Source organism: Sinohyriopsis cumingii, chromosome 10, assembly GCF_028554795.1.
Source record: "Sinohyriopsis cumingii isolate HCF-2022 chromosome 10, ASM2855479v2, whole genome shotgun sequence".
NCBI classification, from domain to species: domain Eukaryota; kingdom Metazoa; phylum Mollusca; class Bivalvia; order Unionida; family Unionidae; genus Sinohyriopsis; species Sinohyriopsis cumingii.
Window position 1 is genome coordinate 71,693,034 of NC_142970.1, and position 67,349 is coordinate 71,760,382.

Here is a 67,349-nt window from a genome sequence, read left to right on the forward strand (position 1 = left end):
TGTAGGGCCTCAATAACGTGTCTCACCAACAAAAAACAGAGTTATATAAATAAGCACCATATCACATAGCAGCGGTCAGCCCGAGAAAGAGTCAATGAAAATGCTGCAGATAGATGGCATGATGGCCAACTTTTAATGTGTTGGTGGCAGGAATGTTGAACACAATAGTGTTTAAATATACCAAGGAAAGTGACCTGTTGTTTGACATCATTGCCATTGTGCCCACCCACCCCTCCAAACCAATTAAACATTACATATCAAGTTGCTTATAGAGGAATTTGTTATGTCCAAGACTTACAGCATGATTTTCACCAGAGAAGGATCAGTAAAGCTGACATTTTCTGCAAAAGATCGAACACTGGCGTGCTCTGTACAAAAAAGTACAAGTTACCAGGTCAATAAATTCTGTGGCTGGTGTTGACAACATCTACAGTGAATCCAAGCTCAGCACAATCACAGACCACATATTTATGCAACAATGCCATCTCCAAGGATGAGTTCAGACTTATCCAAGATAAAGTGCATGAATACACAGCCATAAAAAGTTAAATATGGGCTACATTGCAGTGATTTTAATATTTCTTGCTTCCATTTGGAGCATTTCTGGCATATAATAAAAAAGAAAAATTTCTTTTCCTATGAAAATACCAACTATATTTCATCTTATGGTATCAAAGATGATATATACAACTCCTGGCTTCACCATTCATTAAAATTTCACATTTTTTTTTTTCCACACAATAAATTATCTCTAGTATATTCAAGAATAAACTTAACGACCTAATAATGTTTCCTACCTGAAATATTCTCAGCATGTTTTTTTATTTGTTAATGTTTTTCTAATTTCATGGTGTTCGTTTTTGTAATAATATTATTATATGTTTTTTTATCTTATAGGTGTTATCTAAATGTTGTAAAGCACTTAGAGCTTCTAAAGATTAGGCGCTATACCAAGTCCTCATTATTATTATTATTATTATTATTATTATTATTATTATTATTATTATTATTATTATTATATATGTAAGGAAACAAAGTATACCATATGTTTGTGTCCATCATGGATCTTGGCTTTTATCGGCAACTTTTTCATAGCTTCAAGGATTTGATCCAAATTTGGTGTAAAGCTTGAAATTAAAAGACCAACTTGAAGACCAAATTCAGCTTTCACCAAAATTTAATGGACTTAGACTCTTGAGTTTGCTCATCAGTTACTTTATAGTGGAAGGACACTTTGCTTTTTAAAAAAATCTAAAATTTTTACATGACATTTCTCTGACAGACACCAATACAAGGTCATATTGTGTTGACCTTTGATTTAGCAATAAAATGATAGCTTTACAGTTATGAAAGTGAAAAAACATTTTTGGAATATTGTTTGTAATGATAACTATCTCAGACATGAAATGTGGTGCTTATTCTCTTAGATTAGTGAAGACAAATGGATCAAGAATTCCAGAACATGGACCATTTAGTCTGTCATACCTATTAGATGGATCTGGAATTCCAGAACATGGACCTTTTAAGTCTGTCATACCTATTAGATGGATCTAGAATTCCATAACATGGGCCATTTAGTCTGTCATACTTATTAGATGGATCTAGAATTCCAGAACATGGACGTTTTAGTCTGTCATACCTATTAGATGGATCTAGAATTCCAGAACATGGACTTTTAAGTCTGTCATACCTATTAGATGGATCTAGAATTCCAGAACATGGATCTCTAAGTCTGTCATACCTATTAGATGGATCTAGAATTCCAGAACATGGGCCTCTAAGTCTGTCATACCTATTAGATGGATCTAGAATTCCAGAACATGGACCATTAACAGTGTCTGTCACATTTACTAGATGGATCTGGAGTTCCAGAACATTGACCTTTTACAGTGTCTGTCACATCTATTAGATGGATCTATAATTCCATAACATGGACCTTTTAGTCTGTCATACCTATTAGATGGATCTATAATTCCATAACATGGACCATTTAGTCTGTCATACCTATTAGATGGATCTATAATTCCATAACATGGGCCATTTAGTCTGTCATACTTATTAGATGGATCTAGAATTCCAGAACATGAACCTTTTAGTCTGTCATACCTATTAGATGGATCTAGAATTCCAGAACATGGACTTTTAAGTCTGTCATACCTATTAGATGGATCTAGAATTCCAGAACATGGATCTCTAAGTCTGTCATACCTATTAGATGGATCTAGAATTCCAGAACCTGGGCCTCTAAGTCTGTCATACCTATTAGATGGATCTAGAATTCCAGAACATGGACCTTTAAGTCTGTCATACCTATTAGATGGATCTAGAATTCCAGAACATGGATGTTTTAGTCTGTCATACCTATTAGATGGATCTAGAATTCCAGAACATGGATGTTTTAGTCTGTCATACCTATTAGATGGATCTAGAATTCCAGAACATGGACCTTTTAGTCTGTCATACCTATTAGATGGATCTAGAATTCCAGAACATGGACCTTTAAGTGTTTGTCAGATCTACTAATTATAAGTAGGCCATGATATGTTAATCAAATTGATTGGAAGGGCATAAATGTCATATGCCTTTATTTAACACAGATTTATTTACTTTATAATCTTTCAGGACTTAAAAAAATTTAGGATAATATTACTACTTATGCTTTTTTTAAAAAGTAAATGAGATTTTTTTGTTAATTTGAATGAAATAATGCACACACACACACACACACACACACACAGAGTGTATTGTGTTAAATATGAATTCAATGTGTCATTATATGTGTAAATGAAGAAAAATGTCTTTTATGCTAAATAAATTATACAATATTTATGAGAGATCCTCATTTTGCCTTAAGTTTTTGAAATATAAATTGTAAAGTCAAACGTGTCCCAAATCATCAGTATTAAGAATTTGTTTACCAGTACCAAACTTATGAATACATTTTATTGTTTGAAAATGGGTCAACAGTTTGCATTTTTCTTTTATTCAATTGCAGGCAAAAAACTTTCATATGGGATGAAGTATTCAGTGTTTGTGAGGGCCTGGTATGCTGATGGGGTCTATGCCATATTTAAAAGTCCTGGAGTAATCATTGACACAGCACCTCCAAAAACAACATCAGTACAAGGGGCAGCAGTAAGTCATTGCAATACTGTATTATGGGAATTTTTGTAGCAGTGGAACATTTGTTAAAATTTAAATGTGAGATCATGAAATATGAAATCCCATAAAAATGTCACCTTGCTTATTATAACCTCCTATATCTGCAGTTGGTAAAATATAAATAGCCACAATGTTAAAATCCACATTTGGACAAGATTTGCTTTTTGTTTGTTATCTATATGGATCGAGGTTTGATGCAATGCTTTTAGTGTGTCAAAGTAGACAAGATACAAAGCAACAGGTTATTAAATGATCAGTAAAGTATTTAAATTTGGAATGTCTTCATTATGTTCATATAATCAGTGACTGAATATGCTGACAGGACAAAATAATAAGCATGGAATTGGCAGAGGGATGGGTAGGGCAGATTTCAAAGCATATCATCTTGTATTAATTTATAAAAGACAAGTGGGTGTTGTCATTATTCTTTTTTAATTGGACATAAATGAGTACATATGCCTGCGTCTTGGATAAATTCTCAAATTTAAGATTAAAAAGGCAAACAGCTTAATACTATTCATGACTTCAGAAGATAAATGTAACTTGTATGGTAAGTATCATTTTGTCTTTATTTTCATCTCTTTTATTGATATGGAAAAAGTATTGATGCATTGACTTATTGATTAATCTTTCACCCCTACAAAAATGATTAAGCAAACTATGCTTCAGGGCATTACATTTACACACTTACAGGTGAGAGATTCTATAAAAATTGGCAAACTGTGCCTGATCCTTATATTCACACATTTACAGGTGAGAGACAAATCAACATAGAATCATACTGTATAACTATACAAATGCCTGATTGACACAAATTTACAGGTGAGAGACAAATTAACACAGAATCATTCTATATCTATTAGCTAAACAAATCTCATATTAAATGATTCACACTTTTACAGGTGAGAGACAAATTAACACTGAATCAGACAAAGGACATTGATTTCATCAGGAAGAAGATGACACTGTATGCAGAATGGGAGAACAAGTTTTTGTACACAACAGATAAAGTCAGTTACTTCAAGATCTATGTCAGCACCTCCCCTGGAGGTAAGTCTCCTTGAACTCAAAGACTGTTCAGTACTTACAACCATTAATGGTATGTTACAAAAGATGAGATGCAGTTGACTTATTATTTGTCATATGCACACAGGCTAAGGTAGGAAACAGCTGGTACAGTATTTATCTGATAATAAACTTGTGCTTCATGAAGTCCACCATCCATGGTTACCAAATTTTGGCAAATATCTAATTAAAATCTCTTTCATAATAACAACCCCACCCCAGCTGTATTGATAACTATATTAGTCTTACACCCCAGTTTTGTCATGGGTGAAATGCTGTTTGAAATGCAATAATTGTTATTGTTTTTGGGGGTTTAACACCGTATTTCAGCGTACATTAGGCTACATTGTGGCCAGGGTAACTGGTAGAAGAAGAACGTGGGAAAATCCAAGGAAGAAGCAACAACCCGTGGGAAGCTACCGGCAAACTTTCTCACATACTGTATTATCATTTATTTTCATTGGGCTCAATTTCTGTGGTTTTGTACAAAAAAATAGCATTTTCATGGGTACTTAAATTCATGGTTTTGCATATTAGTAGATATTTAATTTCATGGTTTAACCTCTACAATTACCCAAAATAAAGAATATGAAAGAATAAAATTATGCTGATGCAAATGGCAGTCACTTTAATGTTTCAAACAATATTACCACCTGTATGAGCACAAATCAATGTCCTGGCAAGTTCAATACTTATATGTGTTTTCGACCAAGTGAATAACATCAATCAAAGCCGACACAGCCAACAACACTAAATCAATACTTCCATCTCTTTGAGCACAAACAAAACACCTGTCAAGATTAATCACTTTCACCATGTTTTCATTTGAGTGTTAACACATTAAAGGAAGCTGACGCAGTCAACAACACTAGGTCAATCGGTTATTAAAGTACATATGAATGATCTCTTACTTAAACCACTGTCCATCAAGTTGCACACCATCAGTACTTTCTGATGATCATGGTGTTTAAACACAGTGGCTTAATAGTGGCAAAATTTAACTTAGACACCCCCCTCAGTTCCTGGACTTCCTAACCCATCAGAAGCTGTGAACATGGCGCAGGTGCTTGCTTACCAGGCAGCTAATGTTCAACCACTAGACTTGACAGTAAATAAAGAGTACAAAGAAGAATTAAAGTCACACTTCCACGAGTGGTATGTTAAACAGGTCATTGATGCCATTATGGAAAAAGATGTTACTGGTGATGATCATTGCACAGTATTAGTAAACCTTGCAACCTCATTAATCAAGCCAATTCATGCTGAATGGATAATTTCAGCCCACGCGACAATGAGCGAAAGATCGGACCTAATTATCAGTGGTATTGAGAAAGCTGGACTTGTTTAATTCAGCAATTTTGGGATTATTTACCTGAGAAGGATTTGTGAGTACCATGAGACTTGATTGACACAATGTTGATACAGTGGCTTTGTCCAAAAATCTGTGAAGTGTGAGCTTTAATACTCTGCTGTAATTAGTGTATATACATAGTGTTTAATTAATAATAGTGTTTCAAGAAATAGTTATAGTATTTTACAGGATTGTTGTTCTTTTGGATTAAAAATGCATGGATAAAATGAAATGTGCATTTAGAAGGTTTTAAATATTTCAACAACAGTTGTACTTGAATGAAAGATCGATTTGAATAAGTATTAAATTTAATTTTCATATACTGTTATTTTGTATTATTTTTTTCTTTCATTTTCAGTATTACTATTGTTTGAATACCTTATGCTTTTTCTCTATTTTGTCTTTATCCTTACTTACCTCACATAGTGATTTAAGGCACTGAGTGTAAAATTACACCTATCTGATACCTTACTGAACTGTTACATTGAAACAATATAAAATGATTTATAACTTTTGTTTCAAAAGGTTCAAATAAAAATAAAACAAACACATGTAAAAGCTAATATTTAATTACCAGATTACAGTATTTAACTTGATTTATCAAATACTAGTAGCTGTGTGAATCTCTAGGAATGAAACACTGTATAAAAAAAAGGGGTGGTGTCATCATCGTACGTGGCTCATTTTTCATTAGGGATTTAAATTCATGGTTTGGAACACCAACAAAAACCACAAAAATTGGTCCCCCATGAAAATCAATGATACTACAGTACCCAGTCGCCAAGACCGAGATCCAAACCAATACAGACAAAAGGTGAGATGGCAGTGATTGGTAAAGGCATGCATGTTAGACCACTCGGCTGCCCAAGACCCCAGAATGGTATAGTTGCTGTAGGTGCCAGTGTTATGTTTTAGCATTTTGCTGAATTTCTCAGAAACTGTTGCATGTTCAGTTCTGAAGTTTATTTGTGTCATTCATCTTTTGGAATACTTCTCACAGCCAGTAGGAACACATTTATGACACAGTGACCTACTTTCTGGTTATGGGTACAGGTAGGGTTTAGGATCGTGCAAAAAACAACTTATATTTGACTCAATTACTGTTTTGTTGGTCAGTACTAGTGTTTAATGACACATCAGCACAACAATGGCTGTATGATTCCAGTTAATCAATTTATGGTGTTTATTTTACCTTGGTTGTAGGGTACCCCAAGTGGCCAAGTGGTCTAAAGCGCTCACTGTTACAGATCACTGCCATCTCACCTGTCTGCGTGGGTTTGATCTCGGGTTCAGTCTATGTGGGTATGTGAGAAAGCTTGCCAGTAGCTTCTCGTGGGTTGGTGATTCTTTCCAGGGTTTCCCAGGTTCTTCCTCCACCAATAATACTGGCTGCCATGTATAGTCTATCTTGTGCTAAAAAATGGCGTTAAACCCAACAACAACAGCAACAACCTTGGTTGTACAGCAAGTTTTAAAAGCTTGATGCTCAGATATTGGCTTAAGGTGATTGGTTGTGGATCACCTACCTTAAATATGTACCATCTGCATGCCTTCAATTTTTTTGTGTGTGGATCACCTACCTTAAATATGTACCATCTGCATGCCTTCAGTTTTTGTTGTGTGGATCACATACCTTAAATATGTACCATCTGCATGCCTTCAGTTTTTGTTGTGTGGATCACCTACCTTAAATATGTACCATCTGCATGCCTTCAGTTTTTTGTTGTGTGGATCACCTACCTTAAATATGTACCATCTGCATGCCTTCAATTTTTTTTTGTGTGTGGATCACCTACCTTAAATATGTACCATCTGCATGCCTTCAGTTTTTGTTATGTGGATCATCTACCTTAAATATGTACCATCTGCATGCCTTCAGTTTTTTGTTGTGTGGATCACCTACCTTAAATATGTACCATCTGCATGCCTTCAGTTTTTTGTGTGTGGATCACCTACCTTAAATATGTACCATCTGCATGCCTTCAGTTTTTGTTGTGTGGATCATCTACCTTAAATATGTACCATCTGCATGCCTTCAGTTTTTTGTTGTGTGGATCACCTACCTTAAATATGTACCATCTGCATGCCTTCAGTTTTTTGTGTGTGGATCACCTACCTTAAATATGTACCATCTGCATGCCTTCAGTTTTTTGTGTGTGGATCACCTACCTTAAATATGTACCATCTGCATGCCTTCAGTTTTTGTTGTGTGGATCACCTACCTTAAATATGTACCATCTGCATGCCTTCAGTTTTTTGTTGTGTGGATCACCTACCTTAAATATGTACCATCTGCATGCCTTCAGTTTTTGTTGTGTGGATCACCTACCTTAAATATGTACCATCTGCATGCCTTCAGTTTTTGTTGTGTGGATCACCTACCTTAAATATGTACCATCTGCATGCCTTCAATTTTTTTTTGTGTGTGGATCACCTACCTTAAATATGTACCATCTGCATGCCTTCAGTTTTTTGTGTGTGGATCACCTACCTTAAATATGTACCATCTGCATGCCTTCACTTTTTTTGTGTATTTCATGTTCCCAAAGATAGTAGCCTCATTCAGGTATCAGACCACTAATTAATTTACAGCCTGAAAATCAGTCCACTGGTGTGGAAAGAAAAAAAATGGAATATTTGGTAATTTAGATACACCCATTGGCTAGTAAACAAATTTAAATTTCTTTTATTATACATTTATATATCGTCACTGAATTTCACCCATATTTGTTTATCATCTTGCAACAGATTTACTTTTATTTCATCTCAGATCTTTCTTAAATGGCTTAATTTCTTATCTAATTTACAACTCTGTTCTTGTGGCCTAGTGATTAGAGTGTCCGCCTCAGATGCAGAAGGTTGCGGGTTGTTGGTAGTTGTATGTTGTATGTCAGCTGTGTGTTGGATGTCAACTGTATGTTGGATGTCAGCTGTATGTTGGATGGTCACTGTATTTTGTATGTCAGCTGTATGTTGGATGTCAACTGTATGTTGGATGTCAACTGTATGTTGGATGTCAGCTGTATGTTGGATGGTCACTGTATTTTGTATGTCAGCTGTATGTTGGATGTCAACTGTATGTTGGATGTCAACTGTATGTTGGGTCTCAGCTGTATGTTGGATATCAGTTGTTTGCTGGATGTTAGCTGTATGTTGGATGAATTTTTCTTATTATTCTTAGTTTTTGGTTTCTATTGTTTTTTTTAGGGGGGGTCATTTTTATATTTTTTAAGTCTGCACTTACATTACTTCATTCATGAATGCTAGCACTTTTTTGTAAGAATGAATAATGAGAAATTTCTAATTTCGTCCTTTTATTCCAAGTTGCCTACATGCAGAATAACTTATAAATCTTTTGGTGTTTAGTCAGCCTTAAGAACTTATAATGCAACAATACTTCAGCAGTGTCTGAACTTGTTTTTTTTATTGGTTTTTTTTTAACAAGATTGTACTTTAGCTGAAAAAGTTATTTATATTGTGTTTTTGTGACATGTTGCTGTACCTTTGTCTGACTCAGTGCACCTTTGTTATGGGAAATAATAGCTGGTTTGAAATGAAGGTTTCCTTTTAAAATTGCTTTTCCTAATTGTTTTGCCATTTTTGACATTGTAATATGTCTGTAGTTTATGATATGAGTTTCAAAGTGTGAGTGATATGTACTGTCAGAATTAGTTTGCATTGTTTATACTATTTATTTGCATTACTATCAGCTGACAGTCTGGCCACTATGGTTGTAGATCGCAACATTCATAAATGTTTCATGTGACCAGTGATGCAAAGCAAACTGAACCTCTTAGCGGCCATAAAAACTTGTTTTATATGATTCAAGAAACAAAAATTACTAAGAACACTTTAGCATCCAAACTAACATGTTTGAACCAAAAATTGATGAAAACAAGGTTGTGTTATTTCATATCTTGTATTATATAATGCCTACAGATGCATATTTCATACATGTGTATGAATATGGCAGACACACAGGAAATGAAGGAAAACAATAATATTACTGCATGTACACATAATGTGTGAATGTGGTAAACATTTCTTGCAATGCAACATTCATTCTTATCATCTGTCAACATCACATAAGCGTCAGTTATTATCATTGCATGCGCTTCCAATACCATCCACATTAGTGTAGTGCATACTTGTTTTCTAAGGTTGTCAATAAACAGAAATGTACAAATTTATGTCTGGCATATTTATTAGAACACTAATTATTTTACAGCCAGAGAACCAGTAGGGAAATAAAAAGTGGGCTATTAAATATTTTGTAATGCATCCTTTGGCTAGCAAATTAATGTAATTTTCTTCCATTACACATTTTTGTAAACTTCAGTTTAACTACTAAGTTGACAATAAAATATTGACTTTTATGTTGGTATCGTGTATTCAATTTTCTACTGACAAAATAGCACATAGGTGTGAGGCTACATTAGGTATAGATTATAAAGTCTCCTCTTTAGTAGTACGTCACTCAAGAAAATGCTGCAAGATGACTGTTTTCTTCCAAGGCAAAAGAAAGTCTCCAGCTCTAGTTAAGGGAAGTATATGTAGTTTCTATGACAATCTAATGAAGAAAATATAAAAAAAATTAATATATTAACATTACATTCTGTGAGAACTGAATCATTGGTCTGATCTCTTTAACCAGACTTTTGCGTGTATCTGTGCAATCTCAAAGAAACAAATGTCAGATAAAGGACTGAATTTTTCATGTAGCACCAGAATGAAGTTGAATTAAAATATAAAATAAATAAAGAAATTAAAGAAATTAACATAATTAACAGATGAAATGATATGGTGTACTTGTTATACATTGTAATGAGGCGATGTCACATTTCACTAATATAAACGGACTATTTCAGTGACTAAATGACACATAACTTCCTCATCAGGATGTGTTTACAGAGTGATATTTCATGATATTCTATTGAGGTTACAGTAGAGTTTTTGATTCCTACACAAAGTAGGTCCAGTTAAATTTTGAGATAGGGAAATATGACCATGTGTTTTGCTGACACAAAGTTTGACCTTTTTGTAACAGTGATCAAAGAGGCAGTTTATGATATTTCCACAGATCTATATCAGAGTCTCATTACACATGAATATGAACTGCTTTTAATAATTGTTAGCAAACTTTGGTTTATAATGGAACATGAATAAATTGTTAAGTAATTCTTAATAGAAAGTTAATGTCATAAATTTAAAGAAAAAATATAAGTTTTGCAAGTACATGTAGTAAGAATTAATATTAAGTTTTCTTTTTGGTTCATAAGTTGGTATAGAAATATATTTGACTTGGACCAAAGAAGATATTTCTGATAAATCCACCAATTTTAAATGGGCCACAGTTTACACACACATGAATCCAAAATGAGACTTAAACCTGGGAGTCCATAGTTACAAAGCAAGAACATCACCATTTTGCTGCTTATGTGTCAATTGTTTCATCTACTGCAGTGAATTGTTTGCTTTACACACTTTCACTGAGTTTTATTTGTCTGGAAATGTATTAACATCATTGCATTAACATATTTTGCTCATAGACTTAGAAGCTGACATGAAAATTCCTAAGTGACTGGTTTTCTTTTCTAATCAGTGACTGGTTTTCTTTCCTCCATTTAGGTCATGATGTTCATTATGTTGATGAAAATCTTCCTCCATCTACAACCAACTTCCTCATTAGTTACACGAACTGGAAGCCATACACAAAATATTATACCAACGTCATTGCATACAGCTATGCTGGACGGCACAGGTCAGAATCCTCAGATGGATTTCTGCTGGATACAGAGCCACCCATCCCGGGAGTGGTGTATGATGGGATTGGTGAGTTAATATTCACTGGCTGAAAAAATCACTTGCTTAGTAGAAAAATCCTTTGTTTAACAGTCCAGGATGAGTTGAAATGTCTGCTGAGCAAAACAATTTACTATCACCTGCCAGAATTATGTTTAGAATTTAAAATAATATGGTAGATTTTATGGCAGTTTCATGAACGTTTTAAATCTGGGTATGTTAAAAATGTTAAGATTTTTTCCAGCCCATATTATTGTTTGAAATATGAATTCATTCCATTTTCTTTTAAGACACAGAAAAGGATTATAATTTGAAATAGCATAGGGATGAATTTGACAGTCCCATGGTTTTGAGTGACAAAGGTCACAAACTTGTTGACTGATTATAGTCAAAATAGGCATTTCACCATTCGCCCAGTCTAAGTATCCCAGCGTCATATTGTTCTGTTGTGCAAGTTAAATCATGATTCTAAATGCGTACTGAGGCCTGAAATTTCCCAGGCAATTGAACATAATTTGGTAAATGTGATACTGACCTTTTTATCTTAAGACCAAATTGTCAGCAGTCTAGATATGCTTCATGCAAACCAGACCCTTGAATTTCACTTTTGATGCTTTTTCCGCATCTTGGAGTCTTAGAATTCTGCAGAAGTTGGAGGAAAGGGGAGCTGGTGATGGAAGCATGAATCTTTATTACTCAGTAATGGTTCTCCAAACTACTGTTTTTTGTGTCATTTGGTTATTCATACTGCTCCGAATACCAACAATTCTGTTTCATCCACAAGACCCCACAATAATACATCCATTGAAAAAGCTCAGATTGGAAGTGTTTTGGTTACAAGGAAAACTATGGAAAATAGAACTTTAGAGCAGTCAGTTTATGACATTTTATGCTTTACTTGGAAACAGTCAACATTAGGTCCAACATCAGACATATCTCCAGCAATTGCTGTGCTTTTATGACAAAACTATATCTATTTTGCTCATCTGTATGTTTTGTTTTAGAATCCTTAACTATGCTTTTTCATAATGGATTAGGCTGTAATGCTATAAGTACAACCAAATCTGCTATTAGCACAGTTCTTGTTTTGTCACATGGTTCCAGTTATTCTCAACACCCATTGGTCAAATGTTTTAGCAGATGAGTGTTTGTACAGGAGACCTAATATACCCAAGAATGTAGTCATATGGGATGTAATCATATAGAATGTTGATATGCCATGATACTTACAGTTGCTTACACAAGTTTATAATCTTCCAATGAAATTTCCATCATACACATTGGTTTTGCTTCAGGCATTGCTTTTTGGCAAAAGAGTGGCCAACACTTCAGTTCTTAGATCTTAGAAATTGAGATGTATTTAAGAACAGAGTTAACTTTGTAATAAGGAATATTATGTACCCATGTGCAGGAAACATTTTGGATGAAATTTGCAGTTTATGTGCCAGACAGACATCTGTATACAGTCATTGTTGTAGATATTTAGGTAGAACAAACAAAAATATTTATTTTCCAGGCCCGTTTTGGGGCAATGAACCATGACACTGTTTCAGGATGAGTAAAATGCACCTTGCAAGCTGCTGCCATCGACATCAATATTTCACATTATAATACAATAATAGAATTCACTGGTGCTACTTTTTAAGACACTTAGGTACCTATGGCTACAACATTAAAAACAGCTGGATGGAGTAAAGACTCTTATGTTCCTGAAATATTATCAGAAACCTATCACATTTGACTTGACATTCAGCGAAAAACTCTGCTCTAACCTACTTGTATTAAATTTATTACATGCATGTACCATATTCATTTAAATTTGCACTATAAATTCTCTTGATTTATAATGCACAGTGATTTGTAGTTTTACCCTGCTATGCCACAGTATGCATTCTAAACATCATGTGGGGTTAGATTCATAAAATTGGAAAATTCGTCGATGCTTACCAAGTTGAAGTTTGATGTTAATTTCATTTAACCGTTGATATTTAACACCTTTGTATAAACATTTCATTCTTATTTAAACTATGGTCTCAAAATGCCAAAAACAGAGTCACATGCTAAGTAAATATGATCTAGGACTCTGGCCAGGTTACTTCCTTGAATGCTGGGTTGAGATCAGCAGGATTGCTTTTCTCTTGTGCTCTTCATAACTTCACCACCATTTTATGTAATGCACTCTGTTTCTTGTTTACATTTTGAAACAAATAAATGTAACACTTTTTTGTTTTTACCAGGTCTACATGATCTAGAATTTCAGAATAACAGTCGGATTATATCAGCTACTTGGCATGGCTTCACAGACAAAGGATCTGGTATTGCCTGTTACTACGTGTGTGCCACTGACATTGATACCGACCCCGATAATGGAGGAAACTGCACCCTCACACCTTGGAGGAATAATGGAATGAAAACTCAAGCAACATTTGACTTGTCAGAATCATTGGAAAATGGTATGTATTGTAGTTTGATAGTGTGTTTATAACATACATGTATAGTGAAACACAAGAAGCAAAGTATTAATATACTAGTGATCGAAGATTCAATATTTTAATACATAATGCAATAACATAATGAATTTATACATTTGTACAGTAGCATTATATTGTTCAAAGGGATGTGACTCATGTTGTACACAAACACAGGTAAGTTGAAGTAGTCACAACATGGCCTTTCATTCCATTACAGTCAGTATTTCTTCGTGCACTAACACAGGTGAGGTGAAGTAGTCACAACATGGCCTTTCATTCCATTACAGTCAGTATTTCTTCGTGCACTAACACATGTGTGGTGAAGTAGTCACAATATGGCCTTTCATTCCAAGACAGTCAGTATTTCTTTGCACACTAACACAGGTGAGGTGAAGTAGTCAGAACATGGCCTTTCATTCCATTACAGACAGTATTTCTTTGTACACTAACACAGGTGAGGTGAAGTAGTCACACCATGGCCTTTCATTCCATTACAGACAGTATTTCTTTGTACACTAACACAGGTGAGGTGAAGTAGTCACACCATGGCCTTTCATTCCATTACAGACAGTATTTCTTTGTACACTAACACAGGTGAGGTGAAGTAGTCACACCATGGCCTTTCATTCCATTACAGTCAGTATTTCTTTGTACACCAGATCCTTTACCACAGCTCCCTCTGAGCCCCCCAAAAATGGCTTTGGTACAATAAATTTATAGTTTTAAGTCCCTAATAAAACATTATGGGTGGCTTCCACTTAGGCTAAAAAAGAAAAATATATTTTGGGATCTAAAATCAAAGGTTAAAGTCAAGGGCAATCTGATGATAAAATAATGGTTTCTGAGCAGCAAGATTAGTTTAACAATGCATATCTTGACATAAGATCAAGGTCAAGGTCATTTATACACATTGATTAATAATTTTCAGTCGTACCCTACTGGGGTCTACACAGAGGGCTATTAAACATGGGGCAGGCTGGTACTCAGTCATATTTTTCTTTACTTTTACATTCAGACATTTTCAACTGCAATTTGAGGCATACATATTTACAAATGCAAATCAAATTAATAGTAATAGTTCAATGCATTAGATAAAAGAGACTGGATTGTAGTATAGATTGAAGATTCCGGACACGGAAAGTAGTGAAGCAGTCCAGGAGATTACAAGATATGTCACTTACAGCCTATCTCATTCTTACCTTTAAGTCTAGTGGTAAGTATGTGCTTTGTGTGCAGGAGGTACTTTATTTGATCCTCAGCAATAGCTATATTTCACTTCTTTCCTGCTGCATTTGGTGTTGTGAATAACTTTCAGGAAGTAGTAGCACTGGTGATGTGTGATTGTGTGGAAAATATTTGTCCACTTTGAGTGTGTTGGCTATTGTTTGAGAGGGAGGTCTGGTGGGGAAAATGTGTTCATGTGCAAAGTCACCACTAGTAAAGCATAGATGGCCTTGACCTTGTAGTCTTGTGCTAACCCTTGTCCCTCTGTCTTGCCATCCCCTCTGCGCATTCTGTACATTCATTCAACTGTACATTCTGTACAGTCATTCAACTGTACATTCTGTACATTCATTCAATTGTACATTCATTCAACTGTACATTCTGTTCATTCATTCAACTGTATATTCTGTACATTCATTCAACTGTATATTCTGTACATTCATTCAACGGTACATTTTGTTCATTCATTCAACTGTACATTCTCTTCATTCATTCAACTGTATATTCTGTACATTCATTCAACTGTATATTCTGTACATTCATTCAACTGTACATTCTGTCCATTCATTCAACTGTACATTCTGTTAATTCATTCAACTGTATATTCTGTACATTCATTCAACTGTACATTCTGTACATTCATTCAACTGTACATTCTGTACATTCATTCAATTGTACATTCATTCAACTGTACATTCTGTTCATTCATTCAACTGTATATTCTGTACATTCATTCAACTGTACATTCTGTACATTCATTCAATTGTACATTCATTCAACTGTACATTCTGTTCATTCATTCAACTGTATATTCTGTACATTCATTCAACTGTACATTTTGTACATTCATTCAACTGTTAATTCTGTACATTCATTCAACCGTCAAATCTTAATTTTTGCATTTACATCACTTTTAAGATATTGTGTTAGGGTATTCATGTTCTATGACCACATTTCTAGTTTTTATATTATTTCAGGTGCAAAAGTGAAGTTCCTTGTGTATGCTGTGGATTTCAGTGGATATTCTTCAGCCATAGTTCAGTCTGATGGTGTTCTTGTCGACACAGCACCTCCCGATCCTGAAAATAAACACAGCTTTGGAGACAATCTTGTCAGAAATCCATCTTTTGAATTGGGTCGTGATGAGGATAAAGTCAGTTACAATAGCTCTTTACAGAGACAGTGTGGAACACAAGTACTACAGGACTGGAATATTGCTGATCCACACATAAAATCAAGTTGTGGAATTGTTTATGCCTCCAACAACAGCATGGCACAACAGGGACACTCTTTTGTACAAATCCGTGGAAGTGGAATTATCCAGAATTTGACTGGGTTACATGTTGGAGAAAAATATAGAGTGTCATTCTATGCCAGTCATTTACCTTTGGACACCACTTTTGTTTCCAACAGGGAAGGGTTTGTAAAATTTGGTGATGCTGCTTATGTTTTTCTGTTGTACACAAAGCCAAGTAGAAAAGATGTAAAGTCATCAAGTTCTGACAACTCTGATTTGTACTGGCAGTACTATGTGTATTATTTTATGGCCAAATCAAATACAATCATGCTTCAGTTTGGCAGCTATGATGAAATGACAGGATTTGCCTTGGACCAAGTTAAAGTCCAACAGAACTATTTGTCCCAACTTGATGTGAGCTCAACAGCAAATGCAGTAAAAGTACAGACTGTGTTTATTCATGACTGGGCTTCAGTTCATGCTTATTGGAGTTTTGTGGATCTTGAGAGTCCAATTGTGGATTATTCTTGGGCTGTAGGTAGGTAAATGTGGATTATTCTTGGGCTGTAGGTTAGGCTAATGTAGATTATTCTTGGGCTGTAGGTAGGTAAATGTGGATTATTCTTGGGCTGTAGGTAGGTAAATGTGGATTATTCTTGGGCTGTAAGTAGGTAAATGTGGATTATTCTTAGGCTGTACATAAGTAAATGTTTATTTTAATTGTTGTATCAGCAGTGGGATGGCTTATTGTTGATTAGCAACTTAAAATCATAAAAGAGTTTGGTAATTTTTAATTGGCATTTTGATTGGCATGGGACTGGGTCAGATTATGGCACACTTTTATTTGGAAATACAGAATTGTTGTTCCTTGGAATAACCCAGGAAACATTTGCCCACTGAAAACATATAGTTTTCCTCAAAAGTTGAAATATTAATACTCCTGTTTTGATCATTATTGTGGAACAGAGGTGCAGAAAATATCCCTATGTTGAATCAAGCCAGGTTGAAATCTGAGTGTGATCTTTAAGAGAATGGCTTAAATAAGTTTCATGGAGAGATCATGAATTATTTCCATAATGTAACTCTTCACTGACCCTTGTGATGAACAACACCAAATTACACTTTACTGGACCTTATGTTGTATAGATACATTTGTACAATACTATTGGGGCATATGTTGTATAGACACATTTTTACCATGCTGTATGTTGTATAGACACATTTGTACCATAATAATGGGGCAAATGTTGTATAGACACATTTGTACCATACTATTGGGGCATATGTTGTATAGACACATTTGTACCATGCTGTATGTTGTATAGACACATTTGTACCATAATATTGGGGCATATGTTGTATAGACACATTTGTACCATACTATTGGGTCAATTGTTGTATAGACACATTTGTACCATACTGTTGGGTCAATTGTTGTATAAACACATTTGTACCATACTATTGGGTCAATTGTTGTATAGACACATTTGTACCATACTATTGGGGCATATGTTGTATAGACACATTTGTACCATACTATTGGGGCATATGTTGTATAGACACATTTGTACCATACTATTGGGTCAATTGTTGTATAGACACATTTGTACCATAATATTGGGTCAATTGTTGTATAGACACATTTGTACCATACTATTGGGGCATATGTTGTATAGACACATTTGTACCATGCTATTGGGACATATGTTTTATAGACACATTTGTACCATACTATTGGGTCAATTGTTGTATAGACACATTTGTACCATAATATTGGGGCATATGTTGTATAGACACATTTGTACCATAATATTGGGGCATATGTTGTATAGACACATTTGTACCATACTATTGGGTCAGTTGTTGTATAGACACATTTCTAGTTGCATATTGAGATGTTTTTGTCTGAGCACATAGAATGATCTTTGACCAGAAAGGTCATTTTTAAGCTTTTAAGTGTAAATAACATTAATGGCATCTGCACTGTTATGAGAATTCCTATTAAAACCAAAATTTTCTTAGCACTAGGATAATGTTTGCTTCTGCTACTTGCAATGTTCTGTACCTTTCAGGTTACTCCCCCTATGGTACACATCTCCAGGACTACACATCAGTTGGCATAAAAACACACAGCAGCAGTAAAGATGTCAATCTGGTGCATAACACCTACATTTATGTCAGTGTCATAGCAACCAATGCTGTGGAATTGACCTCCAAAGTGACCTCTGATCCCATCATAATTGACCTCACACCACCAGTTTTCAGCTTTGTTCATGATGGTTCAAGTGTGTGTGAGTACATGGTATAGTTGTAATGTTTATTGGAATTAACCTAGCTGTCACAGTGCATGAACTGTCTAAATCTACTCTTGGTTACTTCAGTGTTTGTATATACATGCATGTGGACGTGGTTTACCAAGCAACAGTGTCTGGCTTCCATATCAACCAGAATGAAAAGCTACTGTCACAGATATTATTAGTTATAAATAAAAACAATTCCTAGTGTCAGTCATGTGTACCACATACAATATCAGATATTTATTTTAAGATACCTAAGTTAATTCACTAAGAGGACTGTATGCATGGGCTGCTCACTTGCACACCAAAATTCCTGATTCCTTGAAAATCAGGAGTCATATCAGATAGAGTGAACAAGCAGAGATCTTTTGCAGAACAATTTATTGGGAAATCCCAAGCCTGAGAGGAAATCTGAGGTGCACAGGTCAGTCTCTGATAAGAAAGGACACTAAAGATTGAGGACACTGGTGAAGCCTTAAGGGTGTGCTTAATTCTCAGGTTTCAGTGTGTTTTTCCAGTTATCCATTAGTCTATCAATATGTCCACTATTTGCAGCAGTGGCTGTCAGTCTGCCCCTCATTTGTTCCATTTTTTTTTGTCTCTCTAACAATCTGCCCAATGTTTTTTCCAGTCATCTCAATAACTCTGACAAAACAAGATAATGTATAATTTATGTGTAAGTTTACCTAAATATTCAGAAGTTCTAGTTGGTATGTAATGACCCTTGGATGATCCCTAGGTCATAGTTGTAGATATTAATACTTAAAGACTTTGAATCAAACTCTTCTCTGTCTGTTTTTCAGATGAGGACAAGGACGTGCAGTCAGAGAATGTCATTCGTGTTGTTTGGAATGTGGATGATAAAGAGTCAGGTCTAGATTTTTGTGAATGGGCCATAGGTAAGTCAGGGTTTGACATATATTGCATGGGCCCAAAATCCAGGGGCTACCATAATGTTAGGTCAGGGCTACCATTGAATTCAGGGAGGTCTGAGCTACCATATGTTGAATTCAAGAAGCCCAGGGCTACCATATGTTGAATTCAAGGAGCCCATGGCTACAATGTTGATTTTTAGGGAGCCTTGTTGGGTTTTGCATCTTATTCACTTGTTCTGCATTCTTTTAAAAAAAAAAAACTCATAAAGGAGAATCACTATATTTTCTTAAGGAGGTGAAAGGAAATCATCCAAGCTTACAATTTTATATTAAAGTTTCAAAACTAACAATTTCATATGAAAGTTTCAAAGCTTACAGTTTTATATTAAAGCTTCAAAGTTCACAATTTCATAAAAAAAAGTCTCAAAGTTTTTTCTCAATGTTGCTGAATTTAAGGTGGGCTGTCTGTTTCCTCACTTATTGAATGATAATAATTTGGTCCTCCTCTATTCCCTTTTTTCAGAAAATAGGTTTTGCATTGTTGTTTTTTTATGAGACAGCACATACCAGTAGATTATTAAGTGCCCATGAGGCAATTAGAATAATGTGGGAAAGAACTGTACTGAGTCACATAATAAGAAAAATTAAAAAAAGAACTAGTCAGATATTTAGAGTTATGTCCCCTGTTTCTGCTACTTGCGTAGTCATCTTGGCAAACCAGCTCTTTCAGGAAATCAAATATTGTTCTTAAATATATTGTCTGATATGGCAAATCTGTGATAAATTATGTCGATCTTGAATTTCATAACTGTTCCAGTAAAATATACTAGGACCTCAGGAGCAGTTCCTTTAAAATGTTAGAAGTCAATCACCCATAGATATTGTTCAGGATTTTGTATGATTTTTATTTCAACTCAAGAGTAATTCGAGAATCCTAGGAGACATATTTTAAGCTTGCCTTCCCTGTGTGCCATTTATGTTGGCATCTTGGATTACTGCTTCTGCCCACTTCCACTTGGTTATTCAGCTTAGGTTGTGATTAATTTCAGGAACCAGTCCAGGTGGCATAGACATCCAGGCTTACATTACAACTGAAGATAAAACATCTGGAAAAGTGCAGTTACCATATGCTCTTATAAATCGAAAAACTCTTTACTCAACCATTCGTTGCTATAATCATGCCGGACTCCATTCCATCAAGTCCTCGGATGGGTTGCTGATTATCACAACACCACCAAATACAGAATCTGTGGTCCTGGCTTTGGTTCCACAGTCCATCACAGAGTACACAGCAATGGACCGCTATCAGAGTAACAACACAAATATTAGGTTGAAGTGGACTGGATTTGAGGATATAATTCCCATTAACAGATATGAGGTACAAAACTTATATGCACTGGAATTATATATATATATATATATATATATATATATATATATATATATATATATATATATATATATATATATATATATATATATATATATATATATATATATATATATATATATATATATATGTATATATATATGTATATATATACATGTGTATATATATATATATATATATATATATATATATATATATATATATATATATATATATATATATATATATATATATATATAATTTGCATTGTTTGTTTGTTAGGTTTTTTTGGTTTTTTTTTACTTCATTATATCCTATTGTAATATAAGATTGTATGTTGGACTAACCTTGTCCAAGATCAAGTTTTTACTTGACCTGAATTGATTTTTTTTATTCTGTAAACAACTAATACATAGTTAAAGTATTCTCTAGGTTAAATATTAAGATCATTATTAATGTGTTTGTGTGATTTAGATCTTTAACGTATATTTAACAACTTTTCAGTCCTATTGCTACAATATCTGCAGTGTGGCAGTTCATTGTGATGTCTAGCACTGGGGCATTATGCCATAGACATTTAGCATCATGCCCCACCCAGTCACGATATACTGACACCAGGCTGACCAGTCGTAACACTTACCACTTAATGCTGATTGCTAAGCAAGGCAGCTGCTAGTAGCATTTTTATAAGTCTTTGGTATGACTTGGCCAGGGTTCAAACCTGCAACCTCTCACATTCAAGGTGGATGCTCTAACCACTAGGCCACCAGAAAAGTGTGATCATTATTAATAGAAGTAAACATGTTTATTTGGACCTGGTTATAGGTTATTGGAATTCCACTACAATTTTACCCGGTGTACCTCTAGTCCAAGTTATATATTAAAATTTTAGTAACATACTTTCTGATAATAGCTAACATTTGATTTTGTAAACATTAAAAACTTTCTTGAAGGTTATTTTTCATTAGGTAATTTATTTTTTAGAAAGTGTTAGTTGTGACCTGAGGTCAGGTGGAAGACTAAGGTCCATTATGGGGGGAATTATTATGATATTGGTATGCAAGTGAATGATTGTGTTGATAATGCATTTTTTGCAGATGGATGTCAGGAAACCTATTATGGTCTAAAAATTTTGAACCGAAATTCCAGCCTTTACCTTGGCACTTATAAATTTGTATATTTCTTTGGCCACATGAACTGTGCATGGCAAAATTCACAACAGTATCCAATTTGACAGAAATGGCAGGCCCTGTACAATCCTTGAGTTTATTGAACTGTAACATCTCGGCCACGATATGCACTGAAGAACCTTATCCCCAATGATGCCCAAATGAGTCAGTGATTGTAATTGTCAAGGAGAGATTACTCTTTGCAATCATCAACTTGGGATGTTTGGAACCTATGCTTCTGTGTGTTCTTTTTAAAGGATGCTAACATTACTTTGTAACAGAACTTTTATAGGAGATCATCTTGTTGTTACCATTTGCAGCACACTTTTTTCTGGTCCATAGGCGACATCGTTTGTGTCTTGTGACTCATGTGATATTGCTCAAGATGAAGAGGGCAGGACTAGCCTTGCTAATGAAGAGGGCAGGACTAGCCTTGCTAATGGAGAGGACAGGACTAGCCATGCTAATGAAGAGGGCAGGACTAGCCTTGCTAATGAAGAGGGCAGGACTAGCCTTGCTAATGAAGAGGGCAGGACTAGCCTTGCTAATGAAGAGGACAGGACTAGCCTTGCTAATGAAGAGGGCAGGACTAGCCTTGCTAATGAAGAGGGCAGGACTAGTCTTGCTAATGAAGAGGGCAGGACTAGCCTTGCTAATTGAAATGACTTCTTTGCAACTCTGTGAGCTTAAGCACCATGATCCTAAACTTCTTGAATTAAATCGATACTATATATAGTTTCTGTGGGTTTCCAACAAGAACAAAACCATTTGTTATGTCTTGTGATATCATTCAAGGTGAAGATGGAAAAACTAGCCATGCTAATGGAAATGATTTCTCAGCTGGCCCAATGAGTTTCCTCACATTATCATGAACCTTATCAATGATATAATTGCAGTGTTTCCTACAGGAATGAAATCCTTTTTGTTCATCTGTTACTGTACACTGTTGGTAAAAATGTCTCATCCACCATTATGGTAGCAGTGCTCACCAGTGCACATTAAAATTGCTCTAGGAAAGAATCACTGTAAACTTTGTGCAATATAAAGGAGATATTATTAATCAAGTCCAGTTGTCATTTACAGGGGTCTTGAAATGCAAGGAAACACCATGAACTAATGGAAAAACTAGGAAACACCATGAACTAATGGAAAAACTACAAAATCTTTGTTAGTAGCTGAAACCACGTACTTACCATCACTTTGGAATTGCATTCTGACAACAAGTCACATAGCCTATGCATCATCTCATGAGGCTCCTTAGGATACAAAAGGTTGAATGAAATTTATTCTAAACAGAAAATGAATTGGCTTCCTAAGTGATGGTATCCATTGCCATGCTCTGCTCCAATCATCCAAGTGCTTACCCCCAAAATAAATGGTGGAACACTGGCTCCAAAGGAAGGGTCCAAATTTAGGGAATGAACTCGTGTATCAAGGGAAAATTGACTTGGTGGAATGAAAAGATCCATTGGATTTCTATTTAGAAATTAATGGTACACACCTTAGGAACCAATCCTGTCTGATTAGAATTCAAACCTGTATCCTTCGAGTCAGGATTCCAGCATGCTTAACACTTGTCATTATTGTTCCTGCCTCCATTATCTGCCTAAAATGAGGAAATTAAAAAGAAAAATATTTTGATCATTTAGTCTACATTTTCCAAATGAAAACATTATTTAATTTTAATGTCATTACGTGCTTTTCTTTTATAGGTGAAATTAAAAGGAGAGGGTGTGGAGTTTTCCCACGTTATTATTGGTCAGCCCCAGGGGTCCTACACATACATGGAATTGCAAGAGCTAAACCTTCTTGAGGGAAAATACACAGCCATTGTGACTGGGATCAATCTTGTCAATAGTCAAAGCAGTGGAGTGAACACCACATTTACGGTGGCAACATATCCTCCGAGAAAAGGTAATGACAGAACAGAACTTCCAATTTTAGGTACCGGTAGAATCATGCCTTAAAAGACAACCAGCACTCAACAAAAATGATCTCTAATGGCGGGTGGTCGCTTGAAAGAGGTCATCATACTTATATAATGTACACAGCCTGAAACAGTTATGTACCACTTTCATATGCAAGCAAAATTGGGAATAACAGAAATGAATGGTAAAAATACTGCTAAATTAACTATCAATGAACACAGAACAAACACAAAGTGCTTTGCATTACCATAACAGAATGCAAAATGTAAATGCTAAACTATAAATTATAATAAAAAAAGGCACTGACTTGTAGAGTCAAGTCATTTCTTGTGCCATGTGCAAGCTCCATCTTTGTTTTCTTCTGCTGGTACAGCATTTGCTCCAGGTAGTTTTGTCATTTGTCAGTAGTGTGTGCTTTCTTAGTTCCAGTCAGCATTGGAAGATCAGCATGATGCTTTCCATTTGGCTAGTCATTTACTTGCCTACTCACTGACAGATGACTGCTGAATGAGGACATTGTTGAAGTATTCTTCCCATCTATGAAGTATCTTTCCTTTATTAGTGAGAAATATGGCATTGTCTGTACTCAGTAGTAAAGATCTTTCTGATGACCGGCCCATAAATTGTCTTCAAAGTATTGTCAAAGCTCTTTATGTCATTATATTGTCTTTTGTCTTCAAAGTATTTTCACAGTTCTTTATGTCATTATATTGTCTTTTGTCTTCAAAGTATTGTCACAGTTCTTTATGTCATTATATTGTCTTTTGTCTTCAAAGTATTGTCACAGTTCTTTATGTCATTACATTGTATTTTGTCTTCAAAGTATTGTCACAGTTCTTTATGTCATTACATTGTCTTTTGTCTTCAAAGTATTGTCGAAGCTTTTTATGTCATTATATTGTCTTTTGTTTTCAAAGGATTGTCACAGTTCTTCATGTCATTTATGTCAGCAAAGCACTGAATCCCATCTGCTTTGTTGGTCAGCCATGAGTCTTACATCTCTGAGTTTGCATAGGACAGTCAACATTACATTGCTGAAGGCTGCTTTCCTAGAAAATGAAGCTTACTGTCTAGTGGTCATTGATGACATTCATTGTGATTATTTAAGATCACTGTCTAGTGATTACTGATGACATTCACTGTGATTATTAAGATCACTGTCTAGTGATCAATGATGACATTCATTGTGATTCTCGGGATTACTGTCTAGTGATCATTGATGACATTCATTGTGATTATCAAGATCACTCTTGTGATCACTAATTACATTACTTGATTATTAAGATCATTGTCTAGTAATCACAGTTGACATTCATTGTTATTATTAGGATCACTGTCTATTGATCAATGATGACATTCATTGTGATTATTAAGATCACTTTCTAGTGATCATTGAAGACATTCATTGTAGTTATTAAAGTCACTCTCTAGTGGTCACTAATGACATTCATTATGGTTATTAAGATCACTCTCTATTGATCACTGTTGACATTGATTCTGATTATTAGGATCACTGTCTAGTCATCATTTATGACATTCAGTGTGATTATTAAGATCATTCTCAAGTGATCACTGTTGTTATACATTGTGATTAAGATCACTCTGTAGTGATCACTGTTGACATTCATTGTGATTATTAAGATCACTCTAGTGATCACTGTTGACATTGATTCTGATTATTAGGATCACTGTCTAGTCATCATTTATGACATTGTGATTATTAAGATCTCTTTATAGTGATCACTGTTGACATTCATTGTAATTATCAAGCTTCAAATTGAACAGTTTTCTGTTCCCAATTTGTCCCTACATATATAAAAAAAAAAAGTAAAGTTTAGAAAGATTACTTAAAAATCATGTCCAAGGGTCCGAAGATCATTTTACTTGTGCCTATGGACAATGCTGTAATACAAAGAAATCTGGTAGAAATATATACTGAACTGTTTGATCATGCAAACAGACTAGAGCACTCCACATTTTATTATTCTCTTGTCCTTTTGATTCATCAATCATGCAAACTGAACTTCTGACTCCTAAGCATGCTTTCACTTGTTCTGTCATATTATGGTGCTTGGGCCTAAGGGGCAATTAATGGTGTCTCTGTACACTAGCATTATGGGGCTTGGGCCTAAGGGTCAATTAATGGTGTCTCTGTACACTAGCATTATGGGGCTTGGGCCTAGGGGGCAATTAATGGTGTCTCTGTACACTAGCATTATGTGGTTTGGGCCTGGTGGCAATTAATGGTGTCTCTGTACACTAACATTATGGGGTTTGGGCCTATGGGGCAATTAATGGTGTCTCTGTACACTAGCATTATGGGGCTTGGACCTAAGGGGCAATTAATGGTGTCTCTGTTCACTAGCATTATGGGGCTTGGGCCTAAGGGGCAATTAATGGTGTCTCTGTACACTAGCATTATGGGGCTTGGGCATAAGGGGCAATTAGTGGTGTCTCTGTACACTAGCATGAAGATTTCTGTGCCTTCTCAGAGTCTGGAAGAATAGCTTTAATCAGTTTAGTAAAATGGTGTTCTGTGATAATTGGCAAATTGTACTCTGCCACAAAATTTGCAAGAAAAATCTGTTTAAGTGCCACTTATCCATTCTTGTTCCTATCTCAGCATTGTTGAACTTAATAATATTTTGTAGTTGGTGTTCTCAGCATTGGCAGAAAGTGTACATTTTGGGGATTTTGATGTGAACTGAGCAAAAAATATAAGACTTGTTCTGAAATATTACTCTGTAAATATCTTAGACAATACAATACCAATTAAACAAGAAAAAAATCAAAATGCTTAGTCAATTTTTATTTGGGGAAAGATTTGTCTCTCCATTTAATTTCCCTTCCCTCAATGGTCAAGCATGTTTCATCAAAAACTCAGAAGCTCTCATTGACCACCTTTGATCTCTTTGTTACTTATAACACCTCAAAAAACTTCCTGTATTTGGACTTAAACTCTATAATTACAACAATAAGGTAATCAGCTAACAGCTTGTTGTGTACACATTAGCTTTTCTTTAACAATTTTAATCCAGTTACTCAGCTATGTATTTACATAAAGGTTGTTGCACTGTTGGAGCATTTTCATTCACCAGTAGACTGGTTCTGGCAGGTTTGTGTATATTTTTATTCAGATTTTTTTTCAAAACTTATATATTTGATCTTCAAAATAGTATGTAGATGATCTTTAAAATGATATTTTCGGTCTTCTGCCAGTAGAATCACATTTATGCATCCGTGGTGATGAAGAAACTGAGTTTAAAAGGTTAAAGGTCAAGATCACAGATTGAGGTGAAGAAAAATGGTTTCCACAAGATAACTTGAGTTCTACATCATTTTCAGTTGCCAAACTTTGTGGATGCTTGCAGTTGATGTAATGAAGAAACCTAATGATTTTGAAGTCAGAAACTTAAAGTTCAAGGTCACCATGACTGACAATAAAAAGAAACATTTTCTGAGCAATAAAATTAGTTCTATGTGACTTGCTTGAACCAAATTTTGTTGCTAGCTTGTGCTTGGGGTAAATAAGAAGGCTGTTGATTTTAGGGTCAAAATGTCACAGGTCAAGGTCATTGAAAGAACAATAATAGTGTCTGCACATTAACAGTAGTTCAGCATCACAGACTTGGCCCAATCTTTGTGGGTGACATTGGACTTTGCCAGTCATGGTACTCATGTGATTTTTTTCTGATTTCAGCTGCCGGCATTGATATCAACATTCAATGGGACAAAAATGCTAGAACCATTACGCTGTCCTGGCCTGGCCTTTTCAGCTCTAATATTCCATTCTACTATGAGGTCTCAGCTGGTTTCAACACAGCAGAAATTGGACAGTGGATCAGCACAACCATGACACAGTACAGCTTCACATATGCTGATACAGAAATCACGGCCACGCTTATGTATGGAATTGTCCGTGCAGTGAACAGTGCTGGCCTGTATTCAACAGCATCAAAATATGTCAATGTTTAAAGGGAGTTATGTCATTACACAAGATGTAAATGCTTAGAAGAATGTTATTATGACTTAAGGTTGGTTTTGTATTGTCATAGTTTCTTTTTTCATGATCAAGTTTGGATATTTTTTTACTGCATAATACTTCACCACAGGCATTAGATGTTGGTGTCTGCTGAGCATAAAATTGAGCCATGTCCCTCATAACAGAGGTGGGATACCATTCTTGTGCAGTCAAGCTTTGAATTATTACTTTCAAATGTAATCAGTTAATAAATACAGTTAACTTTTAAAATTATTTATTACAATTACTAATTTTTGGACAGGGCAATTGGTTAAGATAATTGTTCATTTGATATTAATTGGTCGATAGATAAAATACTTTTTTAGATATTCAAGTATTTAATAAAAATACATTTATAAAAAACACCTAAAAATAAAAACTTCTTAAAGATTTTTTTGAAAATACCTTCTCAGCTTTAAAACAATTTTTTCCAACTTGCTTTAATAGGTGAAGTTTTATCAATATCGTTATTCTAAATAGATACTACTATGTATATCGTTATTTCAAATGGACACTAAAATTTATATCATTATTCCAAATAGACACTAATATGTATATCATTATTCCAAATAGACACTAATATGTACAGAGTGACCTCACTATAGCACACTCCATTATAACACAAATTCGAATATAACATGGTCATGGTGTAGCTCCCGAAATTTCATATACATGTATTTTTCTCGTACACGAAAAAATCTTTCTTAAAAGTACGATAAAAATGTAAAAAGTTTATTCTGAGGTTGTCTAGGGCTTCACCAATGTCACAAACTTGGATCTTTATCCTTTTCGGCAGCAAAATATACCATCTGGCAATTTATTTATTTATTGGCGACATTGTTGGTGTTTAAACTTGTATATACAACCATTGGTTTGGAGTGGAGAAATTCAGAGGCCCCATGAAAGGAAGCCACAAACTGGATATAAAATGCACTGAAATTTATCTGTTATTACATAAACAAACTTTTTGTCCATATTGACAAACCATCTAAACAGTACATTGTTATATCATAATCTGCTTATGCTGACATCTAGCAGAGTACTGCTTGTTGTGAGATATCTTCTTTTTTTGTTGTTGACATTTCTGGTAACAGAGATCAACCAGATGAGGCATTGTCTCATAATCTATCTGTTGTCAGATTTTCGACCACTCGCTAGTAATTAATATATTTACAAAGACTGATATTTATATGTGGATGGTAAGTAAATTCCTCTTCTTCTCACTCAGAATTATATCCTTCAGAACACTCACATTTTCTGTAATAATCCCTGTCATCAGACCAGAACACCTGCATCTCTATCATCCGTTGACCATTTGTTAAATTTCTGATGCATGTGTGGAAGGCAGCATCACGCTGCTACCACACATGTAAAACAAAATCCCACATCTTACTGATTGGTTTATTCAATAGGCAGGGAGGAACAGTAACTAGAATTGACCAAACGACAGTCAGTACCTTTTTAAAAATGTACCCAGATTAAATAGTTTGCTGAAATTTCAAAGGAAACAGATTACCTTTGAAACACCGATTGTTATGAAAATTTACTCAGCAAATGGAAGAAAAAAAAATCGGTTTCAATCATGCAATGCAGTTATTTGATGTTGCTGCCACAATAAGAAATGGACATTTGTTTGGTTCTCCAAAGCTGTCCTTTAGTGGTCACTTCAGTAACACATGCACCCTTCATCAAAGAAAGCTGACTACAGTCTTCACTAAAAACAAAGAACTTTTCTTCAGAGGAAGTCAGTACCAAACTGAAATAAAAGTAATGGAATCTGATGGATTTTTGAATTTTTCCAACATGACTGGAACATGTTAACTGTGCCGTGAAAATTTCCTTTTATGTAGGGAAAAAGTTTGTTTTTCCACTGAGTTCAGACCAATTTGACCCATGACAGCATTATTGAATATTTTAAATCTGTTTGTGTGCATATTTTCGATGGAATCACTTGTATTGTGGATTCAATGTATGTGATGAGATCTGCGGGTGAGTACATGGTGTTGATACTCTATTCATGCTATACATTAGACATGTATATATAAACAGTTTTCAAGTATATGTACCAATTCGTGGTTTTCTAAATAGAGTAAACTATTATATATGCCTTCTCTGTTTTCACTACAGGTGTATTTCTCATTTAATATGCATCAATTTAAGATGGTAACCGTGCCGATAAAGCACATATTTTACCACCTGCATTTATTACCTTCCCCCCTGCAATTGTTTTTGGGTACATGCATGATTTTCTTCAGCTAACTGACCTGGTTGCTTATAAGATGGTTCGGTCCATAACAAGGTCGGTTTCTATGGCTCCCAACTACATTGTTATAGCAGAGTCACACTGTATATCATTATTCCAGATGGACACTAATATGTATATCATTATTCCAAATAGATACTAATTTGCATATCATTATTCCAAATGGAAACTAAAATGTCTATCATTATTCCAAATGGATACTAATATGTTTATCATTATTCCAAATGGATACTAATATGTATATCATTATTCCAAATGGATACTAATATATTGTTCTCACTATTGTTGTTTTTAGAATAGTAAACATCTTAATAGTTGATCAAAGGTTACAATACAGTTATTTACAAACATTGTAGCAGCACTGCTCTATGTTTTTTTCTTTGACATGTCTTTAGATTTTGTGAGCAAGACATTTGTGGGGGTCGGGGCAAGACATTTGTGGGGGTCGGGACAAAAACCTCATTAGGCAAGAGCTACATGAAGTAGACAAATGAAACATGTTCTGCATATTTATATTCATATGCAAATTACCTGATTAGATTTCGGACCATGACCACAGTTTTTCTTTTTTGTACACAGTTGTTTTAATTTTGGGATTAAGACTTTTTGGACAAATGTTTTGTTAGCATCATTAATAAAAACCATTTGAGGTAGACAAAATGTTGACCTCGTTTGATTTTCAGATCAGTACAGCAAAAACCTAGTTAACCAAAATCAGCAATGAGGCAGACAGATAAATTTTATATGCATATTTGTGTACTTATTTTAATTATTTGATTTTCATTCCGTTATTGCAGCTGTTTTTAATCTCTTGAATCTTTTGGGATGTGTGTAATTTTCAGATACAAATCTAGGTATTTGTTGTATGTCCGTATTGCCACCATGCTGTAAATTACCTATAAACCAATTTTGTCATTACTATTTAGCAACTACTGGTGTTGATTGCATCTGCTACTATTTAGTAACTACTGTATTGTTTGCATCTTTGACTATTTTTGGAGGAAAATTGTATCCATTTCAGACCATCTTTCCTTATGACTGTTTATGAAAATTAGGAGATTTTTATGCTGTTTGGGAGAAAATAATCTTAGATATTTAGAAAATAGTAGTTTTGTTGCTCTTGGATTGATTTCTTTTCCAGAGAACTGCTCATTTATTTCTATATTTTTAAACGCCATTACTCAGTAAGCGTTATCTCTGTTGTTTCTGTGATAACTTCTACAAGTATTTTTATGTTTTACTATTTTGATAATGATTTGTTACTTTGCATATTAGTTTTCATTGTATGTTATATAATATTTTGCATTGTTTGAATAGGTTAGATCAGAAAATTATATTTTTGATACATTTTATCATGCTTTGTTGTTATTTGCTCTTAGCACTTGTTCTGCATTTTCAAAATAAAAATTTTCTTGTAGAATTGTATCTTGTTTTCAATAAAATGGCCCTGTCCCCAAAACATGATAGTACAGTGGTTGCCACTCTTGTCAGACCAACCCTTCTGCAGTGCAACAGTGGTCCTTCCAAAATGCAATATTTTGTTTTTTGGGTAAGATGGTCTTTAAAGGAGGGATTTAATTTGGGGTGGGGGTGTGGCACTGTATTTTTACCATACTAGCTTATAAATTGAATCCATATGGATATTGTCAATACCACATGCTTATTTCTTATGCAGGGCAACAAATGAGCTGACTTTTTAAGAAAACTGCTTGGTATAGATGCCGCATTTACTGTTCATTCACTCCTACTCTTCCAAGAAAAGTGCACAGCATAGTATCCTCATTTCCATCCATCCATCCATCCACATTTGCAAATTATTGTTAGGTGTATTGATTCATATTGGGGATCATATTTTCCATAACATTTTCACTTCTGCTACGAAATTTTAAAACTTTTTAGGCTGCCACTTAGGGTGTGATTTCTTCAAGTTCACAGCTCTTTTGTTTCATATCACTATCTCCCTTCCACTCTATAATTTCAGCCATTTGAGATTAGGGATGAAATGTGGTATAATTAAATGTCTTCACTAGATCTGTCAGATACCGCAGTAGGACTTCTACCTTCAAGGTCAAAGTCAAGGTCACAGCTCAATCTTGTAAATTTTTCATCACCCTTTATGTAGGTCTTGCGGTATTTTTTAGTCCCATTTATGCATTATCTTCATTTTTGAATGCCCCCCATTTCTGATCAAACTGTCAATTATTGCACTTTTGCTTCCTTTATATAATTAAAATCTTCTCTTAATATTTGTAACTTTTTTCTTTTCCATCAATGTTTTCTTGTATAACAATAGTACATGCATTTGAATGTTTTCCATCTGTATATGCTTTACTGTCTATTAACTTGTTCAACTCAGTCTTTGCTATTAACTTGCTCAACTGTCTTTAATGTCTATTAACTTGTTAAACTTTGTCTTTACTATTAACTTGCTCAACTGTCTTTACTATTAACTTCTTCAACTCAGTCTTTACTGTCTATTAACTTGTTCAACTTTGTCTTTACTATTAACTTGCTCAACTGTCTTTACTGTCTATTAACTTGTTCAACTGTCTTTACTATTGTTCAACTCAGTCTTTACTGTCTATTAACTTGTTCAACTGACTTTACTATTAACTTGTTCAACTCATTATTTACTCTCTGTTAACTTGTTCAACTCTGTCTTTACTGTCTATTAACTTGTTCAACTGTCTTTACTATTAACTTGTTCAACTCAGTCTTTACTGTCTATTAACTTGTTCAACTCTGTCTTTATTGTCTATTAACTTGTTCAACTGTCTTTACTGTCTATTAACTTGTTCAACTCTGTCTTTACTGTCTATTAACTTGTTCAACTCTGTCTTTATTGTCTATTAACTTGTTCAACTGTCTTTATTGTCTATTAACTTGTTCAACTGTCTTTATTGTCTATTAACTTGTTCAACTGTCTTTACTATTAACTTATTCAACTCAGTCTTTAACGTCTGTTAACTTGTTCAAATCTGTCTTTGCTGTCAGTTATCTTGTAACAAGATAACTGGGTTGGAGTCGGATTATAATGAAGAGCACTAATGATGGTAACAAAAATACAATGTTTATTTATGAATGATTCAATTGAAAAGATTATGCTCAATTCGTGCACATACAAGATCCAAATAATGAACAATTAACATGTACGAACCTGATAATATAATGCAATGTAAATGAAATGTGAATTTATACGTAAGAAAAGAACTTTAAATAGTACTGAGATTTGCGATTCAAATTGAGTTGACAATTTTCAGACAATAGCAAATGATATGGTTCAATGAAATATGATATGCTTTACTCAAATAGTAAAATGTTGCATTTGACTCAAAGAATAAGTTTTCATTCAAATAATGAAATGCAAAAATATCTAGTCAGCCCCAACGCTATTTTGGGGAGGTTCAGGGGCCACCACCACCGCCCCTCCTAGTCTGCCTAAAGATTCATACAATCTTTTGTTCTCTGCAAAGGTTGAAGAGCCACCACCAGTGGTCCACCCCTCATAGTCTGCCTAAAGACTTGTACAATCTTTTGTTCTCTGAAAACCCATTGGTTCAGGAGCCTTGGTTCCTCACCAATTGACAATCTTAGTCTTATAATGGCCAATGTCCTCCCCGACGGCAGTTCACTGGGTATAACAGAACCCATGTTAACCTACGGCTAAACAACACCAACAATCCTGTGTATATATGGAGATGCAGCATATCACTCCGTCACTCTCCCAGCACAACATTTGGCAACCAGTCAATCAACCATCAGCCAATCAATGGTCAGTCAACCCACCAGTCAATCAATGGTCAAACATTCCACCAGTCAATCAACCAGTCAATCAATCAGCTCCACAGCTGGTCGATCAATCACTTAATCAGCTCTACAGATGGACATCATGAGTCATTAAAGTAGACTGCTCACTGACAAGATTTCTCGTAATGTGACATTTTGCTCTATGGTGAGGTAATTTATACACTGACTATGTAGCCCTACATCATTAGTGTGCTTGAGGAATATCGGTTTTCCCAATGCAAGCACTTCGTTCATGCAGCATAGGATAAACTGAACTGACTGTGTCAAAACAATATGCGATATACAAAAATCACACTCGGGTAACACTGTACACAAAAAGTAACATGTATTGAATAAAACGATTATATAATTCTGTGACATAACTTGTTCAGCTAAGTCTTTACTGTCTATTGACTTGTTCAACTCTGTCTTTACTGTCTATTAACTTATTCATGTCTGTCTTTACTGCATATTAACTTGTTCAACTCTTTCTTTACTTGTTTTGCACGTCTTTTCTATTTCAACTGATAGTTCAATTTTTATAGTAGCTAAATCATGATGTTAGATTTGTTTTATTTTCCTGCTTCAGCTAATAATGATAAATGATATATGGTTTTATAGATTCAATCATACTTTTACTGATATTTATCTTGTATTTATTTTCATCCATCTTTTTGTTTATTCATGTTATTTTTATGCAAATGTGATCAGGTATCCGTGTTAGCAATTATCTTTTCTTATTTTACTACATCATTTTAATATTGTTTGCAAAGCTTTGTTTTGTTGTATTCATTAGTTAGTAGTTATGCCTTTAATTGATCTAACTCTGATTGTAAAGTAAAATGGTCGTTTTTGGTGATTTTGTATGGTTTCCATGTCAGCCTCAAATACATCTATCTCAGAGTTTATCCTTTGTTCATTAGGCTCCAAGTATCATTGAATATCACTGTCTCTTTTTCCTCTATTAAGTTTGCAGAACCTGTTTGGCATTAGACATAGCATGAAGTTGTTGTTAAAACAATTCATGTGCATCTAAAATCTATATCTTGTTTTCCACAATATTTTTTGTATCTCTTAAAATATAGTGGTCCTGTCTGATATGCTCTGATTCATATTTATTCAAGCATTATCACCTTGTTCTCTGAATGTTTCTACATCTTTCAATTTATTATTCTCAACAGTCTTATATATTTCATCATCAACACATGTTTTTAACAAAATTTTCTCGCTATATCAGATTTTGCTATCAGATCTGCTAAATTTGTGATATAGCTGTTCAAGTTCAAATCGTTGTTGGTGACTGACTTAGCAAAGGATCTGATCCTTGGTAGGATTTAAAAATAATGTCACTTGAAGCTCTTAAGAACAGTTGTCGTTTATTTAAAAATTAATGATTTTAATACTTCATGATCTAAGAGTAAACAATAAGTTTTATTCAATCTGTCAAAATCTTCTTACTTTCTTCTTCTTTATCTTTAATGCTAATATTTAACCTTTTTATAATACCCTGTTGTAATTCTTTAAATGGACTAGTAACACTGTATGAAATTAAATACTGAGAGATACATTTTAATGATATTGTTGGGCAAGGTCAAGATAAACCTGTAGAGTATTATGGTCGAGGCTATCTCAGAGTTGTCAGTACCTATTAGTAACAATAAACTGATGCGAATTCTTGGTATGGCTGGATATCATTGGAAACTGTTCTCCAATATTTCCATAACTGCCGAACCTCTGACAAATTTATTATGTAAGAAATCCATGTTTCATTGGCTTGAGAAGTGTCAGGAATCTTCTGTCAAATTAAAAGGTCATACTTAAAAGTGCACCAGTTCTTTCAGATCCAGATGTCAGCGAATTTTTTTAACATGTATGTTCATGTAAGTAATTTAGCGGTTAGTGGAGTATTGATTCCAGAAGAAGAAAATGGATCATCCAGTGTGCTTTCAAGAAAATAAATAAACATGCACCAGAGAAAGCTTTCTACAACCGTGAAGGAATGTTTGGCTTTGATGTTCTCTTTGCAACATATTGAAATGTATATTATAAAAGCATTATAAAATGCATCAAAACTCTATATAAGTCAAGAATATCGTCAGTAACGTAATTTGAAAAAATTAATAAATTTAATTCATTTACACAGAAAAAGACAAATTTGATTAATTTGGATATCCCAATTAAGATTATATCAAGAAAGATACCTAGCAGATTTTAGAGTTTGCAGAGTCATAGTTCAAAGTCACTGAGGAGAAGTTCGAATGTCAGCATTGTGGATATTTTCTTATTGGAGCCATTTTTCACGTCAGGTTGTAATTTGTGTGCAGTTTTTCTTGTGTACACCACTTCTGAACAGATTGAATATCGACTTGAAGTATGATAGTTGATAATATAAAGCTTGCAAAATGGTGAGCAGTTGTGCCATCAGCAAATATATCGGAATTACAGTATTTAAAACATAGTGGTAGATCGTTTATAAAGATTAGGCATGTTCTTTTTTCAACTCTTTTGAAGCTTATCTTGCCCCTTTGATCTTCGGGTCAAGGTCGCATGTTTTGTATCAATTGTTTGGTCGTGGGCCCGACATGCTGGCCCTGACCTTCTTGAATTAACTGTGACGTTTGTCATCTTAAGGAGATCGACAAAGCATTAAGCTTCCGAATTTTTTTTAATAAAGTTATTGTATTTTTTTTTAAGTTGGAGCCTGATATGTTATAGGACCTTGTGTACACAACTTGTGTCACAGAAATGAGTGGATCGTCTTTGTCGTGCAGCTGAATGCAATGTATAATTGACTCTTGGGGCTGTAATTTTGATGGATTCCTGTGAAACATGGTATATATCATGGTCATCATATAAGGAAGCAGTGATGGAAGTCGTATTCCTCTGTATTTATTAGAGTTATTGCCCTTTTTGACTCACAGCTAAACCCAATGCATGACGTAAAATTTTGTGACACTAACTACTCTTGCAGTTTTAAGTGGATTGCGTGAAACCTAATGCATATTTATGGTAATCGTCAAAAGGTGAGCATTTGACCAATGCTTGTACTCGCAATATATCCACAAGAGGTATGCCTTATATTTTGTTTTACCGTTGAATGGGGGCCCCGAGTGGCCGAGTGGTCTAAAGCGCTCTTCGTTACGGATCACTGCCATCTCACCTCTGTCTGCGGCGGTTCGAGTCTAAGATTCAGCCAATGTGGGCATGTGAGAAAGCTTGCCAGTAGCTTCTCGTGGGTCGGTTGTTCTTTCCGGGGTTTTCCGGTTTCTTCCTCCACCATTAATACTGGCCGCCATGTATAGCCTATCGTGCTGAAAAATGGCTTTAAACCCCACAACAACAACACAACAACCGTTGAATGACTTCCTTCATAGGTTGTGAGTGGGAATCGGGAAAGATATGGGCATAGTTACATCATCGAATTGCTTACCATAAGTTGGGTCGGGAATCCGGGCACTTTTTCACATCCGGGCATTTTCAGTGCATAGTTACGAACGCCGAGGTGAAAACGACCGCCATTGTTATAGGGACTTTAGGAACGTGTGGGTGACATTTGTACAACATTTTAAAATATGCCTAAGATTTAATAGGACAAATAAAGAATAATAATTATGGAAAAATATAAATTAATGAGAACTTTCAAAAATAATTAGGATCACAAGTAATACCGACTGAAAATTTCAGATTTTGATATAGTTTAATTAAAGAAAAATAGGTTTGAGAAAAAGTGTTCAATTTACTTCAACAGAATATTTGTTAGAAAACAAACTCACCAGGTGTATCTGTAAGATAGTTGCAAATATCAGGCCAAGTCACTTCAGGCCATTTTGTTGGGTAATTTACCCAAATATTTGCTGAAAATTTAAAATCATTAATTTCCACAACTTTTAAGTTTATGTAAATATCGTGCATTAGCATCGCTATCCAATGTCTCTTTGTAAACGAAGACATTGCAAGAATGGCCAACTGATCTTATGAACCTTGCATTTATATTCATTTTATAAATGAAAAGTGTACAATACACAAACTATATAACAAACAGCCTTCAAACTGCCTTGACACTAATTGGCGTATATTGTCGTTTACACATGTACGTGACACGTACCACAGGAGTCTGACGTTTTATCAATAAAGTACGGTAAATCTCCGACATGAAATCAGCTTATCTTATCGGTAATATATTCTCCTTTCCTATTGTTTTTTTCCCCTTCTTCTCTCAATCATTTTCATCATCATCATCATCATCATAAATAATACATCTCTCATATAAGTATCATATTTTCTTCTCCACTATTATTTTCTGTTATGAAAAAAAAAATTCTTGTTCTTCTTCCTTAATGACGATGCTAACAACACCGTTGAGTTTCAGGATCTCGATTCTCCAAAATGAGCTTAAAGGGCTTTTCATACATTGTAAAAATGTATACAAGTTGTTTTGATACAATGTAACAAGGCAGAAATGTTGTTTTGATACAATGTAAAATGGTAAAGATGTTTTGATACGATGTAAAAAGAAAAGGTGTTTTGATACAATGTAAAAAGGTAGGAAAAGTGTTTTGATTTAATGTAAAACGGTAGACAAGGTGTTTTGATACAATGTAAAAAGGTAGCTAAAGTGTTTTGATACAATGTAACAAGGTAGAAATGTTGTTTTGATACAATGTAAAAAGTCAGAAAATGTGTTATGATACAATGTAAAAAGGTAGGAAAACTGTTTTGATACAAAGTAAAAATGTAGAAGATGCAAAAATTGACAGAAGCCAATATTTTTAGGAGCAATAAAACTACACAGAAATTAACGTTAAATCTTTTGCAAATATGCATTGTATCTGGTTTTTAATTTCAGAAGCAGACACGATACTAGATTGCTTAGTCGTCATCTTAAATTATCTGATGCATTTATTTTACAATCGGCTGCAAAACATGTAAAATAAATATGTAATTTTCAATTCAATCAGCAAAATTAAATACGTTGTAAGCGTGGGAAAATGGCATCTCTATACTACGAGACAGATTTTCCGCCATGGTGACTTAGTGGAGGAGCTGTATTTAAATGAGCCCCACAACGTCATGTTTTGCATATAGTCAGTATCTGTAGAGTATCTAAATAAATCTGATTGAGACCGAATGCAGCAATTGCTTTTCACAATATCGTCATTCTCTCCACAACTCAGTTTTTCTATTCATCAAGAATTACGACCGAAAATGTTTTTTTGAAGGATACAACATGACAGTGATAATCCTAAAAATAAATTGGATAAGGTAATAAAGGTACCTGATGAAGACTTGAAAGGAAACAAATCTTTCTTTATTTTTGATGGTTGTGGAAATTTAGATGACGTAAAACAGAAAACAACTAGCCTAAAACACGTGTGGTGGACATTTAGAAATATCAATTTCAGTGATCCTGAAAATGTACAACTTAGTAATCAAAACTTTCAGGTAGTACACATTTTGTTTTGGTTGCCTGACAACAAGGCACAAGGAATGAAAACTGTGTTTGATATCAGCCAGGTTATTCCAGACAAAATAAAAATAGAAATTGTAAAAAAAGAAATGTTTAGGTAACTATATTATTTTCCAATACAGTTTGCTCAAGTGTCCTTACACACTATTGTGTTGATGTTGTCAACCAAGAAAGAACAATAAAACTCTTATCGTCATACACTGTGAATTCTACCTTTTCTGTTTCATAGCAATCATCTTGGGATTCTACGATCTAAGTCGATTCATCTCTTCATAACTTTCCTTCTCATTCAGTAAGCAAACTTTGTATATCATGATTTTTTTAAAAAAATATATTGTTTAATTACACATTTCATTATTTCCTTGCTTAATTTCTTTTGTCTTTGTCAGTCATGAGTGAAACTTTTTTCTTAACCCACAAAACTCTCCAAATAGGTTACAATTCTGAACAGCTTTGAAAATCTAGGAACTTTCTCCTTAGTATGAGGGGAACCAAATACACTATTATTCGTACTGTCACTAATGTTAGAGACAAACCAAACACGCTACTATTCGGACTGTCACTAGTGTCAAAGATAAACAAAATACTTCAACGGAAAATCTCTAGAAAACACTACCCTGACTCTCGCTATCTAGGGTTCTTTAAGATAGGTCTTTGTATTTGGAGTGATACCCAGCTGAATCTCTCTGAGGACTGGTGCTCCAGAGTGCTACAGACTTTTACCTCAGCAGGATACCGTCTTATTCCTTGATTCTGTCACCGACTGTGTCGTCGACTGTATTGCTGAATCATCGACTAGGTCGTCCTTCTGGCTTGCCGACGGGGTCGCTGAGTTGTCGACTGGGTCATCAACTGAGTCGTATTTCTGGGTCGCCGAGTCATTGACTGGGTCGCTGACTGGTTCATCCTCTGGGTCGCCGTCATATCAGCATCATTTTTTAAAAACTCACAATGCATATCAGCATCAATCTATAAGTTTAATTATATTGCAGTATTTAGTTTTCAACCCGTTGTAAGCTAATTTATACATCAACTGCTTGGATTCCTCCACTCGGGTCGTCAAGTGAGTTGCTGCGTCATCGACAGGGTCGTCGTTCCGTCTGTGTCGTCGACAAGGTCCTGGTCGCGAGTTTTTTTTTTTTTTTTGGGGGGGGGGGAGAAGACAAACAGTACGAAATAATGAGAAATCTTCAGTCAAAATGTGTATTGTTGCAAGGTCGTGACTCGTAGCGCCTGTATTCTAGTCGACGAAAGACCTTGTCCCTAAACTTTTTAGATTCCCCGGCCTGGAAATTTCTTGCTTGGCTAACTACAAGCAAATGTTTGCTTCGGCTGTGTGGTTATACTGCTATACTTGCATGTAGACATCGTCGCACAATACCGTCACATAACCAACCACCATTGCAGCTATAGTTGACATATATATATATATATATATATATATATATATATATATATATATATATATATATATATATATATATATATATATATATATATCCAACAGGCGGAATCACACTAGACGGCACTACAAATCCCGCTAACATTTAAAATCAAACATAAAATTTAACGAAACGAAACTTATCTTATACGAAACGAATATTACTGTTAATGAGTTTTTCTCATTGCAATACGCATTGGACTGTCAATAGTGTCAGAGATAAGCAAAATAGGTTATTATTCAGAATATTACTAGTGTTAGAGTTTCATGTTATCATCTTCATCTAATTGTAAACTTTTCTTTTTATCTCAGTAAGTTTGTAAAATCTCAACGTGAATGCATTTTAGCATATTTTTGTATCCCAACATGAATGCTTATAAGTATTTTTTTATAGCTGAACTAGAATGCATATCAGCATCATCTTTTTATATCTCAGCATGAATAAATATCAGTAATATTTTTAACTCAACACGAATGCATATCAGTATTATTTTTAACTCAACACGAATACATATCGGTACTATTTTTAACTCAAAACGAATACATATCAGCATCTTTTTTTTAAAAAACTCAACACGAATACATATCAGCATCATTTTTTAAACTCATCACGAATACATATCAGCATAATTCGTTTAACTCAACACAAATACATATCAGCATCATTTTTTAACTCAACACGAATACATACCTTTATAATTTTTTTAAAACTCACAATGCATATCAGCATCAATCAATAACAGTTTAATCCTATTACAGGAATTAGTTTTCAACCTGTTGTAAGAGAATTTATACATCCACTGTTTGGATTAGTCCAGTAATATAGTTGAACCTTTACTCAGTTTGGATAGTTTCAACAATATAACAGTTAACCGATTTGGATATCTCATACAATATAAATCCATCTTTAGTCAGTCTGGTTAGCTCCAATAATATAAATCAACCGTTAATCGGTTTGTTATGTTCCAACAATGTAAATAAACTGTTAGTAGGTTTGGATAGATTTAACAATATAAATAAAAGGTTAAAAAGTTCTTATAGCTCCAACAATTTTTTGTGTGTTTCAGACTGACAGTCAGAAGTCGTCATCAGTGTCTGTCTTGAAAATGATAATTATATTTCTTTGTTTCTCAATGTACATTATAGCTTTGGTTATATTGTTGTCTTCTTGTACCCTTCTAGTCATTTGGGGCGCGCTCGACAAATACGAACTTTGACAGAAGTAAATTGAGACTGTTTCCATTTACAACACACACAACAGATAGAGTGTTGGCATACCTCTGTTTTTGCATGCACTGTGGCTAAAATTTCTTTTGATATCGTACTTGTGGAAATTGTACATGATCTAAGCAAACAACTAACCCAAATCACCGCTCCCTTGTGCTCAAAAACTCAGCCTGAATTCGTCTAAAGTACGCTATCTTTAGCAGTTATAAAAATAAGAAAAGTGAATTTTTCCAGACCAGACAATACCAGCTTCTGAAAGGGCAATGAATGAATTACCGAATATTTAAAATTTAAACAATGTTACCGCTTCTTTTCCACAATTTTCCTCTGAAGTGCAGGAAGTGAAAATGACCAAGCGGGTATTGAATTTTGTTTCCCAGGGGTGCATCTGAAGTAAGGCCAAGCTGTATAATCTATAACCTATACTACACCAATCATTCGTACATAAACATTGATTTTTATGGGTAAATGTCTTTTCTCAAATATCTACGATAGGTTTTATTTAAATGGTATTTCAACTTTCAGCCAGCTGTTTTATAGAAATCCTCATGACACAAAAGCGACATACAAAACTAATTGTTCAATTAGCTGCCATTTCTTTACTTTCTTGTATGAACCTGTGAAATATCTGAGTGAATTATATTTATCGTTGTTGATCTGCATGACTGCACCTCTTCAACTGAATAATTCATAATCAATGTCTTGATAAGCAAACGACTTTCATGACATAACAGTTAACTATTGAATGTGAGATGCATTTGGGATATTTGTAACTGAAATAGCATTCATTATAAACTGAACGTCTATATTTGTATCAAAAGAGGTCGAGGTCTCCCTCTTTGTCTAAAATTATTTTCCTTACATATTAACATCGGTTTGTGGAGCAAAATGTTTTCCAGTTTCATCTGTTGTAAAATTCTCATTTTTCGGTCGTAATTGATTTGTCCTTTGATTCTAGTTTTGCGATTTTACCCGACGCATCATACTTAAATTCCATAGCGCTTTAACCTATTTTTTTTTTTTTATATCGCGGTTGCATTAATTTAAGATACGAAAATAGATGTGATGAATGTATTTTATATGTGAAAATAGATGTGATGGATGTGTTTTATATGTGAAAATAGATGTGATGAATGTGTTTTATATGTGAAAATAGATGTGATGGATGTGTTTTATATGTGAAAATAGATGTGATGGATGTGTTGCAACGAATCGAGCCATGTATAGAGTTCTAAATTGAATTCAGCTATGCATCTGGCATATTTGTACCTTCGTTTTTGTGCAGTGGTAAGGAAAATGTGTCAGCCGTAAGTGTGAGTTTTTAAGTAGTAATTGACTCTTTTGCGTCATTAGTACTGTTTAAGTAGAATACAGAAGGGAGATAATAAGTGTGTGTGTGTGTGTGTGTGATATGGATTTTTAACGGAGTTTTAACAATTTTACAGTCATATCGCTACGATGTCTGCAGTGTGGCAGTTTATATTGATGTCTGGCACGGGGACATCATGCCGCAGACATGGAACATGATGTCCCACCAAGTCACATTATCCTGACACCAGGCCGACCAGTCCTAACACTAACCTCTTAATTACTGAGCGCCAAGCGAGGTAGCTGTTAGTGCCATTTTTTAAGTCTTTGGTATGACTCGGTCGGGTTCAGTGCTTTATTCGCTGTTATTGGTCACAACCCACGAAGGTATTTTGAATTCTCTCTCTCTCTCTCTCTCTCTCTCTCTCTCTCTCTCTATATATATATATAATCTCGAAATCACCCATATTACACCGGGCGGTCTGGATGTGCCTGCTTCTTTTACATCTTAATACTTATGCGAATTATATTCTCAACATGCTTGAATAAATAAATCCAAATCATTTTCTGAAGATGACAAGAAAAGTTTGTACAACCTTCAAAATGATAATAACTTAACCCGGTGATACAATATTGCATTTAGTTTGAGCAGTTGAATGGATTTAAATTGCGGTTACAAGTATGCTATGTAACAGGTCTCGACCAACGCAAAGGGAATTTCTGTCTAAATTATAGCCATTTGTGCACGTAATTGAGGGTACGTTTCCGCTAGGTATTTCGGTTGTCAGTGGAATTAGATTATCGTTGGCAGACAATTTAATTGGAGTAAGGGATGAGCTAGGTAAAATATGCTGCTCTTCTGAGTTTTACCCACTATGCATTGCAGAAAATATCAACAATGGTGGGGGAAAAGTGTCGATTTGTACATTAATTTCCGCGTTTGCTGTTGACGTGTACAAATTATATTTATAACTAAAACTGAAGTTCATTTATCTCTCGAAAATAATTGGACTCACGAGTTGTTAAGATTTTATGAGTTGTAGTGATGATTTTTAATTTGTGGAGTATAACTTTTTTTTAAAAACTGCATTAATTTACATTTTGATACACTAGGTCATGTGTGTGTGTTTGTGTGCGTGTTTAATAAACATTATTTTTAATAACAAACATACGAATTCATTTTTTCTATTGTCAGAATAAAGGATAGGTCGAGAGAGTTGGCAATGAAAGGTTTTGTATACAATTGTTATGAAATCGTATACGTCATTGTACATAGCCCGGTTAGGACCGATATTAAATCTAATTAATTGCCCTATATTCATCAACCCATTATTAAACTATCTAGCTTTTGAACCTACACTTTCAATAAGGTAACTTGAGCCATACAGTGATCAGTTGGAACAATTAAGATACTGGCGTTAATTTGACAAACACTACTATTCGGTGACCAACGGACTGAAGAAGCAATCAACGGCCAGAGTTTGAGTTTGAAGCGGTGAATCTTTGTAAAATCTGAACTCAGATTATTAGGTGAGGTGACTTCTATCTCATGTCAAAACTGGTCAACGTGATTGTGAAAAAGTAATTAGGCAGAATATGTGAGAGGTCAGATTTTGTAACGACAAAATATTTTTGTCAACAACGGGTGAATATTTCTCTGCAAGTCAAGTTGCATTGAAATGCACAAAAATTTTCATCTAACTTTATGAAAATAGCAAAAGAATGTCTTGAATCAGATAAAATGTATATAATTTGTAAATAATATTTGACAGTAAAATAATTTTAAAAAAACGTTACACGAAAATAGGTGACTAAGATTGCTGGCAATCCACTCATACAAAGCAGTCACCGGCCCTAACCCTCCCCCTCCCCAAAAGCATCAGAAGCGCGACAACTTTGAAATATTTCCCAGAGTAGCTTTTCTTTTCATGCAGATTATAAGTATGCCCTGTGAAACTCATCAAATGCAGGTACTTCCTTTAGGTTCGGCCCCCTTCTCCAAATCAGGGGTTCTAATTATGGATTAGCCCTTGTCATTTTACTTGATAGCGCGCAAATCCATTCCTCTCTTAATAGTGTTTTGGTCTCAAACAAATCTAAAGATACAGTATTTGGTGTTGGTACTATGAAATATATTGGGATTTAAATCACTTTATTGATCTCTACATTTGTACGGTTGGCGGTAAAATTGTAAATCGTTGTATATTTCATACAAGAAGGTACGAAATGAAATTATCACTAAAGATTGATTTTAATGCACATTTTTGTTTGATAACTACTGAGAAAAGAGGGGTAGGGGTAGGACAGCTGTTGATATTAGATATTACATTTATTAGAATAAACTTGAAAATTTGGTATAATAAAGTTGACTATATAAAGTTTAGGTTTTTATATTAACATATATTTTATGATATATAATATTCTAATTTAGACAGAACAAAATATTTTCAAAATGGTGTCTCATAGTAAATATCATTAGCGTTTCCAATGTTGTAGTCATGACAAGGGAATTATTACAGATTGCCTTATTGTGACCTTGGCCTTGACGCTACAGGATACCTGTGGTTGAAGACACCGTCGTAAGTTGAAGAACTGGGAACGAAAATGATGGCAGTTACATTTTGCTTTCCTGTGATCTTGACCTCTCAGCTTCAGGACGACTACTGCCAACTTCTCAAATGAAAATTTTCTATCAGATTCTTAGTAAATATGCTAAAATATAATTTGTATTAGGAGAGAATTTAGTAGACTTCTCATGTTCTTTCTAATGTTGGCTAGTCCCTTAGAAGAAACTTGGAAATTAGAATAAGGTCTCACGTATATAAGACGGTTGCCTGATGCAGGTGACATTAAGCTATGTTTGAACATAAAACTTAAAATTGCACACAACCAAAATACAAACTATGATATTTTTTTAAAAAGAGAAAGGTGTATGTAACAATTACTTTTCTGCACGTTCGAGTGCTTTATATCGACATTGCCCGGCATTTGTATGTAAGTCACTCGTTGGTATCCAAGAGTCGTATTGCAACAAAAACACACCTGCTTTGTATTAAATGTAGTCTCGTTATTACGACCCATTAGATTTCCGACGTTTTAATTTGGGCACTAATTTCACCAATCTAATTCAAAATCAGTCTTTTTTCATGTAGGATGTCAAGGGGATCGTCAATCCATTAGAACACAACGTTGGCTTTGCTAGTAAGGTAGTCCGTCAAGCGGATAATCATTCCATTAGACCACAGCGTTAGCGTTGCTAGTAAGTCAGTCAGTCAAGTGGATCGTCATTCAATTAGACCACAGCGTTAGCGTTGCTAGTAACGTCATTTAATTAGACCACAGCGTTAGCGTTGCTACTAAGGCGGGCATGTCCTCTTTCTGCATCTCATTCACTTAACAAACAACGGTTACTCAAAATTTGTATTCTCCTACTATAAACGCTCTCATCTTTAATAAATAAAATAGGTAATGTTACATTGTTTCATATATAACATATATTGGTATTTTAGAAATTCTGGAAGTAGTAAAGTGGGACGGTCTAGGGACTAGGGGACTTTAATATTAAATAGGGGTATATCCACTCTGGGGACTATGTAAATTTAACATGGGAAGCAATTTCCACTCTGGGGACTATGTAAATTTAACATGGGAAAAAAAAGGTATCCACTCTGGGGACTATGTAATTTAACATGGGAGAAAAAAATATCCATTCTAGGGACAAAGGGAATTGAACATGTGATTTTTAAATAAAATAAAATAAAATAAAAAAGAGGGTTGGCAATTGAAAGTCAATCTCTTTTCGAGAGACGTGGGTGGCCCTGAAAAGGGCCTTTGGGTTTCTTCTTCTTCTAACTCCTCAACTTCTTCATCTATCCCCTTATTTTTTCCATCATTCCTTTCTTCTTCTTCTTTTCATTTTCCGGTATCCAGTCCGGGTGACCCATGGCTCGGAACTTGGCCTGTATCTTCATCCAATTGTTATTCAGTTGGTCGAATTCTAATTTCTTCTTCTTATTCTGTTCTTCCTTTCTTTCTTTAGTCCACCTTTCCTTTATGTTCTCTACTTCTTGGGTCAGCACTCGTTTCATAAGTTCCTCGGCTTTTATGAGTTGGTCAACACCCCATTTCACAAAAGACCACTCACTCCATACTAAGATATCTTGTAGGAAGCATCTTACTAATGTTGTATTATCCAGAGCTTCCTTCAAGCTACCTACTCTTACACAGAGAGGGTCAATGAATCCTCTTATTTTCTTCACTTCTTCTTCTAACATACCGTCAAGGAGATCCATAGCTAGTTTCACACTCCTCACTTGTCTAGTCACAAAATCCCTTGTAACTGGATATTTCCATTCCTTTTCTACTCTTTCCACCACATATACTCCATCTACTATCCAAAAATAACTGTGTCTCAAGTTGTTGAATAACTCTGTTACAACTACCATCTTCTTTCTCGTTATTCCATGGAATGGTTCGAACATCAAACCTTGTGGGTTCTTATAGTGAAAGTGCGAACGTGAAGGAAAACATCCCCCTAAAACGTAAAATTGATCTTACCTAGATCATGACCAAACAACGCGCGGACGTGAAGGAAAACATCCCCCTACTTTTCTCATTTCATATAATGTGCTATTCACATAAGTGAAGCAGCAATAAACAAACCCCAAATCTACTATCCACACAAACATACGTGAACGCTTACAAACACACACACACACACACACACACACACACACACAAGAAAAAAAGAGTCAGTGTTTATATTCACACTACTCTACATACACACATTGGCAAATCGATTACTATATCTTTTCTAGAGATTGGGGTAGCCCTGGAAAGGGCTGTTTTTTTAACTCCAGATGCACCTATCTAATGCTGGCACCTTCCTGGTCTGGCACCACACACACACATCTTCGACTCCAGTCTCCTTGCCAATTCACCCTTGTTGCTCTAAGCGCAGAGGTGGGTTGAGTGGCTTCACTATTCCAATCTTTTGTCTCTGGAATAGTGAAGACTTCCCTTTCTCTTCTTCTATTTCTTATTCTAGGATGAATCGGCATCCTTACCTCCTGTTGTAAATGTGGTGCAGCTACAGGTTGGGGAGATGTCCTTGCCTCAGGTGTCACCTTGCACACAGGGTTCATCATAGGGTGACACCTGATCTCTCTCTTTCTTTCCTCCTCTTCTTTCATTTTTCTCTCTTCCTCCTCCTGTTCTATCCTGGCTTCTTCCACAAGGGCCTCCGCAGCCAGCTCGTTCAGGAGGCATCTGGCATATTCCAGGTGCATCTGGACTTCAAAAAGGTTTTCGAGTCTGCTACTCATTTTTATTGTTGATCAATCAACAAGGGTAGCTAGACTGCCGAGTGATTTTTAATTTATAGTGAAAGCGCGGACGTGATGGAAAACATCCCCCTAAAACAAAATTGATATTACCTAGATCATGACCAAACAACGCGCGGACCTAAAAGAAACACTCACTCACTTTTTTATACTGCCCATCACTATTCTAAAAACTTTTATTAAACAAATAATATACTATTCACATACGCAAAGAAATCCAATCAAACCCCAAATCTACTCTCCCCACACCTCAAACAGCAAAAAAAACATGATTTTAATCTACTATCAACACAAACGTACGTGAGCACTTACAAACACACAATCCTATACACAAACACATACACTCACACTATAAAAAAGAGTCAGTGTTTATATTCACACTACTCTACATACACACATTGGCAAATCGATTGTTATTTCTTTTCTAGAGTATTGGGTAGCCCTGAAAAGGGCTGTTTTTTTGTTTGCTATGGCAATCTTTTAGTTTCTAAGAACGCGACGTCCTCTGAGGATAGACTTTCTGACGATAGGTCTGCTTCTTCGGAAAGAGAAGAAGAACTCTTTGGTGTCGATACGACAATCGACAAAGCCTCTGTCAGGTTGAGGCTGCTGCTGCTGCTGTTGTTACTGTTGCTGCTGTCTCTGAAGTCTGTACTTCTCTGTCCATTCTTCTTTCTCCCTGTTCACTTCTTCTCTGAAGAGCTCTTCTATCAGGTCTTCAGTGACTTTTAACATTCTCACATTCTCTATCTCTTCTGGCTTCGGTATCAGACTGTGTCTGACCCTATGCAAATTCACATAGGCTTCGTTTAGCTTAGTTAGTTTGGAGCACATCTTCGTAGGAGGATGAGTCGAGAATGGATGGTTAGACTGGAAACTACCCCGGTTCCTAAAGTCAAAGCGCGGACGTGAAGGAAAACATCCCTCTACGCTTTTCGAGCCGCAACGTTCAATGAGTGTCATGATAGAGATAGAGTGAAGTCAAAGAGCATGAATCAACATTCTTATCGCCAAAAAAAGACAAAGGCATTTTTTTTCTTCAAAACACAACATTTTTTTAATTCAAAATCACTTAACACTAACAAACAACTCTAACATTTTTAACAATAATCCAACAATATAACATCAAACATTTTTTTCAAATCACAAACATTTTTTTTTTCAATTTACACATTATTTTGGACACGGCTGACAACGTTGTGAATGAAATTGTGATTTCCACTGTTGTAAGTCATTAGGCCATTGATGGACACTACGTTTCCTAGCTTGAGACAAAAGATAAGCATAATGGTCACAAAACCATCGATCTACTTTCACATCGTTTCTTGAAGAAGAACGAGGATCAAAATGAGTCACTAAATGTTCTAAGGAATAGCCCAGGCTGCGATGATGCAGAAAATACACACAATATTGTCCACACACCAAGGAATCTGTGCCTTGTAATTTCACATTATTGAATCGGGTGGTCTGAGCATTTCTTCTCATGAAGTCGATGATATCGTCTTCCAAAGGGGGCAATCCATACGAATCGAAATATTCCACACATCCTTCTCCAGGAAAGTAGACGGCTACCCAGTGGGTTCCTGGGAGATTACTGTCGTCCGTGTTGATGACATAAGCTAGATGGTCTTGAGGTTTGCGATGAGGGAGTTCATCTTTAGCACAGACGACAGGATTCCAAGAAGCCGTATACGAACTGTGGTTCAAAAGGTAATAAAGTTCCCAGGTATCCATGTTTTGTTTTTTCTTCGTCACAGATAATAATAAGTCATCAATTCGATCCTGACTTTTTGCTTGAAAATGTCTGACAAATAACCGTTTCTTCGCTTCGTCTCCTCACTCTGATTCAGGAGAGCTTCGATACGATGGATCTCTTGAGTGGTTAATGGTGGACAAGAATGTTCACGCAAGCCTTTATACCACTGATGCAACACGACTTCGTCCGAGATGAGACTCCAAGCTTCGTCCAGATACTCGTTCAATTTTTCTTCTTGACTCAGCATTAGGCATTTATCGTGTTGAATTTGACTGGGATGATCGTTTTGACATCCATAGCAATCTTTCTTGATCAATTCCGTCATTTTTTCGACCAAGTGTTTGGCAAAACAGGAGACTAAATGAGCTTCTTGTTCTGGCCATCTTGACTTCATCATGATAACTTCTTCTTTTTCCACTGTCTCCTCACATTCCATGTCCAAAGTTTCTCCACTAGGTAAAGAGGGATAACAGTCTTCCATGGCTTCTAATAATCTAGAATGACTTCTCTCAAACTGTTGATTTCTATCCTATTGTCGAATTCTGCATACAGGATGACGTTCAACGTTGGATCAGCAGGGTCTCGGTTAGCAAACTGAATTTCCACACGAATCTGGCCGGATTTTATAGGGTGGAAATGTCCCTCGTCGCTGCCTTGGTCTGGAGTGAAATCAAAACCCCACAAAGCATAGCCTCCTGCATAATCCTCGTACGTAATGCCATGACTGGTGTTGGTTCGTAACTATCCCGTGGCTTCGTACAGGGACAAGTACGATCTCAAGTAATTGTTCTGAGTAAAGTTAGGCTGAAAGGGTCGGGTACACAAGGCCTTGCCGTCGCGACTGACTTCGATCTTGGACACGCCAAAGTGTCGAAACTCAAAAGGATTTTTCGCTGTGAAGTCCATTGAAAGCTGAATTCCTGACGATACCAACGAAAAAACGTTTGGGTAACTGTCCTTGGAACAGATGATCTTCATTCATGGATCGCTGTCCAACAGGAATGGTGAACGTTTTAACTTCCACTCGTCGGATCGGATACTTGGCAGTAGTTCTGCTCAACGTCTGACTGACGTCGTTTCCCACTTTGGGTAACACTTCCACACGTCGTACCTAGAGCCTGGCTTCTTGGATGACAGTTTTGTATTCATTGGCATGGGCCATCAAATAGAAAGCGGCACTGCTACGATTCAGTCTCAGGCGGATATCCACGCCGTTCAGCAAATACTTTTCTTGTAACCACATGTCCAAATGCAAACGATCCATCAGTTCTAAACTTCGCCCTTGCAGAATTTTATTTCTACGTGTGTTAAACTCCACATTGTGAAGATTGTCATCTTCTGTGAGGGCTGTGTCGCTAAACGTGGCTACACCTGCCGTGTCAGGTTTCCATACCACGCAAGCATCCAGATGAGTATTCTTCGCTTCTTTTCCGTACGTCAAGAGATTTTCCAGGTAGGCACGATATGGGTAAGTATCCATGCTGCCGTTGACCAGTTTGTTATTCAAGTACAAGTCCACTTCGCTGAACAAGGAATGCATGAAATTGTTGACGGGCGCTACCCTATCATTGGCTCCAGGATTGGAGTTGTCCGTTTTCATCACTTTGACTTTCAAATACAGAAAAAAACTGCTATTCAGATCTATGAAATCTTCGGGCTGACCTTTGATGTCAAACTCGATGGGAGCAGAATCCGTCAAAGAGTAGACGGGATGAAATTCCACCCACTGGGATTCTTGCATCGTCATCATGGTGGGTGGCATGGCAAACAGTTCCAGTTCCGACTTGGAACAAGCGCAAGACTCTCGGTGCATCATTTTTTTTTGTTCTTTCTCAATAATCGAAAACGTCTAAGTCTCGAACGGTTCTTCTTTTCTTTGCTTTTCTAGTTTTAGATGTGTGAAGTCTGGTGAAAGGGTATTTTCTTGGTCGTCTCTTTCTGCCTTGTCCTTGCTGAATGCTTGACTCGGTAGCGTGCAGGGCATTTATAGGTGTGTATCGTCGACCCAAAAGGCCTTTGCCCGTTTGCAGCAAGACATTTTTGCCAGCCCTCATGAAAGCTTCTTTGGGGTTTTGTTTGTCGATGATGACATTTTGGAGAAATTCTTTGCCTTGTGTCAATGCCGCATCTTTCAAAGCGTGCAATCCGTGTGTCACCATCGGTTTCAAGACTGGGGCCACCGAACGAAAGGCCGATTTTAACATATCTCCTAAACCGTGTCCTCGCTGTCGAGCAACCCCTCGGTACACTGGATACATGACTTACGAGTCGTGAGAGAACCGTTTTCGAAAATGGAGTTTCACCGTGACTTTTCCTTTGGTGAATGGAATATTTTGTCCCAGATCTCCTTTTATAGCAATGTTGACCGTGTCCAAATAAGACTTGCTGACAGGCAAATAGTGAGGATGTACAAATTCGCGGTGGACGTGGTAAGTGTTTCTACCCTCCTCGTCAGTGGCCGTGGCAGAATCCACTTTGAAAGGAATGACACGCAGTAACGGTACAGAGGTGTGTCCCACCACGTTATACTCCACCACATCGGAGTACACAAACAACAAATTCAGTCCTTGGTTCAGTTCTACCGGGGCACGAAATAACTTGCTAAAAGACTCGTTGTCGTAAATGACTGGTAATTCGTTTTTCTTGATCATGGTCATTCTCATGTCCATGTCTCCGCCCAACATGTCAAACAATTCAGGACAAAATAAAATGGACACGATTTTATTCCCGTCAGATTTCATCAAGAAGCGACGAGCTGCTCTGTGGTATTCCAGGGTGACACTTTTTTTGACACTTTCCAAAGCTCTCAGAAACACGGCATTAAACCTGGAGGTTATGGTGCTCACCAAATGTTGACCACTAAAATAATAGCCTGGGGGAATGAACAAGTGATAGGTGGTGTACTTTTGATTTTTTTGTGCCAGGGGAATCAACAAGTGGTAGGACCACTTTTGAGTTTTGTCATCATAGGTTTTGTGATCATATTTGACATGGGTATTCAAGTACTTTTGCATTGACTCGTCATGAACTTCCACCGCAAAAAAATTTGATTGGGAAGGACATTGAGGACTTGGGTCGGTTGAATGATTTCCACTAAAGCCACTTCCCAATGGGCTTCGTGATCTAATGGGATGGCCTGAGGTAATTTGGCCGTGTAACAGCACAACGTGTTCTTGGAAAACACCTCCATGGAACTGTCACTGGGTAAGGTTAAGTAAAACTGGTTTTGGTGACTCATAATTCCAGAGTTCTGTGGCTGTCCGAGGGGTTACTGGACGTCAGAGGCGTGTCTCCGCCCAAAATAGGGTTGTTGTTGTTGTTGTTGGAGTGGTGACTGGCACTGACACTGGACACTAGGTTCCCGTGGTTCCCGTTCGAGGAGAATTTCAGGGAGGGATTAGGAAGCAGGTAACCGATGCAACTGATCAACAAAATGGTCCACAATTGTTTGTCTCCTTGTTGCAAACTCAAATTGGCAATGGCTGCCCCGATGACACAATACACCACGAAGATTTGGCAGAAAAAAGACGATTTGCGTTTTAGGCACACGTTCTCCACACCACACCCACAAGGGTTGTTTTTGTAAATCTTGCAGAGAAGAACTGGGTGAAGGAGTAGTCGCAGTAGCTGAGTCTGTGTGAAAGGGCATGATGGTCACTTCGTTTTATAGTCGATGACTTGCGAAGCGTCGATCCAAGAATCAAAACTGGGTGAATATCCTTTCCAACGTACTTTGACTTCTTTGACACGTCGTTTGCCCTCTTTACGGGTTCTGCGTTCAAGAATGCTTTCGATGTCGTACACGTCGTCTTCTTTTTTGGTGACACGTTATAACTCGGGCAAATAAAACGTTCCTTTGAGTACTTCTCCGTTCATGTCTTCCAATTTATAGACGGCAGGATGACGGCCATGCACTCGTCCAGTGACACGAAACAATTCGGTCGTCCAGTTAGGTAAGTAACCTTTGTCGAAAGTGCGTTTGGTTTTGCCAATGCGCACCCAATCTCCTGCGGCCAACTCTCCACTTTTCTTGGGGACAGCCCGCGTCGGGACGTACCAAACAGGCGCTCAAACACCAACACTTCGTTCTCGGGAGTGACTTCTTGCGGGGCACGTGAAATGCGTCGATGGTAAGATTGGTTGTACGCTTGCACCAGTTGTGGTAAGATGTCGATGTACTTTAGAGGGTGGTGATGCGTAAAATATTTCCACATGCGTTCTTTCAAAGTGCGTTGAAAACGTTCCACAATGCTGGCTTTGGTTTCGGGATTCTCGGTGGTAAAAAAATGAATGTCACGTTTCTTTAATTCTTTTTGGAAAGCTTGGTTCAGAAATTCGGTGCCTTTGTCCGCTTGCCATCGAGGAGGGTGACGACCGCTTTGTTTCAACACCCGTTGCAGGGCTCGCACTAACTCGCTGCCCGATTTGGAAGTCAAGGGCACGACCCAGGCAAATTTGGAAAAGAAGTCGATAACACAAAACAAATATTTGTAGCCACGATTGTAGCTGGCCAAATGAGAGACATCGGCTAAATCGGCTTGCCATTGATGATCGATGCCTTCCACTCGGGTGCGACTTCTGGAAAACTTGCGTCGAATGGATTTGTATAAAGTGTAGGTAGCTTGTTCTTCTAACCATCGTTGCACTTGAGGTAAACGGAGACTTTTCAGTCGAGTTTTGGCAGCACGATACAATTTTTGAACTCCTGCGTAACCTGCAGGATGGGACGGATCGTAGCAAATGCTGGCTAACACCTTCTCCATTTTGTGTTTGTGTGTTAATAAGGCACCCACTCTTGGAGGATGCTACTCTTTTTCTCTTGGGGTACTTTCTTGGATTGCAATGCTTTGCGTGTGCGACCGGCAATAGGTGTCGCAGAGGAGGATGTCTGAACAGGGGATATCGGTTCTTGTTTCACTTCTGTCTTCACTTCTGTCTTCACTTTCTTTTTCTCTTATGATGAAGAAGGGGTGGTCATCATCTTTTTAATCCATCCAATTCTGGAGGTAGATGGTGTTGTTAACTTGCGTACTTTTTCTGGTGGAGTTTGAAACCCTTCCTCTTTCTCTCTTTTTTCTGTCTTGGTCACTGGTAGTGGTGGTAGTGGTACTGGTGATGGTGCTGGACTTTTCATCAAGGCCTTAAAATCTTTCAGAGTGGATAGAGCTGTTTCGTCTAAAGCTTTCTCGTGAAAGAGTTGCAGTCGTTGCAAGAGTTGACCATACTTTTGCGATTTTTCTGTTTCGGACAAATCTTGGCGATCCATCAAGGACTGCAATTCGTGTTGTAACTGGGACATCTCGCTCAAATTGGGATTCTCCCAACGATGGTATTCCATCCATCGTTTGTAAGGCACTAAAGCTAGTTTTCGTCCTTCCATGGGGTTGTCAGGGGTCGATTCTGAGATCTTAGGACTTCCGAGGGCCTTTTTATCTTGCTTCCACCAGTCCTCCCAACATGGTTCCCAAGACTCCTTTCAGTAAGGGGCCTAACAAGAGGGGTAAAATGCCTCCACGTTGGACCAACATCTTCTTCTTTTGACGAATGGGAATTTTCCTTTGAACCATTTGACGAAGAACGTGACGATATTTGCCTAAGCATTGTTTCTGGTGTTTGGACAAATGGATCGTGCCTTTCAAGACGTTCAAACAACATTCGCACACGGTATCGATGACCTCTTTGGAGGCAGATTGAATGAGTTTTTTTCGTAGAGGTGGAGAAGCTTTGGACAGGACAGATAACATGTCCCCATGTTTGACTAAACGAGGAGGCAGTCCTTTCCTTTTCTTTCCTTGGGGTTGTTTAGAAGAGGGATGTTTTCTGGAGGGGGACATCTTTGAGTCTTCAGCACCAAAAACACTGATACCCCCGACTTGGTCACAGGCCTTTTTTATACTGGAACGCGTCGCCACTGATTCTCTTTACGTCGTATCAATTTGAGGACAGGCATGACACGTCGTGCAGGGGTACGCAACGGACTAAATCGAGCCAGTTCTTGCTTGGACAAATCCAGTAAACTTTGTAACATGCCCGATCTTTCTTGAACTTTGATTTTGGGAGCAGGTACTTTGTGAGCAGCAGCCACTGTCACTAAATTGGAGGGTCCTGCCACTGGGGAAGTTCTTGGGGTCATCAACGGAGAAGTTCTTGGTGTGATCAACGTCTCCAAGTACTCTTCAGTTCTTGGTGTCATCAACGGGGAAGTGGATGAACGTGAGGCTGCCGGAGACGCGGTCACCGCCGTGGCAGGTCGTGGTTTGCGAGTGTAAGGTTGCGTCCTGACCGAAGTGCCTCTCTTGCGACTAGTTTTCTTCTGTGGACTTTTCTTTTTCTGGGGACTTTTTCTCTGTTTCTTTTTCTGGCGGCTTCTTTCCTTTTTCCGGGGTGGTGTCTGGTAAGAGGAGGGTCCCGTCACTGGAGAAGTTCTCCTTGGGGACCTGGTCTTTTTCTTCTTCTTGGGGCTTCGTTTGACTTTTTCTTGGGGAGAAGTTTGGGGGCATTAGGATCCCATCTTAAGAGAGAGCGAATGATGACCCCTCCTAGAGTACTGCTCCCTCCAGGTTTCAAAATGATTTGTTTTTTGGTTTGAGTGTCGATGCAGGGATCGGCCAGTTGGGTCAAAACGACTTTGTTTCGATCAAAAAAGCGTTTGGTTTGATGAGGAATCTGAATGATTCCTTGGAGTAATTGATGTGCCGTCACCGTGAACCATCGTAAGACATCTTTGAGACTAGCTTCTAAGACACGAGCTCGTATTTGTGGATTTTTTTCTCGACTGATGCCATACAAGGCACGAATCAGTTTGACGGGAAGATGCAACTGACGGGACGTCATGTTCAAAATGTGCGTGAGAAAGAGAAAAGGGTCTGAGGTTTTTATAGATTTTTTTGTGGAGTGAAATTAATTCGAGGACGGAGACGTGTATAGGACAGGCCCTCCGTCTTGGCACCAGTGGTGAAACAAGTGGGTACGAAATCGCAAATCCTCGGGGGTCGTAGGTTTTAAATCGACGAGTAAATAGGCGTGTGGAGTTTGAGTGGCATCGTCGTACACCTGAGTCAGCCAAGGCGTTCCTAACTGTTTGGCTAAGACTTGCACTTGCGATTTATCTCGAGGACTTTTAAACAAGACCACGTAATGCGCATTGAGACTGATGGTGCGATGGGCTTTACTTTGTTGAAACAAATTTTGGGTGATGTAAACGACACTGGCATTACGGTGATGCCCTTTGCGCGTGAACCACAGTTTAATTTCTTCTTCGTCTTCTCCTAACATGTCGTCAAAAATGACCAAATGGGTTTGACGGGAGTCAGAGACGATGCCGTCGTTTTCTTTAGGAATGCCTTCCACAAACACGATGGAATCGCCTTGACTTTCTCGCAAGAGGCTGTACGCCGATTGCCACTCTTTGTAACACCACACGATCCGCTGAGGTGGTCGATCGATCAAATGATGTTTATGTTCGATCAAACGTTTGACGAATTCGGTTTTGTCTGAACCGCTAGGTCCAGCAATGAGCATGTTAAAGGGATGGCGAAGATACAAAGCCTCCCAACTGGCACGATCTAAGTGTTCGTCAATGACATTGACAGTGGAGGAAGAGGGAGCAGAGACAGCAGAAGTAGCCATAGTGTCAGGAATGTCACTTGTGACACGAAAACAAACAAGACGAGAGTTTATATACTTTTTTTCAGAACACGTTTATTGAATGTTTTTAAACATGAATACGAAAGACAAAAATTCATAAAAGCCAAAAGCTTAAGTACAACGATAAAAGGCACATGAAAATCATTAACGTGGAATAAACACAAGTGTCTGTACAACATGTTTTGGGTAAAGTTCTGACCAGTTCTATAGGGGGTAAGGTCACACAAGTGTCCTCCCGAAAGTGTCTTTCAGGCCTGTCCACGACAGTCCTGTCCTGGGTGACGGGTTCTTCTGGCACCGTCACTAACACAGGTTGAAAAGTAACTTTTTTCTTTGAAGTTGAAAGGAAGGATCACAACTCTCGAGCATACTGTGCCACTTCTTGGGTCCAAGCCTCAAAATCCCATTTTTTCCAGGCACGGACATCTGTCCAGTGGGGGTGTAAGTCACAAGCTACACACACATCGTCATACACGTCTTGGGTAGCTAAAAGTTGACGAATCTTTTTTTCCCGTAGAGGTCGAGACGTATCCAGATGAAAACGTAAGGCTTTGAGCAAAATGAGTCTCTCGTGAATATTTAAAGGCACCACTTTCATGTTGAATGGGGTGGTAAATACTGTTCGTAAAGAGTCCACAAGGAATCGGCTGGTAAACGAAATCCCAGAAAACAAGTCACTAAGACACACACTATGCGTCGTCCCAAATTGAATGGATACAGTTCTTGTAATAATCGATGGTAATGATCCACGGTTTGAATATGGTCATTGAGTTCCTTCCACGGAATCTGTTCAATAACATGTGACATAATCCGTGGCATGGTAGCCTGATTTTATAGTCTCTTTGTTTCGGAAGCAATAAAGGTAATTTCTAACTAGACATCTTCGTTCTCCAGTAGGGAATCTAAATCTTGCATACTGTAACCGAAACGTCAGAGTTTGTCTAGATGCTTTGTCTTCCTCTAAGCAGATTCCACGTAACATATGTTGGTAATCCTTTAACTCGTCTTCCTCAATACGTTGCAGTAGGTGAATCTCGAAGTAACCAAAATTACGAACGTTTAGTTCATTCACTAACTGAAAGTGTTCAACAAGGTCTGACCACTGAAACAATTTCTGACGAATCAGTCCTCTTATACCATTCAGGTACCAGTGGTTCAAACACCGGTGACGTAACGGATGCAACTGTTCCTTACGTTTCACTTGTATTTTCACCAGCTCTCGGGAAATGCGTTCTCTCAACTCCGCAGGCAAAGCACGAATGTTCTCTTGTAAAGTATCCATGAATAGGTCATGCTAAATCCTCTTTTGTCTGACACAAGACATGTACTGTTTGCACAGACATGGTTTAAATTCATTGTCGAATCTAAATCGTTTAAACACTAATCTACACGTTACAATTCGTTCAGAAGTTTCCTCTTTCACTAAGTCGACATTGCGTAAAAGATGTTGGTAATTCGTTAACTCTTCCTCTGGAATTGGATCCAGTACGTTTACAATGTAGTAGATAGAATTATCCATACCAAACCATTCCTTTTTAAAACCAGGGGGTCGTTGATCAATGTCTGTCCAATGGAACACTTTCAACTCAATCAGTCCTTGTATAGCATTCAGGTACCAGTGGTTAAAGATCTGGTGACGTAACGGATGCAACTGTTCTTTACGTTTCACTTGTATTTTGACCAGCTCTCGGTAAATGCGTTCTCTCAACTCCACAGGCAAGGCACGAATGTTCTCTTGTAAAGTATCCATGAACAGGTCAGTCCGTACAATTCACAATCTTCTCCTAGAGCAAAAGTAATCCACATAGTGAGTAATTTCTGACCACTGCCATTCAGGGTAACGTCCAAGAATGTCACTGAACTCTTTTGATGTAAACGGTCTAAAGCGATATAATAGGATGAATGCACACTTGACCCAGAGAAATCTAACACACTGGTTGACTTTTTTCACTTTCCTCTTGTGAATTTCTCGGCACAAAAGTTCTACAGTTATCCATTGAGATTTCACTCTGGCAAGTCCCTGCCAAACTTCCTTGTAAATCTTGTCTTGAAGTTCTTTAGGTAATGATTCAATATCGTTTTTGAAATGAAGTTTAAATACTGGTCTCGGTGATGTCCAATATTTGACTCCTAGCCAAACTGGTTTCTTCTTCGTCAACGACATGGTAACTTACTTTAATGTCTAGGTCCCACTAAGGGTAAGTAATGACAATTCGGTGACCATCGAGCATGTTCTACGTAGGCTGAATCTTGCGGTTCCCAGTGGTGAAGTGAGACACCGCAACTGAAGCACTTGACTTTATCTCCTTCGCCCAAGTAGAAAAATCCGGCTCTGGCTAATTCTTCGGGGGTCGGTCCTCCCAGATACTTAGGCCATTTTCCTTTGAACGATTGAAGACGATTTTCAAAGTCGCAGTATTCCGACAAACGCACAGGAAACGAATATTCGTCTTTCACAGGTTCGTTTCGATGAGGGTTGGGTGACATGGACAGGAGTTTACTCAGGGCTGGATGACATCCGTAGGGGGGTAGACGTGAAGGTGAACATCCACCATTAAAACGAAACCCAGTAAAATGTCCAAGAGGACGAGCGGCATCGCTTTCGCATCCCTCAGGTTTGACACGCACAGCATCACTTTCCATGATAGGGGAAGTGAGAACAAAGTTCCCATGATGCTTTACGGCATCGCTAAGGTCACAACGTACAGCATCGTACCCATCGCAAGGCTCACAATCGCATTCCACTTCCGAAGCCCCACACTTGAATTGTGCCTTTCTAAACTTGTTTTGTGTTTCTCTGAAAGTATTCATCTTGTTCACTTGGTCTTGGTAGTCACAATGAACTATCGATCTTGCCTAGGGTTCCTTTTTATATACAGACCAATACCAACGTGTCCATACGGTAAGGTGAAATGATTGGGAAGTCGCTGTTGCTTCTGGTACACGATTTGATAGACTTTTTTCAAGGGTCGACTGTCGATGTGGTGAGTGGGTAAACGTACAATCTTGTTCGGTTGATAGGTGGTCACTTTAAAGTGTTGATCTTTTCCAGACTGCAAGGCTTCTTTCAGTACCCCAAAGTTGACCACTCGACTGGTACGATAATTCAGAGTCAATCCTTTCACTTTGCACTGCGTGTGCACTTCTCCTTGTTTGTCCCGGTATTCGTAACCGTAATTTTTAGGACCACCACTGGCGAAACTTAGAATCTTGTCGTCGGGATGCTCGTCTGTCCAGGCTCTTAAACGGTCTCCTTCGATGTCAGGGTGCTGTTGACTCGGGTGATGGATGTAAATGCAGCTGTCCGGGTCAAAGTACAGGACGCGTTCCCCTAACAGTTCTAAAGCTTCGTACAATTTTAAGCGAGCATGAGCTGTCACGTAAGCCGCAATGATGACATTTCCAAAAGGGTCGTCTTGTACAAAGTCCAGATCTTCTTCGTAATTGACCAAGATCAAATCCTCGCGAACGACGTCCACGTGTTTCATGTATTTGATTTTGTCGTGAATCATCTGGAAGTAGCTGGAAGGTTCTGTCAAATACTCCGTCTTGGGTAAACACGGTCGTTGTGCCATTTTACCCCACAAGCAATTTAACATCACTTTGGCAAACGATCGCCTGCCTTCGTTTTTCTCGATGTGGTCTAAAGAGATGCCTTCTTGTTCATAATATTTCTCTTTGAATTGTATTTGGTCTTCGGGAGTGTGACACCAGGAAGGATAGCCGCTGGCTTCTTGTTTCTGTTTCCAAAAGGCATCCACGTAGTCGGCGAAAATGCGAAAAGTGGGGTCACCCTTGTGGTATTGTTGTGTCTTGGGAGAGTGACAAATTTCGTACACTTCTAACAGTTGGTATCCCATGTCCAGAGCTTTGAACAATTCTACGCTGACCCAGGTTCCCGTCAAGGCCCGTTCTTCCTGGGTGTGCTGACAAGGTTGGTCTTGGTTGCACGTTTCGGCACAAGTACAGCACAAAGGAAACATCAGTTTGCCTTGGCAATGGTGAGGTAACACGGGATGGTAAAAGTCCTTGGGAGGCAAAACTTTGCACTTGATCAGACCTTCGTATTGTCGAATGTTTTTCAGGTCGATGTGTTCCGTCAACAATTGTGGGTGCCCTACAGGAAAGCGACAATATTTGCACACGTAGGGATACAGCGAACACACGTCCAAGTATTTCATTTCTTCTCCTTTCTCTTCGTCAGCTTGGTACAGCAAACAGGTGGCATTGGTCCTTCCTCCGTACAAACTATCCCTCGGGTTCAACGGGTCCATGAACTGGTAACCTTCCACGAGGCGTTTAAACTCGGGATCGGTTTTCAAGCGGTGATCGTACTCGTGTTCCCACATTTCCACCACTTGGTATCCTTGCTGTTCTAACTTTAGGCGTCGCTGACAAGTGTCCTGGTACAAGTCTTCCATGGTTCGCTGTAAAAACTGATTTTTAGTGCCACGGTCAGGGTAACAGACGGGACATCCGTGAAATAAGCAACCGTTAAACTCGTACACGATCTTGGGGTTTTCTAAGTCCCAGCCATCGACCGAATGCGTTCCGATGGTCTTTTCGCCTCCTCCGTTGCGGGCATGCTGAATCCATTTGTCTTCCTTGTCGCACAAGTAATGTAACCAACGTAGGGCTTTGACCGAGTATTGACGTTTGACTTAGTGGGTCGTTTGAGGACTGATGACAGCCACGGTGTTTTCATGCATGAATCGTTGTCGATACACTAAGGAACATGCTTTGGCAATGGTGCAAGCTTCTTTCAAAGGATCGACCCCTCCGTGTTCCATGAACAGTTCTCGAAATTTTCCACAGCATCGCCGTAAAATGTCCACGTCGGAACGACGATACTTTAACATTTCTTCCTGAAAGTCGAAGGGGTCGGAGGCATGAGCCTGGTACCAAGCGTAGAGAGCTTCTCGTTGTTCGGTACGCATGTTGTCGGGGTCGTAATAGTGAGCCTCAGTTAAATGGGGTAGAACGGCGTGTTGATTGTCTTCCGTATTGAAAAAGTGTGGAAAGTACCCTTTAGCCATTTCTGTCATTCCAAACGTTTTAGGCATTCGACTCAAAGGCATGGCCAAGTAGCTCATCGAATTTTTAAACTGCACTTGTCCCACTTGCATGAAAATGATTTTGGCTCCGTTCAGAGTGACTTTAGGACGTTCGGTGCCTTGTTCCGTATAGTATCTCAAAAGAAACTGTCCATCGTATCCGGAAAAATTGTGAGCCATCACTGTGGCATGACGATGACAATCTCCGTAACGTTCGATGTCCTCTTGGCTCCACGTCTTGTCGATGGGGTCTAAGACCCTTTGGGCAAAATCGGCTAACGTGTTCGGTCCTCGAAAGATTTTTTCACGCCCTCCAGGAATCTTGCTGCAGTGAGGGCAATGACTGAAGATAGGTTCTTGAATGCACTTCTCGATGAGCCACGCAGAAATTAGGAATGTGAATACCAGTCTCTTGCATGCATTCGAAATCGAAAAAGATGAAATTGCCTTTCTTCTTGTGACCATCCTCTTTCTCTGGTTGGGGTTGGTATTTTTGCACGTAACATTCGTGTTCCAAGTCCACGATGTGGTGACAAATGTGACATTTTTTCTTTCGTGAACATACGTGTGCCTTGGCATTAGTGGTACGTAGGCCTTGTCCACACGTAGGGCACAATCTCAGCAGTTGACAAGCACATTTCTGCTGTGAACCTTGCGTCGTCAGATGTTGTTGGTAACAGGCAGGGCTGACAAACGTGCGCAGACAAGCAGGACAATGTACTCTTTCTTGTCCTTCGCTCAGACAGGGTGGAGAGGCCAAACATCCTGGGCATTTCAATCCGCAATGTTTGTGTTGCTCTCGATTATTATAAACATAGTCACATTTCTCACAGTAATATTTGTATCCCAGGAATCCGGTGATAGTGGTAATGGTATCGAAATGGTCATCGTTATGATAAAGGTGAATGTATTTTCCATCCTTAAAGTTTTGGCCTCGAAACAACAGAGGCCCGCGCACTTCTTGAGGGTGCACTTTCAAGGTGTAGAATGGAGCTAGGACATCTTGCAATGTTTGCATTTCAGGAATACCGCAGGGTGTGTCTTTGGACAGGCCAGCTTGTTGTAACAGGAGTTCTGCTTCACTTCGTTGTTTGGCTCGGTTCGATTTTCGAATATTCTCCCAGGCTCTTTTCCATTCTACCGTGTCGTTCTTGTTGGCGTATGTTCGTCCCACCACGATAGCCCTGGCTAAACACATCTGGTCTTGAGGGTTGTGAATTTGGACGAGGCTCGTTTTGGTGATGCGAAGGTCGTTCACCAGTAACACCTTATTGCGTTGTCCGGTCTCTTGAGGAGGAGAGACGTGGGTCATGTCCAGTGTGGCTTTTCCATCGGTGATGTCAAACTGGTCATTAGATTGTTGCACGTGTTTAATCTTGTCCATGACTTTGGAAGCAGTCAATTCTGCAGGGGTGCTAAACTCGATCCAAACAGGGATTTCAAACCGTCGTGTTGTATGGAAAGTCTCAAGCGATCGTCTTCTTTGGGTTGACATTGTCGCTTGAGTGCGGTGAGCAAAGAATCCCACACCCCAGTGATGAACCCTTCTGCTTTCTCTAACGGTACTTCAGCCTTGAAATCTTTAAACTTCACTGTGTATTTGTAAGCTTTCTCTAACGGTACTTCAGCCTTGAAATCTTTAAACTTCACTGTGTATTTGTAAGCCGTGGTTCTAAATTTTCTAGAGGAGCGCTTTTCCGTCTCTCGAATGGAATAGTACTTTTCAGGGTTGACTAAGGGTGGTGAACTTTGTTTAGAGGGTTCGGATTCTGGTTCACTCATGTCCTCTTCAAAATCACTGGCATGAATTTGTGCCAAGACTTCAGCCCTGGTACGAGGCGATAGATCACGTTTCTGTCTCTTACTGTCTTCTTCTTTCTTCTCGAATGAATTGGATCGTTTCATCTTGAGTGCAAAACGTCAAATGACTCAAGTTTAAACACCATGGGCTAATTTATAGTCATGGCAGACCAGCATATATAAAAGGGTGTGTGTCTTGTCCTTTCACTATTCATTTCACTCTCTAACCGAGAACAACGATGGAAGAGACTATCCAAATCGAACGTTTCATCAGAGCTTTGCGAGGGGTCATTAGAAAATTCTCTTCAGACCAGCCGACGGACTACTCTCCTTCCTTTCGAGATAAAAGTCAAGATACTTGCTATATCTGTCAAAAGAAAGGGCATTGGTCTTCAGAGTGTCCAGACCGTCAAAAAAGAAAGAAAGGGGCTAGAAAAGACAAAAGTCAAGATACCTGTTATTATTGTAAAGAAAAAGGACATTGGTCTCCAGATTGCCCAAAAAAGAAACAAGAGGAGTCAGAAGAAAAGAGGGATTCTTCAGCAGAAGAGAGGGATTCTTCAGAGGAAGAAGCAGCCAGGTAAAGAAAAAGAAACAGGAGAAGAAAAGAAGAAGGGAAGAAAGTGAGGAGGAAGAGGAGGAGGAAAAGGCTGTGACGGTGAAGAAATTTAAAACACAGAGAGACTAAACAATGAGACAGAAGAATTGTATGAACTTTTTAAAGTGCTCTGTTGTGAACTGTGAATTGGACTGTAACTATTGATAAAAGAATACATTAATTATATAAGGTAAGCGTCTTTGGGTTTTGATTTTAAAATAAGAACGTACACTCACGCACTCATATACACGTGCTATAGGGGTAAAATGGGTTTTTTTTGTTTGTTTTTTTTTTTTTTTGAATTATTGGCAATTGAAAGTGTATCTCTTTTCGAGAGAAGTGGGTGGCCCTGAAAAGGGCCTTTGGTTATTGGTGTAGGGGTGAGTTTAAGCAATCAACTTTAACTGTCTTAAGCCTTTGCCACGGCCGAGGCCTACTTCTGATGATGATGATTGGGTTGAAATCACTAAGGGTGGTACGGTAGGCTTAGTCACAGGGTTGGCGTGTTTAGCTCGGGAAGGTCGTATTCTCTTCGGTCGTGATAAAGAAGTCTGATACATTTGTTTCAGACTTCTTAACTCCGCTAAAATGTCCAACAGTACCGTGACGGTTTGACTTTCACCCTCTTGTTTCTTTGCTGCTACTTCTTCTTGTTTGTTGTTTTTTTCTTACCTCTTCTTCTTGCTGCTGTTGCTGTAGGAGAAAAGCTTGTTCCGCTTCCTTTTGTCGTTGTATAAATTTCTCCAGTTCTTCTTTCTGTCTCTGTCTAAAATTCTCCACTTGCGGTAATGAAGAATGAGACGAAGGTTCCGGAACAAATTCTTGCGAGGTAAGAAAATCCACAAAATCCCAATTTACCTCTTCTGAAAGTAAGTCCGGGTTCCCTTGGGTGGTCTCCACTGCTGGTGCACCCCAGTTGATCATTTTCTGAGTTTGCGTCATGTTGAATCACTGTCGCATGGATTGACACCGCACAGGCGCTAGCGAATCTATATAGACCACGTGACGTCACAGACTGTTCTCTTCGGATTGGATGCGGACTGACTGAATTTTGTCACGCGTGTTTGGATTGGTCAATGAACTCAATCCGTTTCAATCCTTCCTCTACCTATAAATAAGCGCAGTTCACTGCATTGATTCACCTGTTCTCGTCGCCTCAAGATGTGGACCACAGTTGAATCATCCACCCTTGTGTCTTCAATGATGTTTAGGACGGACATGCTAATGTATGTCCAATCCAAGTGGACAGTTGTGGAAATACAAGGTTGCCTCAAGAGGACTCTGATTTATGGTCCTACACTAAGACGAAGCTTGAGGACAAGAAGATGCCGCAGATGCCCTGTATGTTAAGGGCATATTAACATAAATCCAAAGGCCCTTTTCAGGGCCACCCACGTCTCTCGAAAAGAGATTGACTGTCAGTTGCCAACCCTCTTTTTTATTTATTTTATTTTATTTAAAAATCCCATGTTCAATTCCCTTTGTCCCTAGAATGGATATTTTTTTCCTCCCATGTTAAATTACATAGTACCCAGAGTGGATACCTTTTTTTCCCATGTTAAATTTACATAGTCCCCAGAGTGGATATACCCCTATTTAACATTGAAGTCCCCTAGTCCCTAGACCGTCCCACCTTACTACTTCTGGGTCAAGGTGGAAAGTAATGTCAATGACTGATGATCGACTGAC

The 67,349-nt window shown here is 37.3% G+C and overlaps 1 protein-coding gene and 1 long non-coding RNA gene across 2 annotated transcripts; one reads left to right on the top strand and one right to left on the bottom strand.

Annotated features, from left to right (window-relative positions):
* The first annotated feature begins 3,003 nt into the window (after nt 1–3,003).
* LOC149790375 (uncharacterized) lies at nt 3,004–31,626 on the top strand. The gene is made up of 10 exons (XM_089972424.1): nt 3,004–3,135; nt 4,065–4,212; nt 11,207–11,410; nt 13,618–13,833; nt 16,053–16,850; nt 18,385–18,603; nt 19,413–19,508; nt 20,534–20,862; nt 23,735–23,936; nt 27,651–31,626. Exons 1-10 carry the CDS (start codon nt 3,016–3,018, stop codon nt 27,923–27,925), a joined length of 2,607 nt encoding a protein of 868 aa, XP_089828550.1. The 5' UTR covers nt 3,004–3,015; the 3' UTR covers nt 27,926–31,626.
* Nucleotides 13,917–23,624, bottom strand: LOC149790376 (uncharacterized). Its single transcript, XR_016423830.1, has 3 exons — nt 23,524–23,624; nt 15,051–16,154; nt 13,917–14,614 (listed from the first exon to the last, which is right to left on the bottom strand). It is a non-coding gene; the product is annotated as an uncharacterized LOC149790376 (long non-coding RNA).
* Nucleotides 31,627–67,349: the final 35,723 nt, after the last annotated feature.

What these genes read in the sequence shown, in the direction of transcription:
- LOC149790375 (XM_089972424.1), top strand. Translation starts at nt 3,016, where the DNA reads ATGAAGTATTCAGTGTTTGTGAGGGCCTGGTATGCTGATGGGGTCTAT. An exon ending in TCATGATGGTTCAAGTGTGT is followed by an intron (nt 18,604 to 19,412) that starts GTGAGTACATGG and finishes TCTGTTTTTCAG; the next exon opens with ATGAGGACAAGGACGTGCAG. An exon ending in TTCCCATTAACAGATATGAG is followed by an intron (nt 20,863 to 23,734) that starts GTACAAAACTTA and finishes TTTCTTTTATAG; the next exon opens with GTGAAATTAAAAGGAGAGGG.